Source organism: Amborella trichopoda, chromosome 4, assembly GCF_054954075.1.
Source record: "Amborella trichopoda isolate Santa Cruz 75 chromosome 4, AtrichopodaSantaCruz75HAP2 v2.0, whole genome shotgun sequence".
NCBI lineage: Eukaryota > Viridiplantae > Streptophyta > Magnoliopsida > Amborellales > Amborellaceae > Amborella > Amborella trichopoda.
In genome coordinates, this window is record NC_142339.1 from 12,758,051 (window position 1) to 12,809,930 (window position 51,880).

Consider the following 51,880-nt stretch of genomic DNA (forward strand, 5'->3'; position numbering starts at 1 on the left):
GAAAAAAAAATTGAATTTATAACACACCCCAAACTATCGAATTTGACATTAACGGCTAGGACTTATGGTAACCTCCTTGTAACAACGAAAAATAATCTCATAGTATATAATCCTAAAATAAATTTAATAGAGATACAAGCTCAATTTTTTATTTTTATTTTATTTTTTATTTTTTTTTTTAAAAAAAAAACGAAAATAAAAACAAAAACAAAACACAAAATAAAATAAAACAAAAGAGAGCTTTTTAGACTTCCACTTTTATCTTTTGAAAGGGCATGGGTACTCACTTGGCTTCTTGTTCCATCTCCAAGTCCAAGCCCATGCCCAAGCCCAAGTCCCAGCCCAAGAACATTTGACAATTGCTTTTAAGGAAACCACAGAGCGGCCCACGGGCCATGGGCGACATTCCAGGTCGGGTCACCTTGGGTTAGCCCCCAACGCCCAATAGGCCACGCAGTCTACTGACTCATACAAAGTCAATCATAACGTCCAAATAAGTCTCATTCGAGGGACCTCCCCCGTCACAATGTCAGAGAGAAATGCCCCAATCTTTAGGGCCTCCACGTATCAAATCAAGAAGCCAAAAGGCATTCGCTTAGAGCCTTCTTTCTCTCTTGACCCCACAAAAGCAAAAAGGTTATCCAGAGTTTGGTTCACTTGCACTTCAGCATTGAGTGATTTTGCTTCAATGGAAAGACATATCATGGCTTCATATACTCTCTCTCTCTCTCTCTCTCCACAATGGAAAGACATCATGGCTCCATATCCTCTCTCTCTCTCTCTTCAATGGAAAGACATAGCATGGCTTCATGGCCTCTCTTCTGTCTCTCTCTCTCTCTCTTCAATGGAAAGACATCATGGCTCCATATCCTCTCTCTCTCTCTCCAATGGAAAGACATATCATGGCTTCATAGCCTCTCTTCTCTCTCTCTCTCTCTCTCTCTCTCTCTCTCTCTCCCTCTCTGGCCCTTGCTTCCAGTTGAAACTTGAAAGCATCCAACCGACCAATGGTTTGAAAGTATCTTAGGCACCCAACCACATGTAGCCACAGTGAAAGCTTATTATGCTTGTTAACTAAGAAAATTTCATGGAGAGCCTACACCTTTGAGCCCCAATCATGGTGCTTCTCTGTTACAAATTAACTGAAAACCACCTTCTTCTCCTATATTCAGAAGTTCCAGAGCACTCAGCGTCCTTTAGTGCAAAAATAAGAGAGACCAAGTTGGACAATATGGTGATTTCCACTGCCAAAATACTAGTGGGTGTGTCACTTAATGAAGAGTCGAGCACAGAGCTTCTCTCATGGGCTATTGGTATTGCTGCTCGTCCCGGTGACACAGTGGTGGCTCTCCATGTTCTTGGTATACTTATCTTGTCTAGATATTTTTTTAGACAATTACCTTCACTCCATTACTTCGAGGTTTTAGAAAGTAAGGTGGATAATTCAAACTTTTCTTTGGTCCGGTATAGATAATCTTAACTCTGTGTTTGTCTCTCTGTGTGTGAGAGAGAGAGATTGAGAGAGAGCTTGGGTCTCATGGACTTGGTTTCATTGCCCATGTTTCAGTTAGGAAGGATGAGAAGAAGCTTGACATGATTGCAGCGGAGAAGACACGGATGCGCCTTGCAAAAGCGTTTGTGATATCTTCTCTTGGAGATCTCACAGAACTCTGTCAGTCTAAGCAGGTAGAATTGTGAGGGACAAAACAGGTTTTTAGTTTTTGAGCATATGGAAATTCAGGTTTTATTTGATATATTTGGTCCTGCTATTCTTAGGTGAATGTAGAGGCTAAAGTTTGCCAGAGTGTTAGCATTGGGAAGGGTCTAGTGGAGGAAGCAGGGTCTCTCCAAGCAACATTTCTACTTGTAGGTTGCTCAAGAAACCAGTCACAGAGGTAATGTTTAATGAAAAAAAATGTTAAATGCAGTTTAGAAGTCCTTGAGAGAAGAATAAACTTAATAATGTCTTCTTTATCCAGGCCTTCTCTTGGAATTACAAAGTATTGCTTCAAATACGCCCCAGAAGGTTGTTCAGTGATTGCCATTGGAAAGAGGTCTCCAACTGCCTGGGGCTTCCCTCAACCAAATTCAGATCCAAACCCAATTCCTTCTGAAGGTTCTTTCTCTCTATGAATGTGTGTGTGTGCGCTCGCACATTCAAGTTGTGGGTGCCTGTGTGATAAAAACATGTTGAGAGTAGCGTTTGCTTTGATAACACATATAGAGTTACTAAGATCGTATTTTTCGCAGCTTCAGATGTAAGGTCCAACTGGCTGAGCACCAAGTTATCAAACAGGGATATTGGAAAGGCGGTTTCCTCTCTGCCAAAGCTTTTCCTTTCAAAATTGAGCAGAGAGAACTCATTTAGAAAGAGTAAGAAACCAATTAACCAGCAAGTTGACACCAATAATGTATCAGGAAGGACTTCTCCAAGAGCTGTTCTAGATGGACCAGGAGGAGGAGGAGGAGGAGGAACCCACTTAGAGGATCAGTTTACACCAGAGAGTTCCACGAGCTGTGAATCTCAAATTGAAGGGCCGAAGTCTTTGGAGATCGGCCTTGGTATCACTCCGCAAGGGCGTTCAAGCATTTGGAAGCACCTCCCAACAATTAAACTCTTCTCTTTCTCTCTCTTCCAAATCCCAAATGATGAAAGAGAAGGGTTGAAGGGGAAGAAGAGCTTTTTACCTGGTGAAGGGAATCCGAGACCTTCATGGGGGTGTTTCAGTTACCAGGAGATTGCTCAAGCTACAAATAATTTCCACCCAGGTTCTATACTCCTGACTCAATTTCTCAATTCGATATCGAAAAGTCTTGTATGGCATGATGAACTTTAGGAAACTGTAGTTCAGTGGGCTCATCACCGTACAAAAACAATGGATTCTGATGGGGCCAGAGTGGGACCCACCATTTGATCCCACTCCTACAGCATCACTCTCCATCATTCATCAAGTGGCCATGACCACAATGGACAATGATTTTCCATAGTCCATAGGACTTTACTGTTTGGCTTTAAACAAAATGGTTTCTAAAACAGAGCCTTGATTTCATTGCAGGGCATATTGTGGGCAGAGGAGGATATGCAGAAGTTTACAAAGGATACCTCTCTGATGGAAAAACAATAGCAGTAAAGAGATTAGCAAAAGACATGGACGAAAAGAAGGAAAAGGAGTTTCTTATAGAGCTCGGTGTAATTGGGCATGTGTGCCATCCAAACACTGCTTACCTGATAGGATGCTGCATTGAGAATGGACTCCATCTTATCTTCAATTTCTCTCCTCATGGAAGCTTAGCATCAGTTTTGCATGGTAACATATATGCCGACTGAGTAATTCTGTTCTGAAAGGGAATGTATTGCATAGTCCAATTTCTATGGTATTATGGTACTCCAAGGCTTCATTTACTATTCCACGGCTGGATGATTAATGGTAACCTTGAGTGGAGTCCATAGAGACATTCACCACAGTTAATCTCCGACAATCATTCGTGGGAATGGATGGTGGATATAGCTTGAAGTACAATGTTATCATATACGGTATACTTTATAGTATTGCTACATTGAAGCCCAGCAGCAATTTACTATGTATAGTTTTATGGTCATTCTCATCGATAATTTCATACTGTCCATCAGTGGGAATACATGGTAGATATATCTTGGAAGTATAAATGATTTATAGTCGATCAAAGTACAGTATACTTTTGGGAGTTGGGAATGTGGAAACTCCTCATTCATTATTTAGTGTTTGCTATTAATTGCATTGCTATGTATTGAAGGTTTATATTGCAGATTTAGTTCCCTTGTGTATGTGAAGAAAGTAGGGATCTTTCACTACTAGTGCGAAAGAGGAGTAAAGATATAGCATGTATAGCACCTTAGATCCCTTATGTCTCTGTCTTTGCATCTTAAGATGCTGTATTGTATTGTATTGTGTATAGGATTGCCAAGTCCCCCTCTCAGTAGGAACAAGAAGTTGAGATCTATAGCACCTGTGAGCACTTATTTGTTTGTCTCTCTAGTTATTTTTTACTACTTGGGTATGCTAAGAGTAAGAAAGTAAATCTGATATGTTCAGGAAGAAACAGTGAGTTGCTCGATTGGCCAATTAGGTACAAGATTGCAGCAGGAGTGGCAAGGGGGTTGCATTATCTTCACAAATGCTGCAAGCACCGCATTATCCATCGAGATATCAAGGCTTCGAATGTCCTTCTTGGAGAAGACTTCGAGCCACAGGTGAAAGCATAGTTGGTCAATGTATTCAAGGTTTTCTGTAATTGTTCATGTGAAGCTGCATTTGAGTTGTTTCTTCTTCTTTCCATAGATTTCTGATTTTGGACTGGCAAAATGGCTTCCAAAGCAATGGACCCACCACTCTGTAACTCCAATAGAGGGCACATTCGGGTAACGTCTATTTGGATACATTCAAGCTTCCTGAAGGCGAGATTAAATTAATTACATTATTCATCTGAATGTAAGATTAAATTAATTACATTATTCATCTTCCTACTGCTTATAATTCATAAGTTCAAGAATCACACATATGGCAGAACAACGGTAAGTAATGTAGGTGTAATCCATTTCTTTTCTCTCTTTTTTTCTTTCTATTTTTTAGAGAGCGAGAAAGAGGTTTGAGCAAATGAAAGCACCTATCATGAGATAAGGTACATTGTTAATAGGAATCACCTTAATGAAAATTGTAGAGTTATGTGTCATGAGAGAGGGACAGAGAGTTTTTCTGATAATCGTTATAGATTTTGTGAAAGCTTAACTATTCTGATTTAATTCCAAAACTTTAATCAGGTATCTGGCCCCAGAGTATTTCATGCATGGGATTGTTGATGAGAAAACTGATGTTTTTGCCTTCGGTGTTCTCCTCTTGGAAATTATATCTGGTAGGAGACCTGTCGATGTTTCCAAGCAGAATCTACTTTCATGGGTAAGCTCAAAGGGACTCAGAATTCTGTTCAATTTTAATAGAATTATCTTTAATTCCATGAATGGTGAACAAATGCTTTTAACTTTGACAAATTCCTACTTTGCAGGCAAAGCCCCTCTTAGAATCTGGAAACATCAATGCACTGGTTGACCCAAAACTTGGAGGAAAATACAACATGGAAGAGGTGCAAAGATTGGTGCTCACAGCTTCTTACTGTGTGAGGCAATCAGCGATATGGCGCCCATCAATGACTGAGGTTAGCGAGAGAAACTTCTCTGAAAAAAATTTTTGTGGTGGTCCATTGAAACCCAAGTCAAACTTTTTTAGTTTAAAGCCATGTTTGTGGGCTTTCAGGTACTGCAGCTGATCAGTGATGGGTATCACTCAAAGGCTGCATTGAGCTGGAGGATGCCAGAATACCGGGCCGATCTCATGGATGAATATATAATGGATGTCGATTACCAGTCTCCAACAAGTCATCATTTCTAAAGAGAATTTAAAGAGATTGCTAAGGTGAAGATAATCAGGTTTTGGGGGGAGCTTTTTCGTTTTTGGCTCCATGAGCTCTCTGTAACTTATTCATCTCTACTAAATTTTTGTTGTCTATCAAAGTCCTTTTCTTTTTTGGGTTGTAGATATGCTTTTGTCTTGCTCTCACAAAGACCACAACACATTTGAGTCTCTCAAACAAAACTTGGGGTTTGCCAATATCACTTGCCTATATGGTGTTGCTATAGGACTGCAGCTTAAACTATTTATTCTGAAGCGTTTGCATTCTTAAAAGACACGTCGTTTAGGGGAATTAAGAAAATCAATCCATGTTTTAGTGCTCTAGGAGAGGGTGAACCCAGGAAAACAATGACAAAAGAAGTCAATAACCAGTTTCAAAAAATTGCCTTGGCCAAGGTACTCGGGCCCTCGCCGAGGCGATTTACTCAAACGAGTTTGAGTAACTCGCTCGAGTCCAATTCATTTTTTTTTTTTTAAGAAAAAGAAGATAAAATTCAGTTATTATATATTATAAGTCTCACATTCTTATCATCGAGCAATAGCTGCCGTGTCGGTTATTACTTTCCGCCTAAATAGGCCACTATGTAAGAGATCTATACCTCCATTCAGGCAGGGGTCTAATTTTTTTTTAAAGCTCCAAAAAAAAGATATTTTCAAAAGTAGGAAAAGGTTGCTACTATGAGGATTCGAACCTAGCAGGGTTGAACTTTAGGCGATTGTACTAACCAAAAAGACACTTCAACACATCTAATTAAGATTTGATGTATTAATATATTTAAACTGAAACAAAATATATTTAAACTAAAACAAATATGATTTACAACTGACCCGCCCAAAACTCTCCTCGCCTCGGCCGAGTCTGAGTTGCCTCGGCCGAGTCTCAGAACGCTGGCAATAACCATACTATTATTCTTGAAAGGATTCATCCGGAGCAATGAATGCAAAAAATCTCATTGAATTGAACATAGTGCCACAAATTAAGCTCTGTTGCTTCTCTAAGTATGATTCACAATGTATCTGTTGGATAACCCGTAGACATCCCTATGCAATGGAAACTTAAGAAAAAGCTCAAACACACGGATTAGATGGAGGTTATATACCTTTGGCAGGATTTGATCTCCTTTTTATGGATCAAGATTTCAATGTCGCCACTTTTGATTACAATAACCAGGAGGAAAAATTCCACAATGCAAATACCAAGCAATTCGATGGAAGACTCGAGAGTTCTCACACGCCAAGAGGGAATCTCTACGGTGAGATAGGAAGGAAAGAATAATGAGTGGGTATGTGGGTCTGTCCCTGAACTTTTTCGAGAGATGGGAAGGACTCAATGGAGCTTTATATAACTCTCCTAGAACCAAAAACAAGAGACCTTATATCCCTCTACAAACTCTTTTACATAAAGGGGTTCCTATTCCTAAGTTTCTATCCCATAAGTTGTTATCCAAATAACCAGGATCACAATCTCTATCTAAAGAGATTCCCCATTTCCCCAACCCTTAACAACCAAAGCAATACCATGTGGTCCTTCCACCAATTAAGGGGCAGACATTCCACACGCAACACCTCTCTCTCGCCTCATATTGGGTGCACATAAAAGATGACAGTCCTCAACCTCTACTTGTGATGCATCAGAATGCAAAACCTATCTCAGACACTACCAAGGAAATGCATTGTGAGACCTTGAGGAACAATACATCTTTGTAGGGAAAAGTATATTGAGTTTCATCAAACTAATGTGGAACACCTCCTCTCTCTTATCTAAATCAGCTTCATCCTAACCTAGACTCACTTATCATACCAGATTAAGCATCTTAACTAATCCCTCACAAGCTATTTAATGCTCAAGAGACTACTCAAACCCTTCATCCAGACTCACACATCTAGCTCATCTAAGGAAATATAGTACTCATGCATACTAAACATTTAATTTGTAAATAATATAATATACTTTCCCAAAATATTTTTGCAAAAGAATAATAAAACTTTGATGTCGACCATTATCTGGTGAGCATAATATTGTGCACTGTTCTCTAGGCACCAACTGTAGTATGATGCCAAAAGTCTTCCCCCAACCCTACTATTATACATTTTGACTTAAATACTTCCCTAGTTGTGCTCTCATCCAACATAATCACACATGACCATGGGGGAAAATGGTAAAGTTGCGACATCAAGCCTCCACTTCTTAATATAGTCTCAGGGTCTTTGAAGGCACCCAATATCACACAGTGACGAGCTATTCTTGCTCTATGTGATAAAGAATAAGGATCGACCAGTACGCCTCTATATATAAAGTAATGATGATCTCGCTAAGCACATGCGGTATGAGTCATATGCCATTATGTAAATATTCAAAATACTAGGATCTATGTTGGCTTTATGCCATACAGGTCCTAGTTCCATCACAGCTATGCATCATGTCGCCCCCAGGACGCATTAGGGTCGTACCCAAGCACCTAACCTAAACATCCACGGTTCACACCTGACTATTATACAAGCCACGTAATTAGGTGGGACATCTGTAGATCACGTCGATTCCGATCCATGAAACCTTATATGGGTCTCTCATCAAGGCCATACTCACACGCCTTGTGTGTATCACATCCTCCAATATTTCGGCGGTCAACATTGTGTGAGAAGCGAACCAAGCCTACTGATAATTTATCTTACAACGACCATGTGTCATAACATGCTAGTGTGAATGTGATGTAGGGAAGATTGAGGGAAGAAAATAATTACTATAAAAATAAGAATAAAGGATGAGAGAATATGTCCTCTCTCTGGGTCTGCAAAGGAGTCCATACCCAAAAAGATCTTTTCACAAGATCAACTATTTACTAAAGTCCAATATCTCTTGTTTATAATGAAGGACTTCTTTTCTTTAAACTACTGAAAAATATATAAGTAAAACAACCGATAAAAAAAATAAACTCGCTCTTATCTCTTTCACTTTAACTCTCATGTAAGTCTCTATCTCCATCTCTCTCTCCAAATCTCATGTTATCTTCTCTTTCTAAAAAAGATAATAAAAGAAAATTTCTACTTATCTTAAAAGATAAGCTATTTCCTAAATCAAAAGATAGGCATTCCAGGGTGACAACTCAAGCCCCTCCTAAAAATCACGCATAAATATCCTTCCACGTAACTTATCCCAACGAAAGTCCTATTCCTAATAAAAATGAATAAAATAATAATTATACTAAAATTTTGAATTTTTCAAATTTCTTTCTGCATCATTCTCCCCAGTTGGGAGAAGCTCGACCTCGAGCTTGAAGCCAATCGACTAACTGGTGATGTAGTTCCACCATGCGTCACGACATTTTTTCTTCACTTTTGTTGGTGTATGAATAGCCTACGCTAACTGGTGCCTCAAAAAATAGAAGGTTCGTGACTTTGTTCCAAGAGTAAATGTTGAATATAAGCTTGGACTAATTATTCCTAACCATGAATGGGCCTAGTGCTAAAGAATCACCATATGCAATCGATGAACACCCTGGACCATGAAATTTTTGGAGATCCACTTTAATATCAAAATCTCGTAGACATTCTATAGGAAGAGGATCTTGCATGTAATTTTTTTCATTACGATCAGGATCAGTACTCTGGGTTTGTTGTGAGACTACTAGTTTAGGATCGATGTGGTTATAAGCACCCTCTTCGCAACGAACATTGTTCTCCAATCATTGTAACTGCTGATTCATTTTACGTACTTCGGTTCGAACATCCTACATGAGTTTGGACTAACTTCCACAAACATCCTCCATGACTTCAGTCAAACTTTCTAAAGCTTATCCCAAGCAATCATCCATAGTATGATTAGCCTGAATCTTACTTGCTCTGATACCAATTGATGCAGGGAAGATGGAAGGAAGAAAATAATTAAAATGAAAATAAGAATAAATGATGAGAGAATATACCATCTCTAGGTCTGCATCAGAGTCCATCCCAATAAGATATTTTCACATGATCAACTCTTTACTCAATTCCAATCTCTCTTGTATACAAAGAGGGACTTCTTCTCTTTAAAATACTTAAAATAAATAAATAAAATGACCAATAAAAGAATAAACTCTTTCTTATCTCTTTCTCTTTAACTCCCACGTAAGTCTCTTTCTCCATCTACCTCTCTAGATTTCATGTTATCTCCCTTATCTTCTCTTTTCTAAAAGATAATAAAATATAACTTCTACCTATCTTAAAATATAAGTTATTTCCTAAAACCAAAATATTGGCATTCATGGGTGACAACTCAGGCTCATCCTAAAACTCACGTACAAAAATCCTCCCACTTAACTTATCCCAAAGACATTCCTATACTTAAGAAAAATAAACAAAAATAATAATAAAACTAAATTTTTAAATTTTCCTAATTTCTTTCTGCATCATTCTCTCGGGATTAGGAGAAGCTCAACCTTGAGCTTGAAGCCAATCGACTAATTGGTGATGTAGTCCCACCATGTGTCGTATCACTTTTTCTTTAATTTTGTTGGTCTATGAATACCCTACGCCAACTGGCACCTCAAAGAACATAAGGTTCGTGACTTTGTTACAAGACGAATTATTGAATACGAGTTGGACTAATTATTCTTGACTAGGAATAGACCCAGCTCCAAAGAAGCGCCATATGTGATCAATGAACACCCTGGATCATGAAATTTTGAGAGATCCACTTTAATACCAAAATCTCATGGATGCTCTATAGGAAGTGGATTTTGCTTGTAAATTTTATCGTTAAGATCAGGATCAGTACTTTGGGTTGTTGTGGGACTACCGGTGCAAGATTTATATGGTTTCAAGAACCCTCTTCACGACGAAAATAGTTCTCCAACCGTTGTAACAGTTGATTCATTTCATATACTTCAATTCGAATATCTTCCATAACTTTGGTCAAACTTTCACGAATATCCTCCATGACTTTTTGGTAGCGACATACTAGTCCTAAACCGTGACTAATATCTTGTTTCATACATAGCATGACATATATTGGATTGCATGTTGCTCACATGTGGTACACATGGTATCTTATCTTTCCCAGCGTCTGTTTTTCGACAAATATTGAGACTTAGTGTGTGACATGAAAGTATCAATGGGCTTCGAGTATACATCTTGAATGGCCCTAACATTTCCTAACATACATTTCTTGACAAAAAAAAAAAAAAAAGCCTCTTAGATCACACTCAATCTTAACAATGAGCATATAATGCACCCCACCCATATAAAAATAAAGGACAACTACTCCTTAGTAGCATTGATAAACTCATTATCGCTACCTGCCATTAGGATGTCGTCCACATACAAGGACAGAATTGTGAAGCTCTCCTCATGGCATTTCAATGTATATAGTACTCCTACTCAATCATTGAAAATCCATAAAAAATACAGCTATGTGAAATTTCATGTACCACTACTTGGAGGATGGCTTCATTCTGTAAATTGACTTGGGCGTTTATGTTTTTGTCCATGGACTTTATAGCCCTTTGACTCTTCTATGTAAATCTCTTCCTCGACATTCATGTTAAGGAATGTCGTATTGATATCCATTTAGAAAATCAAGGCTATTCTCAATACTAGGGAGAATATCTTCTCAAAGTCTACTAAGATTGCAATTAGCTAGGTGTCCCGGCATAGCCCATTACTTAAAATTAGGTCCCATTCCACAAAATGTGTCTTGAGGGTCGAGCTAGGTCCGGGGCGGCTAGGCCTGGGCTTGGGCTTGGGCTTGGGTCTGGGTCTTGACACGGCTAGCCCAACCTTACCCAACCCAGCCCTTTTTTTCTCAATATTTTTCTTCCATTTTTTCATTTGTTTTTTCCATTTGGCCCAACTAGGTCCTAACTGGTAGGACCCAGCAAGGCCCTCCCTGGGAAGGCCAAGGCCGGGGATTGTGGTAGCCATATGTGGATCAAGGCCAGGCTAGGTCTAGATTTGGCCTGGCCCAAGCCCAGCCTGTTGCTAGTCTTAAAGACGACAACCTCAATATAGGTGAATTATTTCACCATCAAATGGAGCTTGTACTTATTTATGATTCTTTCTCTTAATTTTGGAATTCACGTGTTCCCGATTGCATTTCTATCTAGAGGTAGATCCACGAGTTACTAGACTCAATTCTTCTCCATGTAACTAATTTCTTCATCCATTGCAGTTGTCCATTTGCTTGCCTCTATTGATCATAGAGCTTCCTAATATGAACCCAATTCATCATCATTGATCGAGATGCATGTCAAGGCGGCTTCCCATCAATCTCTAAATGTCTTCGAGGGATTCTATGATGTGCACACATACAAGGTTCAAGAATGAATGGTGGCTCACTCCCACTATCCTCGATGACCATGGGAACACTCCCAGTGCCCCTTAAAGTTCCCAGTACATCTAATAAACATACACTCTATGGACCTCATTCAAGTCTACTAGTCAGCTGGAGAAAACCATCTGAACCCCAAGGACACATCATCATCATTAGCATAACCTTTTTCCCAACTATTTGGGGTTTGCTACATGAATCCTTGTCTACCTGCCTATTCTTCACCGCAAACGGGCCGCGTTGCTTCTGGGGAACGCCCTAGCTATCCCTTTCATTTCTCAATGCACCTAGGTTCTGATACAATGCGTCACTTATGGGGAACACCCTAGCACAAACAAATAACCCCAATGACACAAATAGGTTAAATCAAGTTTTCTACTATTCCATAACTCATTAATTATTTCAAGCACAGATTTTAAAGGCACCATATTCAAGATGTACACAATAGTCAACAAAGCATCTTACCCAATAACTCGTAGGAAGACTTTCTTGTGTCATCACGGACCTCACCATGTCCATAACAATACAACTCCTTTTCTATATAGCACCATTTTGTTTTGGAGTATATAACATCATTTTCTGTCGATGAATCCCATTATCTTGACAGAACTTCCTAAACAATTTAGATGTGTACTCGCACCCCATATCAAATCTTAGAACTTTAATTCTCTTCCCTGACTAGCTCTTAACCTCCTACTTAAATTTCTTGAAGCAATCTATTGCCTTGGACTTATGTGAGATTAAGTACATATAACTATAGTGCGTGTTGTCATCAATGAAAGTAATAAAGTACTGGAATTTGTCCCAAGCCTTCACATTAAATGGACCACAAATATCCTAGTGCACCATTTCTAATGGTTCTTTTAATCTTTGGGCAACAAGAAATAGCTTTCTATTCGATTTGCCCATCAAACAAGGTTCACATGTGGTAAATCTACTTTGATCAAGGATTGTAATATCCTTCTTTTGTTAATCTAGTCATCCTATCTTTACTTATGCACCTCAATATATTGTGCCACCATGCACAGGAAAAGAAAGAGAATGTGAGCGGGATTACACACCAACAACAACAAAAAAAGGAGAAGAAGAGGAAGTAGAACAAAACAAGCTTCCATATCCAAAGCAAGAAGTCCATCAACTAGAAATCCATCAAAACCTGAATTATTCTTACATTTGATTTCTACTTTATTACTAAAAGAAAAATCAAATGTCTTCTTAAGAGAGTCGGGACACTGAGAGTAAGCTCCTTCTCATCTCAAGAGCATAGAGAATATCACAGAGGAATAGAGAACATCGCAAAAGAGTATGGTTCAACTAGATCAAAATTGTAACCAATAGGCACCCATGCCCACCACAACCTCAGTGGTGTTAATCCCCAGGAATATATTCATGTCTCTCCCTGGAATTCAATGAAGCTCTTTAAACCCATTGGCATCCTTTGTTATGTGTTTCTCTCATGAATCCACAGTCTAACCATTAGAAAGTGGATGCAACTAGCACCTTTGTTCATACACTAGCAAATTAAATGGAATGGGAGGTTCGTACTTTCTTCAGATCAGTGCATTCACGAGCGAAGTGACAGATATTCCTGCAATTAAAGCAACTCAATGCTAACTTGTCCTTGGGAGCATTGCGCTTGCCCCCCTTTGCTTGGCACTCTTTCCTTTAGTATACCTTCAACATTCATTTATTCTTGCTTGGAATGATTGTTGGCATCCTAAGGCTTGCCCTTGGATTTACCCCCCCCCCCCCCCCCCCCCCGCTCCCTTAGGCTTACAGGATCAGGATTTACACCTCGCTCCCTTAGGCTTACAGGATCAAGATTTACACCCCGTTCCCTTAGGCTTACAGGATCAGGATTTACACCCCGCTCCCTTAGGCTTACAGGATCAGGATTTACACCCCGCTCCCTTAGGCTTACACAGCTTGGTCAACATAGCAAGCCTACTTACATTAGCACAGTGACGCTTAGCCTCCAACTCAAGATGATGAGCAAATATCTTAATATTTTCATTATGTGTTATCATAATTTTTTCATGTTCTCCCATGATTGAGGAAGTGACCTAAGGATAGTCATAATATGTTGCTCGTCACTTGGCACATTGCCCGCAGCATTTAGGTCACGTATCATCTGTGATATTTTTATGAAATGCTCCATCATGGATATATTTGGTGGCATTCTGTATGCCTCGAATGCCAGCCTGAGTGTGCACATCCAATGGTTGAGGTGCCAGCGAAGTGAAACTACAATGTTTACCACATCTCCCTGATCGTCAGATAAATCTTAAACTGCCCAATTAGGTCGTGTTGCATGTTGCTTTACATGGTAAAGCATGCACAACTGTCCCTTTTGAGCCATGCTTGATATGCTTCTACTTCGCGACGTGCCTCTGCCAAGTTCCCTTCCTCGGGAGGAGGGGTCAAGTGTTCAAACACACATTGTTCCTTAAGCAAGTATCGAGGTATAATTCTTGCTAACCAACTTTTCTCCTCTGAGGTCGGTAGTCACATTCTCAAATGCTGTTGCAATCTATATCTATGAGAAGATCGTAGTTGCATGGATGATTTAGCTTGCTTATACATGGTTACACAATCACATTAAATCTCACACTCTCTTTTATAAAGATTAAGATGGTCAAAACTCTAAAATACTCGAATTGAAAATTTCGCATAGCTACACTAGCCAATACTAGTAATCATCACGAATGCCCCTAGACCACAATTGATGCTCATGGGGATTATAAATGCGCCGAAAAAATCAAGAAAGGCATGAAAAACTCCAAGCAAAAAAATGATTTTAGAGGAGATCCATACTTTTCCGAATCGATTAGTTTTCTCGATGCAAAAGAGACTACCATGTGGTAATCCAAACACGACAGTGATTCTTTAATCCATGCATGACTTTCAGATCCGAGACTAAACTCTATTGAGTCGGGAAAAAAAATGACTAGATCCAAGATCAAACCGCCATCAAACCGCCATCATGAATGCTCTAATAACAATGTTGGATAACATGTAGACATCTCGAAGCAACGAAACCTCAAATAAAACTTCAAATCAATAAGGCCGAACTATCTGCCTTGTTGTGTGGATTAAAAGTGTTGAAAGAGAGATTTTTGTTGTATGGATTAAAAGGGTTGAAAGAGAGATTTGAAGGTATGTGGTGTATTGTGGAAGGGGATTTTCTCAAATGTGATTAATTGGTGCAAGAGGAATTGGAGGCCCCCCCGGCACTCAAATCTCTTTGGATGGAAATCACGGACTTACTCGCTAGTTTACAACTTAATTTTCATCACGTTTATAGGGAGGGGAATCATGTTGCTGATTCCTTAGCAAAACGTGGAGTTCTTAATGCTCACTTTGTAATTAGCAAATCTCTTCCGTTGTAAATGTAATTATCAATAAAAGCTTATGATCTGGTCAAAAGAAAAAACAAAAAAAACTTCAAATACACATATTGGATGGAGGCTACGCGCCTTGTGCTGGATCTGATCTCCCTTTTGTGTGTCGAGAGTTTGACGCTGCCGTTTTTAGTCACCCTTTTTTTATTACAAGAATCAGGAGGAAAAATTTTATAGCCCAAATCCCCGCACCTTGGTAAAGGGCTCGAGAATTCTCACATACCTGGAGGGGATCTGTAGGACTAGATGGGAACGAAAGAACTATGAATGGGGATGTAGGTCTGTTCCTTGAAATGAGAAGCCTATATCCTTCTCTCTTTACAACCTCTTTTATATAAGGGGGTCCCACTCCCACAAGTGGTTATCCAAATAACACCTAGGGACCACAATATCTATCCAAAGAGATTCCATGTTTCCTAAACCATAAAAACCAAAGCAACACCTAGGGGTGGACCTCCCAAGTCCAACAGTATCAAAGGGTGGGTTGGATTTCCATTTAAAAACAAAGAAATTGACGCAATTGCAAGAATACAAATTTCCTAATAGTATCCTCATGTTTCCATATGGCGAGCAAATGCATTAATCAGGACTAACTTACCGATGGAGAAAAAGGAAAAGAAGAAATTGGAATCAGATAAGGTAAAAGAAAGAAAACTGAAAAAAAAATGCATAAAAGACCCCCCAAGTTTAGTGCCCAAAATGAAGGGGGGCAGGTTTCTCCTTTGAATTGAAGGGAAACTTACAAAAGTCGTCAATGGGCTCTGTAGGACCCTTAAATAAGCAATGAAGGCTCTCTGCATTAGGAAGTTTCAGTAAAGTAGCAACAATGGGTCGTTGGTTTGGCAAGAGGATGGGACCGTTAGGACGAGCGAGTGCAGAGTTTGTGGCTTTTGAGGAATGGGTACATGTCCTAGCAAAACCATGTGAGCTTCACACTTTTGGCAAAGAAAGATTGCATCCTAATATATAACATTACTTTTGCAAAGAAAGAGTGCATCCTAATATATAACATTACTTTTGCAAAGAAAGATTGCATCCTAATATAAACTTTTTTCCATATGGGATATCTAAACCATTTGAAAAACAATTGGAAACGGGGAAAAACCCATCCTTTTCTTTTATTTTATTTCAAAGATAAGCTGGGACCTAGTGAGAATAAAGCTCTCATTGTGATAGTTGCCACTCCAAACACCCATCCTCATATCCTCCACGGAGAATGAGTTTCTTGTGTCTTGAGTTCACGCGTTTGCATAAAGCTTGATGGAATTCATTGGCAATACAGAAGCCACTTCCAAACAGCCCCGTATGTTATATATATGGAGATCAATCGTCGAACCTTTTCTATGAAGCTGTAATTGTACGTACTTCTGTAGAGAGAGAAACACGGATGGGGACTTAAATTGGAGAAATGCTAGATCCAATTTGTGAGATACATCAGATGCTCTCTATAAATACCAGAGCTTAAGGTTGGCAATGGGTAGGGTGGCTGGACCCAGCCCTAAAAAACTTGGGCTTAGGCCACGAAATGCTGCTCAATGGCTGCGCCATGGCCAGGAACCAATGACGGTACGGCCCGGCTGGGCACTCTTTTGTTTTCTATTTTTTACTTTTTATTTTATTTGGCCCAGCCCAACCCAGCCTGGCCTGGAAAGGGCTAGGGCCAAAGCATTTTTTGCCCTGTTAGGGCCGGGCCAGGCCAGGCCTATGGGAAGCACAGCTGGGCTGGGGCCAGGGGACAGCCGGGCTGATTGCCACCCCTACTAGAGCTCAGACTGCAACTACAGAAATCAAGAGCTGTGAAAACACATTTTATGACGATTAGGAGATGGTGTGTATCCACTTAGAAAGTGTACTAATATGAATCTCCTCCTTTGCCTATTTGTTAAAATGAAGAATAACAATGGAAATTTTCCTAAACCGAAAATTTGGCTAGTGCAGTTAAGAGGCTATTTTATGTAGAAGTTTCTACAACAAATACCAAACGCATAACAATGATAATTGTATAGCCCAAGTACTTTTTCAGAGAGGGACACAAACCATGTTTATAGCTCTTCAGATGAAGCACTCAGAGAAGAGAGAATGACCTACATTTCCAATAAACACAGAGCCATATTTACAATGAAAATAGAGACAATGAGGCCACCCTAAAGGCCAAGAAAACATTTGAGATTTGAATAACTCTGGTCAAGGAATTATCGTCACACAATAAATCGACGAGAACCTACTCCAAAGCAATAATACAATAAGCATAGTTAGCATATAACTCTCTATCTACAAATAATTCATAAGTGCTTGTTCCCAAGCACTAACATGAGCAGAATCTTTATCATGACTGGGAATAAAAGGGGAGACTGATTATTAATACGACAATCAGTGTGGCCATTCCCAAGCAACACAATAGCCAGTATAGTTATCATCTCTCTCTCTCTCTCTCTCTCTCTCTCTCTCTCTCTCTCTCTCTCTCTCTCCATGCAATATTCACGTATGAATCATGAACCGAGCAGTTTTTTGGATTTGGCATATCCTAGCACGAAGAAGAAGATCAACACACAAGCAAAGGAAGTGCCTCCAACAATGGGGCCAAAGATACCCTTAATATCGTATAGTGTGCACGGGATATTCATCCCAAAGGCACCTGCAATCAAAGTCTCTATGGTAATGGAAAAGGCAGCGATGGTCAATATCAGTTGAAGCTGGATGAGTTCATTTCTGTGGTTGTCAAGTTGGATGTTGACATAGTCCTCTGTATCATCAACATATTCTCGCACCTGTAGAATTCATTGAGGGAATAAAAGTTTAAATTTTGTGTGCGTACTATGTAATATCCAAGAAATCTATTGTACTATGATACATAAGATAATTTCCAGTCAAGGCGCGACTGTGAGGACTCTTCATGAATGGAGAGTGACGTCCTACAAAACACAATTATGAAGGCAGGATCTCTTATGACATAGTACAGACCAAATCTCTCTCTCTCTCTCTCTCTCTCTCTCTCTCTCTCTCGCTCTCTCTCTCTCTCTCTCGCTCTCTCTCTCACACACACACACACACACAGGTTCACTGCTGAAAAGGAACATCAGATTGTGCATTCCAGAGGTTCACAGCTGAAAAGGGACATCAGATTGTGCATTCCAGATATAAGAAAGGGAAATGATTCATATTATTGTCATCCTTTATCAAAGAAAATGATTCAAACTATTAAAAGTGGATTACAGATTTAGGAAAATTAGAATTTTAGATAATCCTCCCTTTAGAAGAAACAAAATTTCCACATTAGAGTACTAAATCAGACTTTTCAATTGAGACACCCCAAATATTTCTTACAGCAGAAAGAAAGAATTTCCTTGAATTGTGAAACAAGGAATGCCACAAAGGACAACGACAACATGGACTCCAATCTCTCTTCCACTAAGAATATACCTTCTTATGGCTGAATCATGCGAGTGGTAATAAAGTGATGCACTTAACCACCCTGCTGGAAAATTATTAAAGGAAATAACTGATATCATGGACACTACTGATCCAAAAAGGGATCTGTATAACAGAATATACACAACTGATACATCCTGCCCCAAAGAGTCTCCAGAATGGTTCTGCATGTGACGAACATGGATATTAAACGATTTCACGGTGATGTCCCTAGAATGACCAAAACCTCCCTGCTTGACCAAGCATCAAAACATAGAAGCCTAAGTGCAAGGACCTGACATGCTCCCAAAGTCTATCATCTCCTAAAAGTCTAAAACAGATCAGCATCGCATATACACAATTCCTTTTAAGCCCAAAAAGAAAATCCCGTCCGTATTCTATGTACAGTTACTTCCAAAGGTTCAAATTCATTAACAGGGGCTATAGACATGAACTAAGCAAGCCACTAAAAAGATAAAGAGCAGGCAGACCTAGCAGCTTGGGCTAAGGTTTAGCAAAGAAGAAGATAGGGATGATCTAAAACTAGAGAAAGTTGTAAAACTCCGAGATAAAAACAGAGCACTTGCTGCTCTAGGGTTTTGAATAAAAGTCCACAAAAAGATGCTTCACTTGATACATCCCCTCAATAAGAAAACCCTGAACAAGACTTAATCCTAGCCATCAAACTAATCTAATCATGGCCATTTATTATAAAAAAGACATAAAAGACTTTACTATCTATGACCCTAAATAAATAAAATAACTCATGAAATAAAGCAAAGATATAAAAGGACATATTCAAATACTAGTTTGCCCTTCTACAGTTCCTATTGTAAACTTCAAACTTATCGCTCTTATTTAGATACCCAAGAGCAGTCTCCTAAGCTGCATCAATCCCCCCTTCCACAAAAGAATTCATCAGCTAGTCGTCGGAAGTACCACCACGATATGGAATGACATGCTTGACATTAAAAATATTGGAAGTGAGAATATGGATGGAAGCTTCAATTTGTAGGCATTATCATTGATCTTCTGCACCACTTCAAATGGTCCAATCTTGTGTTGGCTCAACTTTTGATATTTACCTGACTGGGAATCTATCCTTAGTCAAGACTGCCCACACAAAATTTCCAACATCAAAATTCCTATGCTAGCGATGCTTGTCAGCGGCTGCCCTCTATTTAGCATCATACTCCATGAGTTTATGAAGGCACAGTTCCAATGAATTGTCTTCAACAAAGAACACAGTCACCTGTTTTGGACCAAATAAAACATCAAACACATTGCAACCTCTCAGTAGAACATTTGGCACTACCAGATCATGAAACCCCTTCATGTCTATCTTGGCAAATACAACATGAGAAATTAGTAAGGGAAAGTAAGTTTCCCAACATGAAGCTTCATTCTGCCATAGTAAACAATTTACTGCTTCGTCTCTATCAAGACCATGCTTCTTTGTCCAAATAAAGAAAGTCCATTCTAATACACCATACCATTCAAGAGATGGGCAGTACTTAACTGCAATCAACAATAGTGCTAGATTCGCATAGTCTATGATCAACGAGGAATATGCACTTTTCCCAAATTTTGATGAGACCAAATTCAAATGTGTTCCAAATTACTGCATCTCTCAGAGAAACTTTATCCATCACGTTCACATTTTCTCCACTAATTAACAGACCTGAGATAACTTGCTTACAAACTCTAAAATGGGTTAAGATGAACTCATGGCAGCCACAACCTCTTTCTGTTAGAACTTGGTGAGTTGTTGCTGAGGCTCTCCACTCAAAACAAAACCAATAGCCCAGAGTAATCACCCTCATCTTCACCACCATTATCTTCCTGGCCAATAGCATGTTCTTCATTGAAAATAAGACGTTCTTTCTTTACATCAAAGGTCGGTTCACCAACTTCTTCATCATAAATTGATTCTCCCTTTCCTGGCCAATAGCATGTTCTTCATTGAAAATAGGACCTCCTTTCTTTTCATCAAAGGTCGGCTCACCAACTTCTTCATCATAAATTGATTCTTCTACCAAACTCGAATCCTCATCAAGGTACACACCAAAGATTGGTGGTAAGTCCCCATGATCATTATAGCTCACTTTCGGGTTGTCTTCATCAACTGGATCATCGTAGATAAGATCACCTTTGAAAGAATGCTTGCCATCCTCAAGCAAAGAAGAAGTAGCTTGGAGCTAGAGTTTAGCAAAGAAGATACGGAAGATCCAAAATTAGAGAAAGATTCAAAAACCAAAAATAAAAGGAGCACTTGCTGCTCTAGGGTTTTGAATAAAAGTGATGCTTCATTATGCTTGAGTACACCTCTTATATAAGAGAACCCAAAACAAGACTTACTCCTAGCCATCTAATTTAATTATGGTCATTTTAAAAACATTTAAATGAATAAAAAGACAAACAACTCTAAAAATTACTACTTATGCCACTTAGTAAATAAAATGACTCAAGAACTATAAAAAGACATAAAGGACAGTTCAATGACAATTTTACCCTTATGTGGTTTCTCTTATAAACTCTAAACCTGTCTCTCTTATCTATATACTCAAAAGCAATATTCTGGGCTGCAACGTGCTGAACTTGGGACCCATTTGATGAAAATAAAGTTTCTCCATGCATTTCCTCGGATAGATTATTGATAGGCACGAAATTTGATGTTACAATATCGTACTACAGTGATGTGCTTACAGTAACGAGCTATAATACCGTCCGTACCAATCGTCGAGCTCTGATATCAACATGGCGTAGACCTAGTAACTTGGGCTAGGGTTTAGCAAAGAAGAGTATAGGAAAGATCCAAAACTAGAGAAAGATGTAAAAATCAGAGATAAAATAAAAAGTGCTTGCGACTCTAGGGTTTTGAATAAAAATCCATAACAAGATGCTTCATTATGCTCGATATGTTCCTTATATAAGAAAACCCTAAACAAAACTTAAATCCTGGCCATCCCACTAAACTAATCGTGGCCATTTATTATAAAAGACTTTTAATAAATAAAAAGACATAAAAGACTTTAGAAATTACTGTGTAAGCCCCTAAATAAATAAAATGACTTAACAAATAAAGAGAAGACATAAAAGACATATTCAAAGACTAGTTTTCCCTTTTGCGGTTCTTCTTGTAAACTTTAAGCTTGTCTCTTATCTAGATACTCGGGAGCAGTACTCTGGGCCACATCAAAGAGCTTGCATATTTTCTCTTTGATACGATTAACACAATAGGTATCCAGACAGTCACAACTACCATTATCACCACAAAAAATACAATGAAGCAACGGCTTTTGGTTTATGCTACATAAATGAATAGAAGCAGTGATGATCTATTATGATGTAAGCTCATTATATGGTAAAAAAATACCAAAAAGAGCGTACTTTCGATATCTTGGGTCGATAATCCAAAAAAAAAAGAGATTAAGGAACATGTCACAAGTCACACATAGAATTAGAGCTGGGTGGGCGAAGTGGAGATGTGCAACAGGAATTTTATGTGATTGAACGGCAAGTTCTAGTATGGACCAGCTTTACTCTATGGGGCGGATTGCTGGGCAGTCAAAACCCATAGAATGAGTATAGCAGAGATGGGGATGTTGAGAAGGGTGACTGACAAGATAAAAAGGGATAGAATTCGAAATGAATACATTCCAAAAAATTAGGTGTGGCACCAATAAGCAATAAGATGAGAGAGAGTAGACTTAGGTGGGTTGGCCATGTATGGCACAGACCCAGTACAACACCTATTAGGAGGTGCAAGTTAGTTCAAGTGGAAAACTCAAAAAGGGCAAGTGGTAGGCCCAAAAGGACATGGTTGGAAGAAGTGAGAAAAGATATGGAGACTTATGACCTCACTGAGGGTATGGCCCTTAATAGAGCAGACTGACGGACCGGGATTCATGTAGCCCGACCCCAATTAGTTGGGAAAAAGCTTTGGCTATGATGATGATTTATTGATTACCAAACAAGGGTTTTTCTCACCCCAAACTGTAATTGTATCAAAACACGTTGCATAAGCCTGTAACGAAGCGTCAAATAGATCAATTACATCGGCAAAACGAATCCCAAATATCACATTTTTGTTTATCATAAACTAAAATGTTTAGTTTTAAAAAGATACTGTGAAGAAGTCTGCACAAGCGTGCCAGCAAACCTATGGGCTGCCATTTGTATCCTGAGCACCCAACCTATGGGCTGCCATTTTTTACCACTTTCGTGGTAATGTATTATTTATATTTATCAAAGTCAAACAACTCCCAAAAAAAAAAAAAAGGTGTGCCAACAAACATAAATAAATAAACAACACAATGCAAATGAGGCACTCACCGAGAGAATTTTGTTACGGGTCCCTTCAAGCTGCATAAAATATGCTTCAAGCAACATCTCCAAATCTTCCACATCATAGTCATCAGAATGAGCACTGGTGACAAAGCTTGCACTACTCTGAAGGTTCACATTAAGCCTAGGCAGGTGAGGTGTTGTAGTGAGGCTACTTGAACCCACCACCGCAACAGCAGCTTCGAGTTGCTGGTTCTGGAGATGCTTCCTTGTTAAGTATAGTTGGGCCATATCTTCATCGTCGTCAAGAAGATGCTGCAGTTCATCCCTAACCTGCTATATATTACATTTCATCTACTTTATTAAGGAAACCTCAAATCAACTATCAAGAAGATGTCTTATTTTGTTTAACAAGATGCATAAAATGAAAGAGCTTCAAGTTTTTGTGAAGAGAACTCTGTATCTATTGATATCAATATTGAATATACAAACCTCTATATATATACAAACAAGGGATGAATAAGATGGGGAGAATCATAGACACCTACACTTACCATAAATAAGATGCTACACCTACCCTTCCCATATACTTGCTCATAATACACACCTTCCATAACACCCTATCTATAATATAGGCTTCCCATAAAGCCCCCCTCAAACTCATGATGCTCTAAGTGGGAGCATTACAAAAACTCAAAAGAAAGAAAAGATTACAAACACTAATCCCGAAGATGTATAAAATCTTTGTATATGTTGTGTATTATGAAGGCATGTTGTGTTATGCTCTTCCTTCAAGCTTCTTGTACCAGAAGATTATTCAGATCTCTCTTCCATGGTAGTTTACTGCGACTCACAGGTATAAGAAAGCTCTAAAAGTGCAAAGGCTCCAATTCAAAAGAGTTTCTTGGCTCACGAATGAACTTAAACGCTTGTTATGATCGAGTTTGAAGACCCCTTAATACCATCATCATCCGAGCCTTATCCCAATTATTTGGGGTCAGCCAAAAGAACCCTTTATATAAAGTTCATAATTATTCTTATCTAAAACTCCATTATCTCAACATAATTACCGGAGTCCTCCACCCTAGGTAGCAATTCCCCTATCAGGAGCCACGATTCGAGATTTCCGTGAAGGAATCACCACAAATCTTGATTCCTAGAAGATAGGAATCACGATTCCACTTTTTTGAATTCCTAAATATGCATCTTTCACACAAAATTTGAACATAAAACAGGATTCCTAGACACCCCCTGCTGAACCTGGGCAGGCCAGATCCCTATGGGCCTGCCTAGGCGGAAGGCGACCTAGACCGTCCTGGCCACCTAGGCACCGCTCGGCATTCTACGAAACCCCGCACTACATTAAATCTCTCCCCCAAGTACATTATTACACGCTTGTAACTGTAAAGCGCATTGTCACGCTAATGTAGACATAGTCTAAAGCGCACTGTCACGTTTTTGTATTAAAAAAGTATTACTTTATTTTCTCTCACATATTAAATGTACTCACCTTCTTTACTACGCAAACATCAGTTGCATATATACTATAGAAATAAATGTAGGGCGCAGGTGAGAGGTTGAAAAAGAATAAATCCTCGAAAGTAGCACGATGTGAGTGAAGGTGAGAGACATACAATTGGCTTCCAATCCTACAAATTAGAACATAAGGCGTTAAAAATGAAGTTTCATTTTGAGGTATATATGTATTTTGTAATTTTGTATGTTTTGTACACAGGCATGATTTCCCTAGTACGCTTTAACAAGTCATGTCCTAAGTTTGTTACCACGCTTTAATAAGTCAAGTAGTATAATGAATCTAAACATCACGTGGTACGATGATTGCCAAAATTTTATGTAATGCTTGGAAGTTTTTAAACATAATTTGAAATTTTTTGGTATTTAAATTTATTAATAATTAATATATGTTGGGCATCTAAAAACGACATCATTTTTGAATCTGAAAACTCTAGGAAAGTACTTAGTTAAGAGTATTAATAAAATAAGTACTTTTTTTCCTATTTCAATCTAAAAACTCTAGGAAAGTACTTAGTTAAGGGTATTCGACCTTGTTTCTACTACTTATGGAGAGCTATGATAAAGGCCACCCAATACATCGACCTCAATGTTAGGGGAGGGCAGTCAAAGACACCGATACCAATAATAGGTGAACCACCCTGAATAATATACTCAAGATATGGAGCCCACTACTAGGAATTCTTGCTTATAGATAATCTAAAAACTTAAACCTTTTGCCCTTTGGAATTCCTTTTCTGGTAATTTGTGGCCTCGTTCCAAGTGGTTTCATGTGGGATTCCCATAAGTTAGGAATCTGGATTCCAAGTTGATGGGACCCAATTCCAATAAGGTAGGAATCTTTATTGCACTTAATGTGCTACGAAACAGGAATTTCAACTTTAAAAATCATTTGGCAACCCGCGATTCCGTGATTCCGATTCTTGAAATGATTCCCAATTACAAGCTATAATCTCAACTAAACTCATGAGAGGATAGAAAACTTGCAAATTTAAGCTTATCCCATTAGCAAATCATGAGATTTAGGACCTAAAACCTCGGAAAGCTTGAATGCCACGGTCGCCACAGTTGGCTCTGCAACTAGTCAGAACCATAGTTACCGGGAGCGCCCAAATAGGGTGGCGCTCTCGCTCTGAAACCCAGCTCCGGTGCTCCATGGCCGAGATCCCGTGCGGAACCCAATCCAATTTTTTTGGGAGCTCGCTCCTATTTATAGGATTCTCAATCCTATTCATAACGGAGCTCAATCTCACAATCGCACGGATCTCGATCCCACTTTCACACAGAACATGTTCCTTTACATTGTAGATCCCGTGCCCTCACTCATGTGTGTGTTAGACTAAATGTTAACACAACACAAAAATTTGTGCTACCAATGGCATAAATTGTTGTTTAGTGCCATCAAGGAGAAACCTCAGTTACTCTTCTATAATGAAATATAAAAATAGATCTATTGTTCATTAGAGATCAAGACGAAAAGAAAAAAAGTATTGGAAACATTTGGTTTATTTAGCTTTTACATAATATGGTCATGCGAGTTCACAGAAATATGTCTTTAAAAAATCGATAGATCAATTTTGCACTTAATGCATGTAATGATAAATTTTTATTATTAAAATATTAACTCCTTTATTTTTTATTTTTAAGATGCCCATTAAATGCGCATGTAATGACCAAATTTTTAATTGTTAAAATATTGGATGCCTCACTCACTTGTGTGTTTTAGAATTCATGTTAACACAACACAAAACGTTTGTGCTACTGATGGAGTAAATTGTTGTTTAGTGCCATAACGGACAAACCTGAATTACTCTTTACAATGAAATATAAAAATCGATTTATTGTTCATTAGAGATTAAGACGAAAATAATAAAATTATAGAAAACATTTGGTTTATTTACTTTTTACATAATATGATTTTGCGAGTTCACAGGGAACATGAATACTTAAAAGTATTTTTAATGATATCCTTTATGCGCATTATTTCCATTTCAATGTCATGGAAGTGCGATCCTAATGAACATGGGAACACGGTCACATTTTACATGGAACGCGTTCCCGCTAAATAAGGATCTCGATCCCAATGTATCGGGAACTCGTTCCCTGTCCAAACAGGATCTCAATTCGTAACTACTATTCTCACCGAAACTCGCTCCCCGAGCTCCAGAGCTTTGGGCAGCCGTCGATCAGACGCTCTTGCTCCCGGTAACTATGGTCAGAACCCAATGATTTTGTTGAAGAATCTTGAAGTTTATTTATCCAGATTAAGAATTATCCATCCAAGATTATCCTCAAGCACTGTCCTGATTGATTAGGATAAAACATGTAATCGAGTATTCTAAAGATTCTAGATTCCACAAAAATCAGACATAGGGTATTCTTATCTCATCATAGTTCTTATCGATTAAAGACTTTAGTTCGTTCAAAATTCATCAAGAAAAATCAAAAGTTATCCATAAAACTTTCTGAATGATTTTGGACTCATAGGTATCACTTTTGAATAGAAAAACACGAAAACCATTCTCCTGCAACAGTCAAGCAGCTCAAGAACACTATGACAGGAGCAACAATTCGAATATGCATCAAACGACCTCCAAAATGAATGAAACTTGGTCAATACGGTTATAATACCTTGTAAAACCAATTAACTTTCAACTCAATACAACATCATTTGGATGGACCTTCTAAGTTTGCCGCAGTCAAGCGGATAGAAGGCGATCAAACCATGTCCAAATCACATGAGTTTGAACAAGAAGCTTGTTCTGCCCTCCTCAATTGACCCACCTTGTATCCTATCAAAATGAGCTAATTATACTCAATTTGACAAATCACAGTATCCTATCAAAATGAGCTAATTATACTCAATCTGACTATTTTCTGTATTCAGGCCATGTTTATACACAAGCTAGATTGCGGAAAATTTCAATTCACCACTTATACGTATCCAAATCCTATGGAATTTAAGTGAAGGCTTATTGTGCCTTCCTCAATGGATTCACAGTCCCAGCCAACTTGGATCTGCAGATCACAACTTTCAACTTCACTGCAATCAACCATATAGAACAGACTACGGTGAATCAGGTTCCAACCCTTATAGATGTCCAAAGCATATAAAACTTGAACTATAAATTGTTGAGTCATTTCTCAGGTATCCTTAAAACTTTTGGATCAAACCAAGGTCACTAAGATGGGTTTATGGAATACACAACAGCTTATGACTATATCTGACTGTGATGAATCCTATCTGGTTTATATCTTAAACGCTAAGGGGGAGTTTGATAACTGTGTAAAGCGGTGAAAGTGCCTAACTTTCCATGTTATTGTTGTTATCACCTGTTTGGGACTAGTTAAAACAGGGAAAAGTCGGAACACAAGTTGTCCCCATTCACTATTCCCTTAAAGAAAGCTGCTGCTTTGGGGTACCCCCAGCATGGCTACTTTCTGCAAAACTCACGCTCACGCCACCAGTTGAAGAGCCCAGTCAAAAGACGGGTATCTTCGTGAACCCCTTTCCCGAAAACACAGCAACAACAGCTGAAAATCCCGAGATTCACAACAACCCGAAAGGGAACATCGTCATCGGGCCCAATTTATAGTTCCCCAAAATCAGTACCTTCACATCGAAGACCCCAAGAAGATTGATTGGATCTTCTAAAAGGGGCCCCTTCCCAACAAAACTTCGACAACCCACCTAAGTGGGATCAATATGAGAATGATATAGTAGAAATTGATGTGATCCAAGTCGATGAGAAAGGATCCTCCCCCAATCAAGGGGCTCACACCCCAAAATACCCTATTACTCTCGCTAGGGCAGCGCCTATAGAGCTTCAGGCAGGCGAAGTAGATTCCCTTACCTGAGGAAGGCGAGTCTTCAAACCCATCCAACTAATGGCCGAGACCCTCGAAGAAAGGATGAGAAACACCTCCAAGTCCAGGCAGTCGCCAAGTACTATGGACCGCAAACCCGACAAGGAATCCTGGGGATCCTCAACTCTCCATGATCTGTCGGCTCATCTCGATAAAATCCAAGCTTACATCTCCATCCTGGAGCTGCAAGCCTGTTCACTGGCACATAATGCCAAAATTGAGAAAGTCCTTGCTAAGACACATATCCCAAGCAACATTCGACCAGAAGAGCTAAGTGGGATGATTAATCAATTAACAGCACCAACGTCGATCATGTTCACCGATGAAGACATCTCAGCCAGCTTCGATCGTTTTCATGTCCAACCACTGCATATCACTGTCTTCATGCAAGGATATGAGATATGGAGGGTACTCATTGAGAACGGGGTCATCCTTAAACATATGTCCTATGAAAACAATGCGACAAATAGGCATGAAACCCGAACGACTTTGAGCCATGCCAGCTAAATATCGCCGCATATAATAGAACCAAAAGACAAGCAGAAGGTATACTACCGCTCACTCGGAAGATCGGTCTTGTTGTTCAAGTAATAAGGTCTTATGTCCTAGACATAAAGCCTTCCTTCAACATGTTGTTGGGAAGGCCATGGCTGCACGAGAACCTTGTTGGGCCTCTACACTCCATCAATACCTTAAATTTCCCACGAAAACCGACATTGCCAAGGTATGCGTTGATCTTTCCCCTCTTTCAAGCTCTAGAATAGGAAACGGAAAGTTAGTCGTAGGAGCTAAGCTCGGAGAAGTCCCGCTCGTTTCCTTCGAGTAAGCTGATTGCATCACCTTATGCTTAGATGTCGGTGACCCAATTCCTCAAAAAACAAAAAATAAATTCTAAAAATATAGGTGCGACACACCTTGTGTCCCCCCTCCCCCCCCCAAAACTATGCGGCAGGCATTGTATTGTACCAAAAAATCAAATTAAAAAGTAGTGGGGCGACACACCTTGTGTTGCCCCCCCCTCCCAAAATGTGCAACACACATTGTGCCGCACAAAAATATAAAAAAATAGTGGGGTGACACACTTTGTGTTGCCCGCACCAAAGTGTGTGACACAACCCATATTGCACAAAAGAAGGCATGAATACCCTACAGGTGGCAGAAACAATGGTGCATTCTCAATACCTCTAATTATCCAGTCGAATGATGACAATTCATCAAGTGTTCTACAATAATAGTTGACATCACGAGGCCAGATAGTATCATTGATATACGCTAACCCGAGGGCAGCAAACAAAGAAGTGGTAGATCGAGGAGGGAAGACGACTAAACTATGCTCATAAGCCCAAATCTGTGAAAAACACAAATCAGAAGGTTGCAAAATTCACAAGGACCGAAGTACCAGAAATAATGTGCATACAAGATAGCATGTCTTGGGCGACACACTTTGTGTCACCCAGACCTGTCTTGGGCATCACACTTTGTGTTGCCTAGACCCACTTGAGCGACACACTTTGTGTTGCCCCAAACACAATGCCTCAAAACTCGCAAAAACTTTTGAAATTCCAAAAGCAGTAAGATTTAGTCAAGAAAAAGAAAAAGTCCAGAGAATGTACCTACAGGATTATGACACTCCCTTCAACAAAAAGATACCACGGTAGATGCCCGCCAACATCGCCGGAATAATGGTATACCCTGCTCTCTCCCAAAAAGCATGAACCAAAGGGATGAGACCAATTCGATCAATCTTCTGACCACTAAGGAAGATAACCGATCCAAGAAGCACGAAAATAAAAATTCTGATTTGGGGCACCGTGTTAGGGGAGACAAAAAGTGTGTCACACAAGAGGGCCTAAACGACACAAAGTGTCACCCAGTATGAGACAACTCTCCCGAATGCCCTTTTTTGGTATGTTTGTCCATGTGACTTTTACAACCTTCTTATTTCTGTTTTTCGCAGATATGGGCTTACGAGCATATTGCAATTATCCGCCCTCCTCTACGTACCACTATTGTGTCTGCTACGCTCGGGTCAGTATATATAAATGATACTACTCGGCCTCACCATGTGAACTATTGTCGCAAGATCCTCGATGAGTTGTCATCATTTGACTAGGTGATTCGAGGTCTTGAGAATGCACCCTTGTTTCTACCACCTATGGGGTATTGTTGGCTTCTTTTTGTAGGTCACCACTTTACTGAGGGTTATTTTCTCCAGAGGGTGCTTCGACAATTTAGATATATCCAAAATTACACATCCCTTAGAGAAACCATTGACTGTCGCCCCATATTTCCCCTTAAGCGACACTCTTCCACCCTTCTTATAGAGCAAGTTTATCGTGGAAGGGGAAGAAAGTCTTCTTCTGATGAAGGGCTAATCAAGAAAGATAGGCCCATGACCACTTCCAACTACAATTCTTGGTGGGAGCGTGCTTGTCCCCTTCCCTTGTGTCCCCAAGCCCCAAAGTCTCGAGGTGAATCCTCGGCCCCTGCTAAAAACCTCGTAACTTCCCAAGACGCTAATGCATCTTCTTCGAACAAACGAGCTAAGTCTAGTGAAGACGTGACTAAAATCAGCCTGGAGAAGGCAAAGGTTGAACTGGCTCGATGGGAGGCCTTTGTGGCAGCTCTCAAATAGAAGGAAAGTGAGCCCAAATCGAAGACTTAGTCATACGACCCTTTCATTTTTTTTTTTGAGAATAAATAAATAAATAAAGGGGGTCATAGGACCCCCTTTTATTTTTTTCTTTTTTTTATGTTTTGATTAGCAATAAGATGTGGACATGATCTTATGATCATTTTGATTCTCAGCATTTTTATTTCTTTTAAGTCTGTTAAGACAGTAGGAAATTTGGCCGTGTTGATGCATGTAATAAATCCATGTTGAATGGATGAATAAAGTTTCAGTTTTCGAGAAATTCAAGGTTCTAGAGAATTTTCTTTTAAGTTCTGATGAATTTTTAGAGGTTCTGAGAAATTTCTAAAAAAAATTTAAATTTCTCTCTTGATTTTCAGGCTTGCGCAAGCCAGATTATCTTTGATTTTTGAGAGTTTTAAGGTTGTATAAATTTTATTTTGAGGTTTGATGAATGGTCAGAGACTCTGGAGCCTTTCTAGGTTTTTTTGGATGGTTTTAATGCCTACAACACAAGGTGTGTTGTCAGCTTTGGACTGGGCAAAACAAAGTGCCGCCCAAGAAAACCGTTTTTTATTATTATTTTCTGCAACACTTTGTGTGTCGCACATGTTTTGTGGGGTGACACATTTTGTGTCACCCATTTCAAAAAAAAAATTTATTATTATTACTTTCTGCGACATTGTGTGTCACTCATGTTTTGTGGGGCGACGCGCTTTGTATCGCCCATTTTAATTTTTCTTTTTTTTTTCTACGAGAGTATGTGTCACAGATGTTTTGTGTTGCCCTTTACATTTGTTTTTTTTTTGGGACACAAAACGTGTTTTGGTCTAGCGACAGATTGTGTCGCAAGTTTTGGCGGGTCTGTTTTGGTCTAGCGACATAGATTGTGTCGCAAGTTTTGGTGGGTGCGACTCAGATCCATCTTCTTCTTCTTCTCCTTCTCATATGTAGAGAGAGCACATGGACCCGAGAGAGAGAGAGAGAGAGAGAGACAGAAGGGCAATACCAAGCATTATTTTTGCTTGGGTGGTTTTGAATTTTTTCTTTTGCCACTTAGGCGCCTGCCCTGAGCCTGCCTAGCGCCCCCTTAAGCCCACTTAGGCACGCCCTTGAGCCCACCTTGACCGCCTAGGTGCCTGCCTAAGGCATGCTCGCCCAGACCCCACCGCCTAGACTATGCCAAGGTGGTCTGAATTTCCATTCATTGATATATATCAACTTTCCCAATGCCAAACAGTTGAAAATACTAGCACCACAATTTCTCAAACAAGGTCCACAGCTTTCAAGCTACCAATTTTCATCTGCTTCCCAAAATCTAGGAAAGTTAGCAGCAGGGATTTTCCACAATAAACTGAAGTTATCAAACGCCACCTAAGGCACTCACTAACTTACCCAAATACCAGTCAGGCTACATATTCAAAGGTGGAATCCGAAATATGGCCTGTAACATCAATATTTATTGTTTAATAATATTTTAAACTGGATATAAGTTTCAGCAGGCTAATTTCCCAAGTATCACAAGAATATAAGCCAGGTTATTCAATAGAATATATCAATTATTAGTGTCAAAAGGGCTATTGTGTCTTTTTGTTTTTTAATGGTTATGATACCTCATTGAAGTGAAATTAAATCTACAAGTATAAGCATACGAAAAGGGAAACACCATCCATCTCCTTCAAATCCTATATTACCTCACACAAACTGAACAAGATGGTGTTGCATTGCTGTTGGTTGCTAAGCTACCCATTCAAGAGAAGTCATAATTGGTTTACGATGGTCTTAAGAAAGGGCACTCCCATGCATACGGCTCATGAGAATGCTGTTATAGAAATACAAACATGGCAAACAGTTGACTTTTCAAACCAAAACAACTTCAACCAACCAGTGACGATGATTTGGAGGTGATCTTGGTGTTGCTAGCGAAAATATTTCGTGCATATTTGATCCATTTTCATGAAATTATGCCTTATATTATACATTCTCTATGCATTGAATCATGCTGTTACTAGTTTGGAAATTCTAGAAGGATGTATTACAGTCTAGTACACCACGACAAATGTTCTTCCGATTACATTCAATCCCTCAACTCAATAAGGATTTCTCAATGAGACATCCAATAAGATAGTAAAGACAAAGAAATATTCTGTTGGAATTCTAAAAATTACATTGCATCTTATGAAAACCCTTATTAACCTTAAGATTGATTTTCAGAAAGCAACTCATGAGAGTCCAATTAAAACTTCTTGAGATAGAAAAAACATGCACGTACAATATTGTCAAGAAAGCACTTCCCAACATGATCATAGCACAAGACAAAAAGCATACTGCAAATAAGTTCGCTTTAGCAGGAAAGAAGTTGAGGATACTGACCACCAAAGAATATGAGAATGGCAACACAAGTGTACCTTTTGTACATGTGCAAGTAGACGAGTAAGGTTGCTTTTCAGACTACGAACGTGCTCCAGATTTTTAGTGCTAACATTCTTAGCTAACTCATCCAGAACAGGACGTGCTTCCCTCTCAAGATCAGCAACATTAGAATCAAAATAGGAACAAACAACCTCCAATGCAATCTCCAAGACTTGGAACTCAAAGGGAAGTTCACATTGTAGACCTTCAGAAGCCTCAGGAACAGGCAGCCAATGCCCAACAGTTGTTAAGGGCTCATCCTTCTCTTGGTCACACTCTTGGATCCTATATGGGCGTTTAAGAGGAAGTTGTTGTCTTAGTTGATCCACAAAAGGAAGAACTTCGTGGCATAAAGGGTCCAAAAGCAACATTTCCTCGGCAGTAACTATAGCCTTTATGAATACCAAATTGACAACCATGGCCTTATCTCTGGCTTCAAGTTGTACACCCAGAATGATATATAGTAAGCGAAAATGAATCTATATAAAACAAGCAGTGATTTGTTGACATTTAACAATAGAAAAAAAAAGCAGTGGTTAGTTGACATAAGTGCTAAGAGAAACTGAAAATGCTCAATTAAGATGGATTCATTTCATATTAATACAGTATTTTCACAACCTGCACACATCTTAATTTAATATAGTCAATAGTGAAAATCAACTAGAATATTCATAGTTCTCATACAAGCAATAATAAGCCCCCTAAATCAAAGTTTCTTTAGGAATTTAATATAGGCAAGTCAAAGAAAGATTCAGAACCCACTGGGCATTGCTACGCAGGGAATATATTTGGTTATAAGAAACCAGTACAGGAAAAGGTTTTTCTTTTGTGGATTAACAGGTACTAATTATATTATACTGGCCGATGATTACTCTGCATGTATCACTTAGGCATGAAACTAGTGAATAATGTTAACCCCATTGTAAAATGTCAGCAGTGTTTTAAAATGCGAAATGTGGCCCTGATGCGGTGGGGGGCCGATGCGGCTCGATGCGGCCCGGATGCGGGTGAATCACGATGATGCGATTAATAAATATTAAAAAAATTCTAAAATATCCAAAAAAATAAGTTAATGCATAGAAAAAAACTATGAAAGTGATATACGTGATAGTAATGATTAATTTCAAAACTATTAGCTGTCGGAGATTCTGTATTCAGTTATCCACTATCCCCTGATAGAAACTAGAAACTTGAAACCAGTTTCATAAAGCATTCAACAATCAACAACCATCAGCACATATTTGCACCATAAGCATAACTATAATAAAGCACAACCATCAACAACCATAAGTACAACTATAAGCACAAAATAATGATATTACAAAATACAAATCAAAGGTCGAGCTCAAGAAGAGTTAATAGTTAATAAATAATAACTTAATACAATCATCCATTTTGAGAGTAAATTTTGAAATTTGAACTTCATTTTTTCAAATAACAATCAGACAAGTCATCTTGAGAGTCGTCATGCGCATCATCAATATCATCCTCGACGGCCTCCATGTATTCTTCTTCATCGGTCTCCTCTGAGTCAGCTTCCTCCTCGACCTCTAAAGCTAATGTGCGAATGCGACTAGACCCAACAGCTCCTCTGATCCTTTGTGCTCTAGTGTTAGGTCGATCTTTTTCATTAGCCCCTGTTGCTAGCTCAACATCAAGCCATGTAAGATCCTCACCCTCAAACACACGCTCTTGTCTTGGATCCATGGTCCACTCACTTATGGAATCACCATCAGCTTCATATAATTGAATAGGGTTGAGCTTCGTGCGATTTTCATACCTCTCCCTAAGCCGCTCGTTATACCGCAGATAAACCAAATCATTCAACTTTTTCTGCTCCAACCTATTTCTTTTTTTTGTATGGAGCTATGGTAGAAATTTGAAATCAGATAACTTAGATTTTAGATTAGAAAATTGAAATTCAAGAAATAAGGATTAAGGATTAAGGAATAAGGAGTAAAGGACTCACATGCTCAAATGCCCTCCAATTGCACTCACAACCAGATGAGCTACATGTGAGATTCAACACTCGAATAGTGAGACGTTGTTAGATTTGGTGTCTCACTTCCATATAATGCCTACCATGCAGCTGTATAATATTTTATAATTTAGAATATAGTTAAAAATGAATGGTATAAAATAAACAATGGAACTATACATAAAATAAGAGACAAGTAAGATTATTTTTGAGCTTTTGGCCTTGACCTAGATCTGTAGTGTCCCTATTTCGAGTGGCAATATCTCTTCCAAAGTTTTCCAAGGCTAACTTGAACTTAATCAATTCATGACTCTGGATCTCATCCTGGATATCTTTGTCTTGCACCAACCACTCCAGCACATCAAAGAACCCACCATTTATTACACAATCTGACTCAATGGATAGGTGCTTGCAGTGAAAAGATGGGTTTAAAAAATAATCGACTGAATGGAGGTGCCTGTGAAGCTGGGTCTCCCATCTCTTATCAATAACTTCAAGTACAACCTTGCGCATATTTTCATCATCCTTTAAAACATCTTTTATTTCAATTCTTGCCCTAGTCATTGCCTCATGTATGTAGCCCATGGCGGGCTTCGCATCACCATCAACCAGTCGAAACACTCTCACTAAAGGGCGAGCCACCTCCAATGCAATAATTATTTGACTCCAAAAAGATGTATTTAGAATAATTTTTTCAGCTTTTCTACCATCCTTATGCTTTAACATTTGCTTGACTCCATAGCTCTAAAACAAACATGGTCCTCAAGGCACTTTTTTGCTTGGCTAGGCTTCAAAGAGTGAAAAAGACGTGGCAAATCTAGTGATACCCGGTCTCATTAATTCTCTCTTCTTTGTAAAAGACCTCATCATGCTTAGGACTATGGTGTGATTGTAAATAAATCCAATAACAAACATAGCTCTTCAAAATCACCCCACTAAATAAAGATGTTATACCCATTTCCTTAAGCATAAGATTAACACAGTGAGCTGCACAAAGAGTCCAACATAAGCTTCCATTTCAAAGTCAAGAAATGCCCAGCTGCAACATAGTTGGCACCATTGTCAGCGAGAATTTGTACCACATTTTGCTCCCCAACAAAATCGACAATCTCATCCATCAAGCCAGATAAGTATGTACCATCATGTGACTTGTTTGATGCATCAATAAACTTAACAAAAAAAGTACATGTTGGGCAGTTAGCCAAAAAATTAATAAATGCCCTTGATTTCCCATCGGACCAACCATCACACATAATAGTGGCCCCATATTTCTCCCACCCTTCTCTCTGAAAAATCAAAATTTTATTCACATCAAATACAACCTAACCTTATGTAGTGAAAGAGGAATAAGTCCTGGGCCATATTGCCCAATTGCCTGGACCATACATGCAAAACTATCCAGAGATATAGTATTCAAAGGAATGTCGGCCATGTAAATCCACTTTGCAATCCACTTACATACCGACTTCCTTTGTTCTTTCTTATATTTATTGTCAATTGTGGTTTGTTTTGTTTTTTTCTTTCTTTCCTGAATCACAATTTCGAGGCTAGAGGTGAAAAAAGAATCCATTGGACCCTTAGAGAGAGGTGTTCTTCTCTCAGCACTACCACCAATATTTATAACCCTCTCTCTTGAGGTTGGAGTATGAGTACGCCTTTGCCTCATAGCAACTTCAGACATATCGTCATCATCATCATCAACATCTTCAAATAATTGCATATCATCAAGTAATTCCTTTCTTTTCTTTTCTTTTTTCTCTTTATCTTTTTTCAATCTATCCAAATATTTTCCAATCTCCTTGTTTACATCATCTGTAGCTTGTGAGCATGCCCTTACATTCCCAGAAATTCCGGCTAAATGCTCTTTTTGTCGAAAAATACCACCCATATAAGTATTTCCACAGAGCAAACATATCTTTCGGATTTTTTAGTTTAGCATATTCCCAAACCGGATCCTTGTTACTAGAAGAGTGGGAAGAAGACATTGCTCCAAAAATAAGTATAACAGTATTATTGTACAAGAAGGAATAAAAAGTTATCGACTTTGTGAAGTAGTGCTCGATTTCTTCACAGCCTCTGAAATCCCCAATTTCTTATCACAAATTCACCTTAACATCCCCAATCAACAATCAAAGGCATCAAATGAACATCCAAGTATCAAACAACCGCCAAATCATAGATTTGGATGAAAAAAATATATATATTTTTTCCCCTCGATTTGATGCAAAAAAAGCCACAAAAGTTGCTGTAAATCTTCGTTTAGGGGGTATAATAACCCCCCCAAACAGTTTCCCTAAACTTTGGAACTACAAAAAGACCATTTTGCCCCTCCCCGAGGGGCAAAATCGAAAAAAAATTCCACAGAAACAAATGCGGTGCTATGCGGTCTGATGCGGCCATAATGCGGGATGCAGCCATGATGCGGCCTGATGCGGTGCATATGCGGCTGCATCTGTCAAAAGCGCATATGCGGCTGCATCTGTCAAAAGCGCATATGCGCCTGTTCACGATGACCCGCATGATGCGGCCGCATTTTAAAACACTGAATGTCAGTACAACCGCACTTGAATTGCTTGACTCAAGTTGAGTCACAGGCAGGTAACATGAGAATAGGCAGCTCAAACTTCTCCCAATCTGATGAGTTTCTAACCATTGTACTCATTAATTTTAAATGTGCAGATCCATTTGGAGCCAACATGTGGACAAATGAGGCCTATATTAGGAAGTAGAATGATGAACCTATGTTTGATGTGTACAACTTCAGGTTTTGTAGTTTTGGATGTTGTGATACTTGTATATACACAACATGTGCAACTAAGATGCATGTGTCTGAACCAGCATAAAATCAACACTTCAGACTTATCAGTTGACGCTTCTAGGAAGTCTCACCAGGCATGTCTTGATCTCTTTTTTATGCTAGTCTAAGAGGTTATGTTGTCTGCGCCAAATGTCCAAACTCCACATGAATTTGTTTCCATAAATTTGGGCACGCATGTTTGTTAGTTGGACAAACATCCCTGCATTGTACATGTCCACACCAAACTCTTGCAATCCTTCCATTCATGTACCAAATCATGTTTTTCTATAGTATGAAAATCAATAAATTAGTTATTATTATGGATTCTATACAAAAAATTAAAAGAAAAGATTGTACAAGTAGTTAAAATAAAGCAAACTAATATGTAAGAGATGAAAGAGTATAGGAGAGATTCAGTTATAGAAAGAAACAACGTTAGAAAGAGGTGTGAGAGAGAGTCACGTAAAGACGAAGAGGAGAGAAGGGCCTCAGTTCAGTCTATAGTTGTTGGAAACGCCTGGGCCTCAGTTCAGTCTATAGTTGTTGGAAACGCCTGTGATTCCGAACCATTTCAAGGATGGAAATCACGGAATCGCAGGTGTCAGATGATTCCTATAGTTGGAATTGTCGTATGTACAATGCAAATCACCTGTTGCGTGATTCCAACTATATCGAAATCGCAATACAATAAAACAGGAATCATGTGCCCTATCTTGTTGGATTGGTATCACATCAATTTGGAGTCAAGTTTCATACCTTTCTAGAATCGCACATTAATGCACTCCAATCAATGCCATCCAGAATCACAATCTAACAGAATAGGAGTTGTGACTCCTATATTGCTAGAATTATTGTCCCATCAATTTGGAATTGATATTCTTACCTTTCAGAAATCATTCACCAATCCAGTCGGGGCCATGCTAGAAGTTTTAGGCGAGAAAAGATTTAAAGTTTTATATTATTCATTAGCTTGAATTCTGAACTCCATATATTGTGTTTGATTATCCAGGGCTCCCATATTATTCGGATCAATGCCTTTGACAGCCATTCCCTAACAATGGTCTCAATTGTATTTGGTGCCCATAAGTAGCTCGCGACAACTAATAAAAACAAGGGCAAGCTCCCTTAGGTATCTACTTGGAGTTTGTAGAACTCCATGAAAACAATACGCCGTTTATGCATCTCATGCTTACTTTGAGAACAAAACAAGGAATTGCATCTTCTAACTAGGAAAGAGTTTGCGAGATGTGCAACTCGAGCGCTTATAGCACCGGATGCTTCAATGCTTCATCGAAAATCCAAGGTCTCAAAAGTGAGAAACCAAACCAATATGTTGTTTGTCTTTTTCATGCATATTTTGATGATGAAAGAAAGATATATGTATCTTCTCACTCAAAAACGAGTCTCTATGATGCGGACCCCGAGCTCGAGCTCCTAGAGAGCCATTAACTAGGACACTTTACTGAAAACCCCTTTCAACATTGGGGTCTATCAGAAGTGAGAAACAATTTCTAATTTCGTGAGGACGATGAACTGGTTTAGTATTTATCATTGATACATGCAAGGCTCAATTTGAAAGTTGAAGATTCTGGTTGACACTTACCATCAAAAGACATTCTATCATGCTTTGGTAATAAATCAATAAATCTAGCAATTTGCATTTGAATCTTGATATTGTGTTATTAGAACTTCCACTCCATGTTAATTGAAACATTGTTCGATGCATCTATAAAACCTGGGTTTTGGTGTTGTGGATCTAGCTTCCAGAAAACATCGATCGTCGTTCCTAACACTAGGATCAAGTTCTCATATACGTTGAATCCTTGTCACGTACACCTATGATCTGCAAATTTGTAAGATGGAATCTAGATTTCCAATTTTTAAGAATTGGGAGTCGAAAAAAATATAGGAAATGAGATTCACGAAATTTGGAATTGATTCTTATCTTTTGAGAATTGTGATTCATCCTAACAAACATGGAATTAGATATTCCTAACCAAAATCGTGATTCCAAACAGGAAGCCCGACCTCGGCATACAATTTGGGTAGCAATAGTTCAGCCGATCAGATCCGCACGCCCCACTTATGTTCTTTTTGAAAGTAGGACTATGTAACCCTGGCAAGTATAAATCGACAAAAAATTGTCTTTCTTTTTCTTTATTTTACCACCTGGATCAATTACATGTGTCCAAATACAATATATGAACCAATAAAACCACAAACCAAAGACTCTCACTCTCTTGCCATCAAAACAATTCACTCAAAACACAAATATGAAAAATTACAAGCATGAAATAAAACAACACTACATACATTGCGTCAGGTTACCCCCAAGGACTTCATACATCCCACACCAGGTCTCCTCCACCAATGGCACACGAGATCAAGGTCTAATCTCGTCTCATAACTCAAGAAGCCTAGGCAAACCTCTTGAGAACGTGACATGGGATAGCACTTTGATCAAGGCTCAATACAAACTCAAAACTCAATGCACATAGCTTAAGGTGTGCCACCCTTGTGGCTTGGTGTGCCTGCCTATAGAGCTTATAGAGAGAGAGAGAGAGGCCAATCCAAGGTGTAGAGAATTGATCCCCCATTGAGAGTATTTATAGAATATAGGCTATGGTTTTGGGGTTTTGGGTTTTGTCATCATTATGATACTCAATCTTGAACTTTGATCATGGAGACATGTCGAGTGAAGAGATCTCAACCCTTCATTCCTTAAATCAACCATCATGATTAAAACGAATGAGGTGGAACCATTAGTCCTTAGTTTTTACAATTATATTCCCATCAAATAATTGTGTAGAGAAAATACTATGTTTTTGCAAATTTAATTTCAATCAATCTCTACACTTCTCAAATGAAACAATCAAATGCATCTCACAAGACTTTCCCTTACTTTACAACAAGTGGGTGGCTTTCATTACATGATTAAAAGGAATGAGGTGGAACCATTATTCTTCAGTTTCCATAATTCTATTCCCATCAAATAATTGTGTAGAGAAAATACTATATTTTTGTAAATCTAATTTCAATCAATCTCTACACTTCTTAATTGAAAACAATCAAATGCATCTCATAAGACTTTCCCTTACTTTACAACAAGTGGGTGGCTGTCATTACAAGCCCCATTCTAGCACGATACCATATGGGTCCTTCCAATACAATCTAGTATTGCAGGGAGTCATCTCTTCGACTTGTGCACACAACACACACCCTCATCCAGAGGGCTACTTACCAAACAGCTATCTAATGTACCTGCCATGCGATAGTAATGATGAGGATTTTAGCCCTTGTCCTCTCTGGCCAACCACCCTGGGCACAACTCTAACCTCATCAAGGGATAACCCTACATTGCAACGCTTGTCGGTTGTACACAAATACCCAGGGTTACGGGTTTTAGACATCAACCTGAGCCATAGCTAGTCAAAGCTCAAGAGAGTCAAGGATTAGCAATGCCTGATAGTCTAATCTGGACCACACTCCCACTAAAACCAGTATATTGCTCTCATAAGGCCTTTAAATGACCACACAACCCCAACACTTTTATGCTACTAATAAAAGGTCTAAAGTACAAAAATGCCCAAAGACAAATAAGTCCTCAGGGACTTAAACACAAGAAGGATACATATAAACTCAGGTACTTACAACACTACCTCTCAAGCTCAGCTTACTTAAGATCATTTGTAGTCAAGTTATACCAAAAAGCTTGGTAGGAATGTCTGCTAGCTAGTCTTTAACATATGGAAGACAAATTTCCTTGGTAACAACCCTTTCTCAAATAAAATGCCAATATACTTCCATATGCTTAGATCTATCATGCTTAAGTGGTACTTACAACACTACCTCTCAAGCTCAGCTTACTTAAGATCATTTGTAGTCAAGGTATACCAAAAAGCTTGGTAGGAATGTCTGCTAGCTAGTCTTTAACATATGGAAGACAAATTTCCTTGGTAGCAACCCTTTCTCAAATAAAATGCCAATATACTTCCATATGCTTAGATCTATCATGCTTAAGTGGATTATGAGCTATAAAAATTGTTGTCTTATTATCAAAGTAAGTACAAGAACATTGACCTTTTCACAGAAAAACCAAGTTCTAATAGAAGGCTCTTTAGCCAGAGCAATTTACATGCACCATGAGTCATGGACCTATACTCAACTTCTGCACCTGATCTTGATCTAATTCACTGCTTTTTACTCCTCCAAATAACAAGGTACCCCCCCCACAGAAGTGCATACCCTCCAAAAAAAAAAAAGTACAAGGCGCCAACGGGTGCCTAGGAGCAAGGACGCCCTTTGGCTTCCAGAGGGCCAAATTTTCGAACAATGATAACTGTAAACTATCTTCCAATCACTAGTAACAAAGAAATAAAACACCACCCAAAAAACGGTCACTCCAAAAAAAAAATTTGAAATCACGTCTAAAAATCTTCTGTTGCCTTTTAAATGATTATCTAGGATTAATCATCATAAAACATAAAAGAAAGGAGAGAAAAAAAAATCTTAATGGGAGGAGATTGCTAAATCTTCTCATAAATCATAATAACCTAAGATGAAAAATAATTGAATTTGAGTTAATCAAAAAATAACAATGGGTATTTTACGCCAGAGAGAGAGATCAAACAAATTCTGTCAAAGGTGAAAGACACCACTTCTAGGAGAGATGGTATCGAGATAGAATTGAGGATACCTAAGATGTTAGAAGAATTGGAGAATACGGGGCCGAGAATCCGAAGATCACGTGCAGGTATGGAGACACGCTTCATGATGGCGTTCTTATCCCATTCCACCACCTCTGAACTCCCATGTCTATCTACCCTCATCCATAGCCTTGCTCCTCCTCCCTTCTTCTTCCCACCCTTACTATTGCCATTGTTGATACTACCATTGCCATTATTACCATTGGTATTGTTTATTCCACTACTAAATTGGATCCCCAAAGCAGAAGCGGTTGTGGTGGTGGGTGATGAAATCTGAAGCCGTAAATCTCCCATCTCCGCCTTCTCTTGAGAAAAATAGGGTTTTTGAGGAGCCATTTATCCTCCTCCTCCTCCTCCTCCTATTTCTCCTCTTCCTCACCTTCATAAGCAGTGGATTTTCAGAATTTTTGTGGTAGACAAGATCGTATTTCTTTCTGCAAATGATCCTCAACCCTGCTTCATCCGCAGAGCGTGTATCTTACGGGAAGGGGGAGAGAGTGTGCATGTACTTTACGGAAAATTGTTTCATGCGGTCCAACTTCTACAATATGCGGTCCAAAAGGTGTAAAGGTGATCCATCTAAACCACAATTGTAACTAAGGGTGCGGTTTGTATAGAGCCCGGGTTTTAAACCATCAAATTATAGTCTACCTTCAAATGGTGTCGAATTATATAATTTTTGTCATAGCCTTAAAATATATTTTTATTTTTATTTATAAGGTTTAAAGCTTAAAAGACAGTGGAGATCGTTAGATTTATGAAAACTTGAAAATTTTGAAAATTGACTGTCCAAAATGCCTTACAAAATATCTTATTTCCAAAAATTGAATTTATTTTATTTTTTTTTTTCATGTCTATGCATTTTAATATTGAGATGATCAATTTGAGGATATTTGGGTATGAAAACAACCTCTTCTAGTTAAATTTTTGAGGTAGGGTCAAATTTGATTGTTTAAAGCCTAATCTCTATATAAACTTCCCCCCTGTAACTAATGGTTTAAATATTTTTTTAATATAATTATTATTTTTATTTTAAAAAAAATACAATTGTAACTAAAGGTTCAAATATTGTTTTAATATATTATTATTTCTAGTTTTTTTAAAAAAAAATCTTTCACATTCATTATCTCCATGTTAAAGATTATATATTCTTTAAAAATTAAGATCAAATTCTATTTAAAAAATATATTTATTGTCAAGCCCGCATTTCTGTAATATACGAGCTGGCGGCATAAAAATTGTGTCCATATTTTAGGGGAAGAAAGGGAAGAGAGAGCCAGAAAGTACGTATATATTTTAGGGGCAAAAAATAAGAGAGCAATCTCCTAACTTACCATATTTTATTATTATCTAAACAAAACATATTATAATAAGAGAGAGAAAAAGATATATCAACAATATCCTAACTGCATAAATAATTCTAAAGGGAAGAGACTCAAGAGAGAAAGATAGGGAGAAAGAGAGCAATTTCCTAAGTGACCATGTTCTATCATTATCTAATTAGAGAGATAATTCTAAAACAAGAGAGAAAGAGAGAGTGCGGATGTATATACTCTAGAAAGAGAGCAAATATATATATTATATTTTTAGGGGAAGAGAGACAAATAGCAACCTTTTAAAATTGCTGCATGTCATATTCTATATCTTAAATGAGTGAGTGAGTACTTATATACTTTACAAGGAAAGAGAGATTCTATATTCTAATAAGAGAGATATATCAAAATCAATCAAGAGTAGGACCACATTCTATCATTATCTAAAGAAAAAAGTTTATATAAAGATGCTACCTTATAATGTAGTTTGTCTTAAATGAGAGAGGGAGTACTTTTATATTTTATAGGGAGAGAGATTCTATATCCTAATAAGAGAGATATATCAAAATCAGTCAAGAGTGAGACCCCGTTCTATCATTATCTAAAGGAAAAAGTTTATATAACAATACTACCTTATAATGTACAACTATAGATGCTTCTAAAAAAATTCATCAGAAAAGGTAGTTTTAGTGTTGAAAAACCCTTTTGAATGATCATCTCGACATCGAGATGTATGACTATGAAAAAAAAAAAATTAAGTCTAAGAAATAGTGCATTTTACAACATATTGTTTACACCGACCATTTTTAAGATTTTCATATGCTTATAGATTTACTTGATTTTAACCATTTTTGAAATTTAAAATTTTATAATTAGATATAAAAATAGATTTTGAAATAATCCAAAAAATATTTTACGTCAAAATTATATACCATGATGAAATTCGAAGGTGCACCTTACCTCTACACCTACGGCTGCATCCGCATGCAAACTGCACCCATATCTAAACCATAGTTTTCGAACTCAAGCGAGTCGAATTGGCCTTGGCAGCAAGGCGAGGCAAAGAGCACCGAGTCAATGGTACAGTACCTAATGGTCGATTGAGTGAACAAGAATAGCTGAAAAAATGGAGGACTCCGATCAAAAAACATGAAACTCACCCGATTTTTTGCTATTGGCGAATAAAACTCGTTTTTCATGATATGGAAATTTTGTAAACTGAAAATCTAAAATTTGGGAGTTATTTTGATCGATTTTTTGAACTTTTCCGTGATTTTAACAGTAATATTATCTTTATGATAAGATTTGGGTTCATCAAATCCCAAATTGAACAACAATTTATCACAAAATTATCCGATTTTTAGAGTCCTCCATACATCAAAAAAATCTGCCAATCTCTTTCGTTCGCTCTTATTTTATTATTAAATTGATTGATTATGGGTTATTTTTCAATATATTGAAGTTATCTACGGAAGTCCTCAACTGATTCTCGTGTTTATCTAGTTTAATCACATTAAATTTACGGTTTTAAGTTTTTATACGTGATTTTTTTTCCTCATTGTTCTTGCTGATTTCTACACCAAATCGGAATATTTTTTACTTGTTTTGAAGCTTTGAAATCAGCTTCAAGAGTCCTATATATATCAGTGTTTTCTTTTGCTATTTTCAATTGATTTCGTGCATCAAAGAGCTAACATCGTTAGTCTATGAAACAATAGCCAATTTTATTATTTATCTCTAATTACTCCATAGTTTTTATGATTTTTAGTTTATTTTGAAGCTTTTGAAATCATCTTCAAAAGTCCTACATAGATTCGTGGTTTTTTATATCCAATATTACCTGATTTTGTGCATAATAGAGCTAATATCAATGAACAACTAAAAAATGTAAAATCTAGTATTTTCCTTTAATTTATCAACAATAATGTTTTGATTATTATTATTATTATAAGATATTGAAATAACTTGAAAGACCCTATATTGCTTTGTGTTTTTTTGCTTCAATATCGATTGATTTATTGCGTCATAGAGGTAATATCATAGTCATATTTAATTAATTCCAAAAATAAATGCCACTTTTGCTAGATTGCGCTTGCATTTTTATCTCTTTTGGGGTTTTCAGATATGTGAGTTTTTTTTTTTTTTTTTTCTCTATAAGTTATAAAAAAAGAGCTCCAAAAAAAGTAGTAACTATGAAAAAATGACTGGTCATTTTTTTAGAATTCACGATATGTAATAAGTTTTTTTTTAAGAGTTAAGATAAAAAGAGTTCCAAAAAACAAATGTAGCCCCGTCCCCCAATCGAACTCAAGACCTCTTATAGACTCAGGCAACATAAATTTTTTTTTAAGAGAGTTATAGAAAAAATAGCTCCAAGATAAATCCAAGCTATTAAGAAATATAGAGTTAAAAAATATATTTTTCAATAGAGTTATCAAAAAAAGTACTCCAAAATAACGCCAAGTCCTTGATAAGGACCAAGGGTACTAACCAATTTGCCACACATAACCGTAGTAACAATGGTGGTCGGCATTTTATATAGAGCTAGTCTTTATTTGCTCTAAAAAACAAAATAACCGTAGTAACATTGGTGGCCTGCATTTTATATAGAGCTAGTATTTATTTGCTATAAAGACATGCTAGTCTTTATTTGCTCTAAAAAAAAAAAAAACCATTAGTAGTCTTTAATTGCTCTAAAGAAAAAAAATAGTAACAATGGTGGCCTGCATTTTATATAGAAAAAAAAAAAAGAAAAACCATAGTAACAATGGTGGCCTGTATTTTATGTGTAGAGCTAGTCTTTATTTGCTATAAAGACAAAAAAAAATAACCATAGTAACAACGGTGGCCTGCATGTTATGTCACGCAAAAAAAAAAAAAAAAAACCGTAGTAACAATGATGGCCTGCATTTTATGTGTAGAGCTAGTCTTTATTTGTTATAAAGATAAAATTTAGTTTGAGGGGATTGGATCCCGTGGGCTGCATTTTATGTAGAGCTAGTCTTTATTTGCTATAAAGACAACAATGGTTTGGGGAGATTGGATCCTATGGCCTGCATTTTATGTAGAGCTAGTCTTTATTTGTTATGACCTAGTCTTTATTTGCTCTAAAGACAAAAATGGTTTGAGGGATTGGATCTCATGACTTGCATTTTATGTAGAGCTAGTCTTTATTTGCTATAAAGACAAAAATGGTTTGAGGGGATTGGATCATGTGGCGTGCATTTTATGTAAAGCTAATCTTTGTAGAGCTAGTCTTTATTTTGCTATAAAGACAAAAAATGGTTTGGGGGGATTGGATCTTGTGGCCTCCATTTTATGTAGAGCTAGTCTTATTTGCTATAAAGCCAACGCGCAATTAATGAATAATGTCTGCTGCTCATTTTAAAAAGAGCTTGACTCGGCCTAGGAACTCGGATATAGCCAAGTACATTGCCTCGGCCCAAGCTTGAGTACCTTGGCCGAGTCGATGTTTTAAAGCTTGATCTAAACATATATATATATAGACTATAGTGGATCAAATAGGTATTCTTATTTAACCGGAGCCTCTATCAGTTTGGAAATCAAACACGGAGTTTCTTCTTGAGGTAATGGTTACTTTAAGATTTTGTGTAAGGTAGATAGGTAGGATAGGTTGATGTGATTTATGTATTTTGAGATTTATTTTTGGTGGGTATTTTCTTTTTAGATGAATCGTATTCATTGCTGATTTTGTGTGAGGTAGATAGGCAGGATGGGTTGATGTGATTTATGTATTTTGGTATATAGGGAGGATGGGTTGATGTGATTTATGTATTTTTGAGATTTATTTTTGGTGGGTTTTTTTATTTTTAGTTGAATCGTATTCATTGTTGGGTCAATGTCTGTAACCAACCATTATAGATGATGTAATGCATTTGTAGATTTTTAATATATATATATATATATATATATATATATATATTCACTGGATTCGAATTTATAGTGGTGTAAATCTTTCTGTAAGAACCTTTGTGGTTTTTTAATATATTTTATTTGATTATTCACGAATTTATCGTTGTATAAAACTTTCTGTAAGAACCTTTGTGGTTTTTTAATATATTTTATTTGATGTTTCACTAGATTCAAATTTATAGCTGTGTAAATCTAAATGTAAGAATCTTCATTTTTTATTGATTAGTAAAGAATTTGGGATGAAATTAACTGATGTGGAAGGATGTTGCCAAATATACGAGGGGAGGAGCTGTAAAGAAAAAAAAAGTGTCCATCCTGATTTGACTCCATAATTGCCTCTCTCTCTCTCTAGAGATATATAATTGCCTCTCTCTCTCTAGAGATATATGGTTGCCTCTCTCTCTTGCATGGAAATCTAGATACATATTTTGTTTACTGGTGTGAATACAGCAAATTATGCTTCTACCAACAATCTAAACCAAAAGTTACAAACCCAGTGAAAACTTTCTCCTATCACCAACCTCCACAATGTAGACAACAATGGTGTTATCAAGTTCCACATTGATGTTAATGTATTAAAAACAAGTGGAGATTGCTACTGTCTAGGTCTCCCCCAGATAAATGAATCCTTTAATCGCCATTTCCTACTCAAGCCAAATTTTCTGCCACCTGGGGAGATGATTAAATGCCTTTGTTTCTATGTCTTTAGATGCTTGAGGCTCTCAGTACAAATGAGGTTTTTTTATACAGTTTCATTTATTTGCTAAGCCCAAAGTTGAGCCATATTGCTTAAGCACGAAGCTATGCATGCATGGGGCTTTTAATGATTTAGAGGACTTACTTGCCAAATATAATTTGAACCCTTCTTTGTGTTGATTTCCGGGCTAGCATATCCATAGATAATTGCCATTGGTATATGAAAATTTCATGTGATGTGTTACTTTCACTTTAGAGAGACATAGGATTCTTGAAGAGAGATACCACTTACGGAAACATCACTTTATCCATGAAAATAGATGTATAGATGGGTTTAAGGGTGTAGCCATGGATGGTACAACCCAAATTACCTATTTTGCCCTATCATAATATATGATATGAACATGTAAGTCACTATGAAGGGATTGTATCTTCTAAAATTTTATGAGGTGCCAATTTTATACTATACAACTAAGGTGTACTTCAAACTAAATTTTAAAACAATATAATTTTCATCGCTATTGCTTCCGGCGATGTCATTTTGTTGTTTAATATCTTCCTAATTGCAGGAAATCAAGAAGCCTAACATATTCTCTCCACAGCCCTCGCTCCCTAGCCTCTCTCACCAAAAAGCAATACTAATTTTTTAGTTTCCATTTTTTTCTAATTCCAACTTTTCAATGTTTTTAAATTACATTTATGATTGATTTAAGAGATTTTCAAATGTTATAAAAGCTTAATATTGTATGTTACCCATGTATGCTTTATTGTATGTTACCCATGCATGCTTTATTTTTTTGAAATTTGAAATTAGAAGTAGAAGTCTAAACCCTCACAGTATCTCTCTTTCCTCTCTGATTATATGATGACAACAATCACACAATCAATGAAAAGAAGAGAAATTATCGTTAAAACAATAATGGCATTTTTTTTAGTTATTTGGGTCTCAAATGGCACATGTTATATGACGTAGTGACTCACATCAATCACTTCGAATAAAATCAGCTGATACATGAAGTAGTGTTTATGGCATGATATAATATTGCTTTAACATTCAAAATAAGGTATGGATATGACTTTTATTTATATGTTCTTTTTCCATTTTTTATTATTTTGTTCTTCTCATTATTTTAAATATTTATCTGGTAAATAAAATAAAACTTTTTTTAATTTGGATCATCTTATGCAACTTTTTTAGGTAGTTCAAAAGAGTTATCCAATATGCACCAGTCGTTTTATGCAACTCTTTTAAGATCATTTCTTTTAAAGCTTCAATTTCTTTACTACTTCGTATTTATTAACAACGAATGGTTTATATACTTAATCTACACCTTCTTGGTTCTTTACTTCATTCAAGATTGTCAATGATGCGCTTGCATCACATGGTTTCTGTACAATTTATTTCCAAAAAAATTTCTTAAAGAAAACTCTATTACTAATACTTAGTAATATACTATCCGTTTTAATAATTATAATTTTGAAAATTAATAAAACAAGGGTGAGGTTTGTATAGAGCCTAGGCTCTAAATAATCAAATTAGAGCCTAGCTTCAAATAGTATCGAGAAATATAGTTTTAATATTGAAAATATTTGTGATCACTTTAAAATATATTTTCATCTTTATTTATACAGTTTAAAGCTTCAAAAAATAGTGTAGATCGATAGATCTATGAAAACTTGAAAATCTTGAAAATTGACAGTTTAAAAATGCGGTATAAAATACACAATTTCCAAAAAATAAAATCCATGTTTTTTCTCATATCCATACATCTTGATGTCGAGATGATCAATTTGAGGGTATTTGGGCATGAAAACAACCACTTCAAGTGAAATTTTTGAGGTAGGCTCAAATTTGATTGTTTAGAGCCTCGGCTCTATATAAACTTTTCCCATAAAAAAATATTCTTCTATATTTCCATGTTTTCAAAAATTGTTTTATGACAATTTTCACAATTTTTTCTATTTGAAATTTAATTATGCTAACTACGCAAAAAGAAGCCAATTTTTCTAACTTCATCAATTAATGATTTTTTAGGTGCAAAATTAATTCTTTAGAAATAATTTATGACTAACTAATAGATTTTTAATTTTGAATTTTCAAATTTATTAAGAATTATTATCCAGTCATTTTCTCTTTTCCCATGGCTTCATGCTTTCTTTTTTAATTATACTTTAGGTTGTAAATTTCAATTTTAAAGTATTTTAAATATCCAAGTTATAAAGTTTTAATGATTATAAATTTCATTCATGAATTAATTTTTAAGGGAAACCCCATTAGTAGGTGATCTAAAGTAGACTAGGGACCAATTATAAATTGTTCTGTCAATGGTCCTATCATAGTACGATCAGTGGTCACTAGCCCTTTATGACGGTGCATATTGATTTTCTTTGGGCTACATAAACACAGGTTTTGTATGGCTTTTATATTTTTAATTTAAAGGATATGTTTTTTCATGATTATTGACCTGAGATCTCATATATTTTAATAATTGTTGCACCTTAACTATATTAGTCTTCCAGTACTGTATTTTTTTTTATTGAAAAAAGTTGATATTTTCATTCGAGTGTAGTTCGTATGAAGCATTAACCTTATACACCGTAGAAGTAAGGTGCACCTAAAAACTCCACTTGAAAAGGATGTTTCGGTGTCTGAAACCTTATGATGGTAAAAAAAAAAATTATTTTTACACCTAATTATGAAATTTAAAGATCCAAAAATAATGTAGATCAAACAGATCAATACTCGTTTCAAAATCTTGAAAATTAATTTTCTCCTTTGCATAGTTATGTGATTATTTATATGATTGTTTATTTCACTTTTTCGTGCAACTCACGTAATCCTACTCGTATTATACTATATATTATAGATTATATATAGTGATAACACAAGAAAACCAAAAAAAAAAATCCTACATACCATAAATGTGAAAAGATATATCATTATGCTAATAGATGTTCCTCAAGAAAAAAAAAAAAAACAATACTAATAATTTAGAAAAATCCTCAAAAGAAGAAGTATTCTACTCATCTTCTACTGAATCTGAAATTGATAAAAAAGATTGTTCTTGCTTATTAAATATTTTAATTACAAAAACAAGAAACCTTTATAGAAATATTCTCTAACTCTACCAATATAAAATTTAAAAATAAACTATTGAAAGAAAGGTGC

The 51,880-nt window shown here is 37.3% G+C and overlaps 2 protein-coding genes across 10 annotated transcripts; one reads left to right on the top strand and one right to left on the bottom strand.

Annotated features, from left to right (window-relative positions):
• Positions 1-666: 666 nt before the first annotated feature.
• LOC18423191 (putative receptor-like serine/threonine-protein kinase At5g57670) lies at positions 667-5,642 on the top strand. Of its 6 annotated transcripts, none has more exons than XM_020673512.2 (11): positions 667-1,361; positions 1,568-1,686; positions 1,777-1,895; positions 1,980-2,116; positions 2,251-2,769; positions 3,057-3,308; positions 4,074-4,231; positions 4,320-4,399; positions 4,799-4,934; positions 5,041-5,190; positions 5,269-5,642. In XM_020673512.2, the coding sequence occupies exons 1-11, from the start codon at positions 1,118-1,120 to the stop codon at positions 5,299-5,301; spliced, it is 1,947 nt and encodes a 648-aa protein (XP_020529171.1). In that variant the 5' UTR covers positions 667-1,117; the 3' UTR covers positions 5,302-5,642. The 6 variants fall into 6 exon arrangements, with proteins under 6 accessions (XP_020529171.1, XP_020529164.1, XP_088719833.1 ...); XM_020673505.2 differs by having other exon boundaries at positions 2,257-2,769; positions 5,289-5,642; XM_088863707.1 differs by having other exon boundaries at positions 673-1,361; positions 2,257-2,769.
• An 11,656-nt stretch (positions 5,643-17,298) lies between these two features.
• LOC18423192 (magnesium transporter MRS2-4) lies at positions 17,299-43,231 on the bottom strand. 4 transcript variants are annotated; one of them, XM_088863712.1, is made up of 4 exons: positions 42,760-43,231; positions 33,285-33,717; positions 22,893-23,177; positions 17,299-17,917 (listed from the first exon to the last, which is right to left on the bottom strand). In XM_088863712.1, exons 2-4 carry the CDS (start codon positions 33,705-33,707, stop codon positions 17,639-17,641), a joined length of 987 nt encoding a protein of 328 aa, XP_088719838.1. In that variant the 5' UTR covers positions 33,708-33,717; positions 42,760-43,231; the 3' UTR covers positions 17,299-17,638. The 4 variants fall into 4 exon arrangements, with proteins under 4 accessions (XP_088719838.1, XP_088719837.1, XP_006827857.1 ...); XM_088863711.1 differs by having other exon boundaries at positions 22,893-23,180; XM_006827794.4 differs by having other exon boundaries at positions 33,285-33,721.
• Between the last annotated feature and the right edge of the window lie 8,649 nt (positions 43,232-51,880).

Coding starts and splice junctions, on each gene's coding strand:
- LOC18423192 (XM_088863710.1), bottom strand. CDS start 43,105: ATGGCTCCTCAAAAACCCTATTTTTCTCAAGAGAAGGCGGAGATGGGA. Junction 33,722..42,759: donor CAATTCTTCTAACATCTTAG/GTATCCTCAATT, acceptor TACAACTTGAAG/CCAGAGATAAGGCCATGGTT. Junction 17,918..22,892: donor CCCGTAACAAAATTCTCTCG/GTGAGTGCCTCA, acceptor TGAATTCTACAG/GTGCGAGAATATGTTGATGA.
- LOC18423191 (XM_020673499.2), top strand. CDS start 1,118: ATGGTGCTTCTCTGTTACAAATTAACTGAAAACCACCTTCTTCTCCTA. Junction 2,117..2,250: donor AAACCCAATTCCTTCTGAAG/GTTCTTTCTCTC, acceptor TATTTTTCGCAG/CTTCAGATGTAAGGTCCAAC. Junction 4,232..4,319: donor GAGAAGACTTCGAGCCACAG/GTGAAAGCATAG, acceptor TTCTTTCCATAG/ATTTCTGATTTTGGACTGGC.